General features: G+C 43.2%; 3 protein-coding genes across 3 annotated transcripts; 2 read left to right on the plus strand and 1 right to left on the minus strand.

The window, feature by feature from the left end:
• The first annotated feature begins 32,132 nt into the window (after positions 1–32,132).
• Positions 32,133–34,165, plus strand: LOC140113405 (olfactory receptor 6B9-like). The gene is made up of 2 exons (XM_072132643.1): positions 32,133–32,148; positions 33,243–34,165. Exons 1-2 carry the CDS (start codon positions 32,133–32,135, stop codon positions 34,163–34,165), a joined length of 939 nt encoding a protein of 312 aa, XP_071988744.1.
• A 13,347-nt stretch (positions 34,166–47,512) lies between these two features.
• LOC140113568 (olfactory receptor 6B1-like) lies at positions 47,513–48,460 on the plus strand. The gene has a single exon (XM_072132651.1). The coding sequence runs from the start codon at positions 47,513–47,515 to the stop codon at positions 48,458–48,460; it is 948 nt and encodes a 315-aa protein (XP_071988752.1).
• Positions 48,461–58,544: 10,084 nt separating this feature from the next.
• LOC140113730 (olfactory receptor 6B1-like) lies at positions 58,545–59,510 on the minus strand. The gene has a single exon (XM_072132660.1). It carries the CDS (start codon positions 59,508–59,510, stop codon positions 58,545–58,547), a length of 966 nt encoding a protein of 321 aa, XP_071988761.1.
• Between the last annotated feature and the right edge of the window lie 12,579 nt (positions 59,511–72,089).

Raw genomic sequence — 72,089 nt, forward strand, 5'->3', positions numbered from 1 at the left:
CATAATATACAATATATACAATATCTTACCTGCTGGTCCAGCCCCATTCATACCTAGCAAAAACAATAACTTACAATACACCAAAATGAATATACACCAAATACCACAACCCCCACCCAACCGATTATTACATCCTAAACCAAACCAATAAATAAAGACAAGCCACACCCGCAAATAAACATAAATGACTATAAATATAGATAAACCCACCCCACACCCTCTAATAACAAACCACCCCGCACAGATCACATCCCACACCCATTTTTTAAAATTTTTTTTAAAAATATAATAAAAAAACTCATAATACTACACTAAACTAAATCCCTCACCCGCACCCTCCCTTGCCCCCCAGACACCGGTCTAACGTCCAAAGTTTGCGTTTAGTAGTCCAGACCAGTGCCCAAGGTCAGTTCATAAGTCCCACCACTATCACCCCCCTCTCAACCTAACACTATATCCCAAACCCCACTATATACATTATATACAGTATTCACAACATAACTAAGAAAACATAGTACAAAACAAAACCTGAACAACATTAATCAATACCACATAAAGCCCAGGTTCGGCGCCTGCAAGCCCTACATAACTACATGCCCAGAACACAAAACAAAAATCTACTGTGCAGTATCAGCCCAACACCAGGAGAGGAGATGACAGACTAAGGGACACTAAAGGAGAACCCCCTCCAAAGGAGAGAGGCCCTCCCCGTGCCCAGCCTCTCATACTCCAGAGAGCGCACCTTCACCAGGTCACCCAGAATGTTCCTAACCACCTCATCCACCGGGAGGATTTTACGCTGCGTCGACACTAAGCACCGTGCGTTCCACGTGTGGTACCTAACCACTAGGATAACTAGGAATAACGTGCAGCGGTCCCGGACACCCAGGCCTCTGAATGCTCCATAGGCCCACTCCGCATAGGAGAGACCGGCCAACCCGGGCCAATGGATGGAAGTGCCCACCCGGTTGTACACCTGTGTGTTAAAGGGGCACTGAAGCAGGAAGTGGTCCATGCTCTCCAGCAGGCCACCGCACTCCTCCCAGGGACAACCCCTTTCCTCAGGGCTCCTACACTTCAGATTGTCCCTCACACACAGCTTTCCATGGAAGCAGCGCCAAGTCATGTCCCAAAACTTCAAGGGGATCCTGATGGAATTCAATAAACTCAAACCCACCCCAAGATCCCGACTTGGACAATCCCTGAGGGCCAGAGGCTTCTGGAAATTGGTCAACAGAACCCTTTTGTCAAGGACTTTCCTTGTCATGGTCCTGATCTCCCACATTCCCAGACCCCACTGGCGAATCACCTTCAGAACCGGGGTAGCGTAAGCCGGAAGATGCCCATGCGGTGTACGGAGATCCTTCACTTGCCCTCCTGTCTCCCATTCCTGGAAGAAAGGCCTAAACCATCCCCTACAGGAGTATACCCACGGAGGAGCCCTCTCTTTCCAGAGGTTTGCTACATTGATCTTAAGAAAGGTATTCACTAGGAACACCACAGGGTTGACCATACACAACCCTCCTTGTCTCCTCATGCGGTAAGTAACCTCCCTCCTGATAAGGTTCAGCATATTCCCCATAACAGTTGGAAGAACAGACTGTACACAGGGGTTCTGGCAACATGCACACACTGCCCAGGTAAATCAGCAACGGGAGCAGGTAAGTTTTAATCAGGTTCACCCTTTCTCTGAGGGTCAAAGACCAACCCTTTCACTGGTCCACCTTCTGCGCGGCGATCTTAAGCCTGTCGTCCCAGTTTTGCATGGGGTAATCCCCCTGGCTAAATTCGATGCCAAGAACTTTGGCAGAGTCCTGGGGCCCTGGAAGAGTGTCTGGGAGATCAAAGCCCGGACCTCCCTCTCCCAGCCAGAGACTCTCACACTTATCCCAGTTGATCTTGGACCCAGAAGCCTCTGAGTAGCGGTCAACCTCTGACATCACCCATTGCGCCTCCCCTCCCGAGGACACGAAAACGGTGACGGCATCATCGGCATACGCTACCACTCTAAGAGTGGCTTCCGGTGCTGCCCGATCCATCCTGACTCCCACCAACGGCCCACGATCAACCCTCCTAAGGAATGGGTCAATCGCGAACACGTATAAAAGTGGGCTCAGAGGACAACCCTGGCGAACACCAGACCCAACCTCAAAAGAGCGGCCAATCCAACCGTACACAAGCGGGAAACTCTCTGCCCTTGCGTACAAAACTTTCAGCCAATTGACAAACCCACCCGGCAGGCCATACCTCAGAAGCACAGACCAGAGGTACTCGTGGTTAACCCGATCAAACACTTTTGCCTGATCCAAGGACAGCAAGTACCCCTTCCAGTTACCAGCCCTGCCCTGCCCTGCTCCACTGCCTCCTGGACACAAAGCACAGCACTAAATGTACTGCGGCCTGGAACAGAGCAGTGCTGGGACCCCGAAAGGAGCCGGGGTGCAAACTGCACCAGCCGATTAAACAGCACCTTTGCCAAAACCTTTCTGTCCGTATTGAGAAGCGCTATGGGACGCCAGTTCTCAACACGAGATCGGTCCTTACTAGAGATGAGCGAAGATACTCGTCCGAGCTTGATGCTCATTCGAGCATTAGCGTACTCGAAACTGCTCGTTGCTCGGACGAATACTTCGCCCGCTCGAGAAAATGGCATCTCCCGCCGTTTTGCTTTTTGGCGGCCAGAAACAGAGCCAATCACAAGCCAAGAGACTCTGCACTCCACCCAGCATGACGTGGTACCCTTACACGTCGATAGCAGTGGTTGGCTGGCCAGATCAGGTGACCCTGGAATAGACTAGCCCCTGCCTGCGCTGCTCGGATCATTCTGTGTCTGGATGCCGCTAGGGAGAGAGCTGCTGCTGGTCAGGGAAAGCGTTAGGGTGTTCTATTAGAATAGTGTTAGGCAGGAGTGATTCTACAAGAACCCAACAGCCCTTCTTGGGGCTACAATAACGTTATACTTTTTTTTTTTTTATTTGCTTGTGGCTGGCCTTGCTGGCACTAGTAGTGCAGCTAGTACCATATTGTGAGGAATTTGCAGGGGGACTTGCTACCGTTGTGTTTAGATCTTAGTGACACACATATCCACCTCAAACACCAAAGTTGGACAATTTATTAGGGGTTTGAGTAGAATTAGGCAGAGTCTGCTGATTTTTTTTCTTTAGCTGTATTTCATTTTATAGCTCAAACTCATCTTGCAAAGCAGTGTGCTCTCATTGTAGGCTACAAAATAGCCATAGGAGAACCCCAACGGCTTACTTAGGCCTACAATAGCGTTATATTTTCCTTTTTTTTGTTTGCTTGTGGCTGGGCTTGCTGGCACTAGTAGTGCAGCTAGTACCATACTGTGAGGAATTTGCTGGGAGACCTGCGACTGTTGTGTTTAGCTCTTAGTGACACGCATATCCACCTCAAACACCGAAGTGGGACAATTTATTAGGGGTTTGAGTAGAATTAGGCAGAGTCTGCTGATTTTTTTTTTTTTTTAGCTGTATTTCATTTTATAGCTCAAACTCATCTTGCAAAGCAGTGTGCTCTCATTGTAGGCTTCAAAATAGCCATAGGAGAACCCCAACGGCTTACTTAGGCCTACAATAGCGTTATATTTTCCTTTTTTTTGTTTGCTTGTGGCTGGGCTTGCTGGCACTAGTAGTGCAGCTAGTACCATACTGTGAGGAATTTGCTGGGAGACCTGCGACCGTTGTGTTTAGCACTTAGTGACACGCATATCCACCTCAAACACCAAAGTGGGACAATTTATTAGGGGTTTGAGTAGAATTAGGCAGAGTCTGCTGATTTTTTTTTGTTTTAGCTGTATTTCATTTTATAGCTCAAACTCATCTTGCAAAGCAGTGTGCTCTCATTGTAGGCTACAAAATAGCCATAGGAGAACCCCAACGGCTTACTTAGGCCTACAATAGCGTTATATTTTCCTTTTTTTGGTTTGCTTGTGGCTGGGCTTGCTGGCACTAGTAGTGCAGCTAGTACCATACTGTGAGGAATTTGCTGGGAGACCTACGCCGTTGGGTTTAGCTCTTAGTGACACACATATCCACCTCAAACACCAAAGTGGGACAATTTATTAGGGGTTTGATTAGAATTAGGCAGAGTCTGCTGATTTAATATTTTTTTTTTATCTTTATTTCATTTTAAACTCAAACTCATCTTGCAAAGCAGTGTGCTTTCATTGTAGGCTACAAAATAGCCATAGGAGAACCCCAACGGCTTACTTAGGCCTACAATAGCGTTATATTTTCCTTTTTTTTGTTTGCTTGTGGCTGGGCTTGCTGGCACTAGTAGTGCAGCTAGTACCATACTGTGAGGAATTTGCTGGGAGACCTGCGACCGTTGTGTTTAGCTCTTAGTGACATGCATATCCACCTCAAACACCGAAGTGGGACAATTTATTAGGGGTTTGTGTAGAATTAGGCAGAGTCTGCTGATTTTTTTTTTTTTTTACCTTTATTTCATTTTATAGCTCAAACTCATCTTGCAAAGCACAAAATCCAGTTGTGTGCTGTCAGTGTAGGTTAGAAACTAGCCATAGCAATAGGATAGCATCGTTTTGTTAAAAAAAATAAAAAACTAAAAAAAAATAAACATAATAAAATAAAAATAATACACTTTAATTTGGAAAATGTTTAACCCGAGGGCTAGGGGTAGAGGACGAGGGCGTGGACGTGGGCGTCCAACTACTGCAGGGGTCAGAGGCCGTGGTCCTGGGCGGGGTGAGACACCACCTGCTGATGGGGGAGCAGGGGAACGCCGCAGAGGTACACTCCCTAGGTTCATCATGTCTCAAGTTACTGGGACTCGTGGTAGAGCACTGTTGAGGCCAGAACAGTGCGAAGAGGTGATGTCGTGGATTGCGGACAATGCTTCTAGCCATTTGTCCACCAGTCAGTCTTCCACGCAGTCCACCAATGTCACCGAAATCGGCACTCCTCCAGCTCCTCCACCTCAGCCTCCTTCCCCCCAGTCTGCCCCCTCCCACCAAAATTTGGCATTTGAACCGGCATACTCTGAGGAACTGTTTTCTGGACCCTTCCCACAGTCACAAACCACTTGTCCTGCTGCTGCTGAGCTATTTTCCGATGCCCAGGTTTTCCACCAGTCGCAGTCTGTGGGTGATGATAACATTATTCACGTAGTGGAAGAAGTGTGTAAAGAGGTGTCGGACGATGAGGAGACACAGTTGTCAGACAGTGGTGAAGTTGTTGTCAGGGCAGGAAGTCCGAGGGGGGAGCAGACTGAGGGATCGGAGGATGATGAGGTGACAGACCCAAGCTGGGTTGATAGGCCGGGTGAACACAGTGCTTCTGAGACGGAAGCGAGTCCTATAGCAGAACAGGTTGGAAGAGGGAGTGGTGGGGCCAGACGGAGAGGCAGGGCCAGAGCTGGTGCATCAGCGCCAAATGTTGCCCGTAGTCAAGCTCCCGTGGCGAGGGCTAGATTTTCAGAAGTCTGGAGGTTCTTTAAAGAAACACCGGATGACCGACGGACTGTGGTGTGCAACCTTTGCCAAACCAGGATCAGCAGGGGTTCCACCACTACTAGCTTAACTACCACCAGTATGCGCAGGCATCTGAATGCTAAACACCCCACTCAATGGCACCAAGCCCGTTCACCTCTGGCCGGGCACACCACTGCTCCTTCCCCTGTGTCATCTGCTAGTCAGCCTCCTGCCCAGGACCCCGGCCCAAACACCTCCCGTGCGAAAACCCCATCTTTGCCTCCACGATCCTCCACAGCATCCACCAGCGTTCAGCTCTCCATACCCCAGACGCTGGAGCGCAAAAGGAGGTATAGCGCAACCCACCCACACACCCAAGCCCTCAACGTCCACATCTCCAAGTTGCTTAGCCTGGAGATGCTGCCCTATAGGCTGGTAGAGACCGTGGCCTTTCGAAACCTCATGGCGGCGGCCGCCCCTCGGTATTCGGTCCCCAGCCGCCACTACTTTTCCCGATGTGCCGTCCCAGCCCTGCACAAGCACGTGTCAGAGAACATCCTCCGTGCCCTGACCAACGCCGTTTCTGACAAGGTCCATCTGACCACGGACACGTGGACGAGTGCTGCCGGGCAGGGCCACTATGTATCGCTGACGGCACATTGGGTTAACTTGGTGGAGGCTGGGACCGAGTCTGACCCTGGGGCTGGTCATATACTGCCGACGCCGAGGATTGCGGGGCCTGCCTCTGTCCAGGTCTCAAAGGCCTACTATGCCTCCTCCTCCCACCCCTCCTCCACCTCCTCCTCTGAATTACCATCCGTGGGCATGGCGCCATCAGTCGGTAGCTCTAGGCACAGCAGCAGTGCCATCGCTAAGCGACAGCAGGCGGTGCTCAAACTGCTGAGCCTAGGCGATAAAAGGCACACCGCCCAAGAGTTATTACAGGGCATCACGGCGCAGACTGATCTGTGGCTGGCACCTCTGAACCTGAAGCCAGGCATGGTTGTGTGTGACAACGGCCGTAACCTGGTGGCAGCTCTGCAACTCGGCAGACTGACACATGTGCCATGCCTGGCCCATGTGTTAAATCTCATAGTTCAGCGTTTCCTCAAGACATACCCCAATCTGTCTGATTTGCTCACGAAGGTGCGCCGCATCTGTGCACATTTCAGGAAGTCCAGCACAGATGCTGCCACTCTCAGGGCAGCGCAGCGCCGCCTCCAACTGCCCGCTCACCGACTGTTGTGCGACGTGCCCACGAGGTGGAATTCAACACTAACCATGTTATCCAGAGTTTACCAGCAGCGCAGAGCGATTGTAGACTGCCAGATGTCAACTTCCACCAGAACTGGTAGTCAGGTCCGTCAGCTTCCTCAAGTCTACAATGAGGAGTGGACGTGGATGTCTGATATCTGTCAGGTGCTGAGTAACTTTGAGGAGTCAACACAGATGGTCAGTGGTGATGCCGCCATCATCAGCCTCACCATCCCGCTGCTTGGCCTGTTGAAAAACTCTCTGGTCAGCATGAAGTCGGAAGCTTTGCGCTCGTCACAAGAGACGGGGGAAGAAGATTCTCTTGTTGATAGCCAAAGCACCCTTAGGTCTGTTTCTCAGCGCATATCGGAGGAGGTGGAGGAGGATGAGGAGAAAGAGGAGGAGAATGTTGGCGAGACAGAAGAGGGGACCATTGTTCAGTCCTTCACTGTTCAGCGTGTATGGGCAGAAGAAGAGGAGTTGGAGGAGTTGGAGGAGGAGGAAATGGACAGTCAGGCCAGTGAGGGGAGTGAATTCTTGCGCGTTGGGACTCTGGCGCATATGGCAGATTTCATGCTAAGCTGCCTATCCCGTCACCCTCGCGTTCAAAGAATTTATTCCAGCACCGATTACTGGGTATTCACTCTCCTGGACCCACGGTACAAGCAAAATCTTTCCACTCTCATCTCTGGAGAGGAAAGGAGTGTGAGAATGCATGAATACCAGCAGGCCCTGGTGCACAAGCTGAAACAGTATTTCCCTTCTGACAGCGCTAGCGGCAGAGGGCGTACTTCTGCGGGACAAGTAGCGAGGGAGAGTAGGCGACCAGGCAGCTTGTCCAGCACTGGCAGGGGTACGCTTTACAAGGCCTTTGCCAGTTTTATGTCACCCCAGCAAGACACTGTCACCTGTCCCCAGTCTCGGCAGAGTAGGGCTGATCTTTACAGAAAGATGGTGAGGGAGTACGTAGCTGACCATACCATCGTCCTAAATGATCACACAGCTCCCTACAACTACTGGGTTTCAAAGCTGGACATGTGGCACGAACTGGCGCTGTATGCCTTGGAGGTTCTTGCCTGCCCTGCCGCTAGCGTGTTGTCCGAGCGGGTTTTCAGTGCAGCTGGTGGCATCATCACCGATAAGCGTACACGCCTGTCGACTGACAGCGCTGACAGGCTGACGCTTATCAAGATGAATAAAGCCTGGATTTCTCTGCATTTCCATTCTCCACCAGGTGAAAGAAGCTGAACCTGAATAATGTATGCACTCCTCCGCCTCATTGTCCTCCTTCTCCTCCTCTTTGTACACTAAAGCAGAGAAAACTGGCTATTTTTTTGCCAGGGCCAACTGGCTCTGGCTATAGTACTCTATGTATTTAATTTTTCTGGAGGGCCAACTACCCTGTCCTCTGTTTTAAACAATTTTTGGGAGTGCCACATACAGGCACTCAATCTATGTAACTTTTCTGGAGGACCAGCTACCTGCTCCTCTGGTTTGAAAACTTTTTTGGACTGCCACATACAGGCACTCAATTTATTTAATCTTTTTGGAGGACCAGCTACCTGCTCCTCTGATTTGAAAACTTTTTTGGACTGCCACATACAGGCACTCAATCTATGTAATTTTTCTGGAGGACCAGCTACCTGCTCCCCTGGTTTGAAAACTTTTTTGGACTGCCACATACAGGCACTATCCAAATTAAATTGTCTCCATAGCAGCCTCCACACGTCGTCTTTTTAGCTGCCTTCACACGTTTTCTCCATTGCTACCTCCACACGGCATCGCCATAGCTGCCTCCAAAAGTAGTACATATAGCTGCCTCCATACATGGTCCCCTTATCAAACGAGCTGTGTCAGGCAGAATTTTGGATTGTTTTCATGGCTTCCATGTTAACTTTGTCGCCACCCTGCTGTGTAATCCACAAAATATACTGGCAAACTTTTATCATTTACCAATATTATTTCAGCGCTTCTTGCGCATCTGTTTACATTCCCCTCACCCGCCAGAACCCAAACTTATAAGAACGCTACTACACTTGATCTTATACAAAAGGTTCTTAGAAGTGCTCTTTGGGGAGTAGCCTAGAGACAGGGGCTTGGATTGGCGGAAGCTCGCCTGGCAGCGGAGCGCCAGCTCCATCCCAAGATCCAACTAACATAGTTTTAACTGCAGCACCTTTAATCTACTACTAGTTCACTGCCTCCATACATGGTCCCCTTATCAAACGAGCTGTGTCAGGCAGAATTTTGGGTTGTTTTCATGGCTTCCACATCAAACTTGTTAACTTTGTCGCCACCCTGCTGTGTAATCCACAAAATATACTGGCAAACTTTTATCATTTACCGATATTATTTGAGCGCTTCTTGCTCACCTCCTTTGGTTCCTCTCTGCCACCCATTGGTTTTAAGCCTGAGTCCATTTGGGGTATGTTGCCAAGACACTCTCTAGCCTGCCGCTGCTGCCGCTGCCTCTGCATAGTCCGCTATAGTGTCAGGGTCAATTATTGGATGTTTTAGATGCTATCTAGCCTCATTCGGTCACTCTGTCATGGCCATGCTGTTGCCCATAATTTTGGCATAATGGTGCGATTAAGCAGCCTCAGAGGCATCCATGCATGCTGCCCCTGCTGTTTCCTGTCCATTTCCGTGGTGTTTCCATCCTTTTCTGAGGTTCCCAGGTGCTTGGCCAAGCTTCCCTGTGCAGATCCTTGGTCCCCTTGAAAAATGTTCGAGTCTCCCATTGACTTCAATGGGGCTCGTTATTCGAGACGAGCACTCGAGCATCGGGAAAAGTTAGTCTCGAATAACGAGTACCCGAGCATTTTAGTGCTCGCTCATCTCTAGTCCTTACCCTTTGACAGAATGATCATGGCAGACCTCCTCATTGATTTTGGCAGAGCGTCTGAGGAAAGACACTCATTGAATACCTCAGTCAAGAGGGGAACCAAGGCGTCCTTAAAAGTCTTCTAAAACTCAGATGTTAAGCCATCCGGACATGGCGATTTCTTGAGGGCGAGCCCTTCAATCGCCAGGCTGACTTCCTCTTCCCTGATCACTTCGGTCAAAACATCAAGAGAGGGGTCTACTCCTGGCTCAGGGACAGTTTCGGCCAGGAAAGCCGATATCACATCCTGATCTAGATCCTTCCTGCCCAAGAGGTGTGAGTAGAAGGATCTGACAACCTCCAGAATCCCTGATCTGGACCTTTTCAGGGATCCCGTACTGTCAACCAGTCCCGTGACAACTTTACCATTCACTGACATCTTGCAGTTTCTGTAAGGGTCGGGCGAGCAGTATTTCCCGTAATCCCTCTCAAAAACCAAAGATGCGTGTCTATCGTACTGACACCTCTTCAGCAAGGATTTCACTCTGGAGATGTCCTCACGACTACCTCCAGTCGAGACGAGATGCTCGAGTTTCCTCCTCAAGCCCTGATACAGGTGGTACCTGTCCAGGCTCCTGAGGCTCGAGAGCTGGCGGAAGAATCTTGCCACCCTTTTCTTTTCTGTCCCACTTGGACTGGGGACCATAGATGTTAATTAGTCGAAATTCTTGTCCCTTCATGAGGACATCCAGGATCAGGCACCTCCCTATTTCTAACTCAATAACTCGTCGGCATTCTACCGGTGCGGTAAAAAGGACCGCCACTCCGCTATACGGCTCGGCCGGAAGAGACCAATAGGACGGCCCGTGTCTCCATTCCCTCTTAGCTTTAAACACGGCCGCCAAATCTGGCAGTCTGGTCTCCTGCAAAAATAAAATGTCGGCTTCAACGCGGCCGAGAAAATCAAAGGCCGCAAATCTAGCCGCATCAGACTTAATGCTGGCGACATTAATGGACGCCAGTGTCAACGGAGTGGGTGCTGCCATCATGAGTGATTGAGTTAGACAGCTTTCTTTTTACCCATCTTACCGCCACCCTCGGGAAATGAACACCCCCTTTTTAGACATATTGTGGTGTCCATCTCCAGCACCTCTGATGCTTCAGGGGCAAATCCAGGACCTGCCCCCTCATTCTCGTCTCCAGACTCCGGGCCCGTCTCCCCTTCTGAGGACCCTGACTCCGCAGGGGGAGACTCGGCACCTCCCGCAGGCCCCTCTGCCGCCTCTGGCCCTTCACCCTCAGCCCCTCCATAAGCAGGAGAGGCTCCATCCAGGGCCAGGAATCGATTTGAAAGTTCGACCAGCGGGGGGTCAGTTGCACCTTCCTTGGGTACCTTAGTCAGGGTGGGAGAAGATTTTACACCTCCCTTCTTTTTACCCTTTTTCTTCTTTTTGGCGCCACGCTTACGCTTTTCCTCTAGCCACGCCCTATTATCCTCATCCATACTCTCATAATGGGAGGAGTCTGAGGACGTGGCACCCTCCTCTCTCTCGATCCTCCTGACCTCTTCATCCAGTACATCATCCCCTGGGGCCTCAGCGACAGGTGTGGTCTCCAGGACAGCGCCAAAGGTTGTCCCAGTAGCCCGAGATTCCCCCTGCTCTCTCTCCTGTTGACGCTTCTCTAGACGCCTTAGTTGGGCAGGCGTCTTTTTCCTGTATTTCTTCCCTGGCCCCTCCACTCCTCCGCCTCTGCTAGTCCCCTCCCCAGCAGATTCAGCCTCATGGCTTTCATCCGCTGAGGTTGAGCCTGCATTAGCGACGGAAAGAGGACAACGACTGTACGGGTGACCGAGATCATCACACAGGTTACACCTAATCTGCCCTGTACAGGATGCAGCGAGATGGCCGACACACCCACACAATGCACACTTCTGCACGATGCAGTTTGCGCTGAAATGTGTGGGGTCACCGCACCTGTGACACAGCTTAGGCTGCCCCCGGTAGAAGATCAGGATCCGATCCCTCCCCAGGAAGGCTGATGAAGGGATGTGGGCGACTGAGTTACCTGAACGCCTCAACTTCACCATGAAGGTCAAGGCCCCTGACCAGATACCATACTCGTCACGATTTTTCTCGGGTAATCCTAGCACCTCTCCATAACGATTCATCCAGGTCATGATGTCAAAGCAAAATAGTGATTCGTTACGGGTAAGAACGGTCACTTTCTTGAGTCCGCTCTGGCGGGACACTGCTTGCACAGCAAAGTCCCGCCACTCGGGCTCGTTGTATCTCAGCTCATAGTTGGACCAGAAGAGCTCAAGCCCCTCTGGCCGAACAAAGCTGATATCAAACTCAGATGTACCATAGGGATGGATCAAGGCAAAGATGTCAGCCGCCTTGAAGTCCATCTTCAGCAGCAGCTCAACTACCAGTGCCCGAGGGGGACACACATCACTGCCATGCCACCGAAGACGGACCACATTCCTACGTTTAGCACCCGGCCCGTGTGTCGGGAGCGACCATGGTGTTTCCCTCCCTCTTTGCTCTCGGAAAGCAGACAGGCCTCTCTATCCAAAACGACAAATCAACCTACTGCCCTGCTACATTGATCGTCCTTTCACCCTTCTGTAAGGCCTGCAGGAGGCGCCGCTGCAAAAAGCCGTTCTCAGAGCCCAGAGACGAGGATGATGGAACCCTACTTCCCCCAGCAGCGACACTGGCATAGCTCTTATCGGGGGCCGCCACTGGGGGAGCAACCGGACCAACCCCTGCACCCACCACATTAACACTACCCACCTCCATCCCACTCGCACCACCAGTCACTCCATCACTCACTCCCATAACTGGTAACGGTTCTTCATCACTCACACCATTCACATTATCCACCACAACATTTCTGACACCATTCGCACTGGCTGGACCAGCACCAACATCAGGGGACATGACCACCTCCGCATCTACGGGCACTGTACTATATACACGAGTATAAGCTGGGTTTTTCAGTACAAAAACAAACTTGGCCTGCATTAGTCTACAAGTCTATAAATAAAAACTTAAATACTAACTAGAGATGAGCGAACATACTCGTCCGAGCTTGATGCTCGATCGAGCATTAGTGTACTCGTAACTGCTCGTTGCTCGGACGAGTATTTCGCCCGCTCGAGAAAATGGCAGCTCCCGCCGTTTTGCTTTTTGGCGGCCAGAAACAGAGCCAATCACAAGCCAGGAGACTCTGCACTCCACCCAGCATGACGTGGTACCCTTACACGTAGATAGCAGTGGTTGGCTGGCCAGATCAGGTGACCCTGGGATAGACTAGCCGCTGCCCGCGCTGCTCGGATCATTCTCTGTCTGGATGCCGCTAGGGAGAGAGCTGCTGCTGGTCAGGGAAAGCGTTAGGGTGTTCTATTAGCTTACTGTTAGGCAGGAGTGATTCTAAAAGAACCCAACAGCCCTTCTTAGGGCTACAATAACGTTATAATTTTTTTTATTTTTTATTTGCAGCTAGTACCATATTGTGAGGAATTAGCAGGGGGACTTGCTACCGTTGTGTTTAGCTCTTAGTGACACACATATCCACCTCAAACACCAAAGTGGGAAAATTTATTAGGGGTTTGAGTAGATTTAGGCACAGTCTGCCAGTTTCTTTTTATTTTACGTTTATTGTTTTAATAACTCAGTGTCATCTCATCTTGCATAGTAGTGTGCTGTAATACTTGGCTAGAAAATAGCCATAGGAGAATACAAACGGCTTAATTATGCCTACAGTAGCGTTATATATATTTGTTTTCTGGTTGATCTGCTGGTGGCTGTAGTTGTTGCAGTGCATCTACTAGTAAATTGTGAGCAATTTGGAGTCAGACTTGCGACCACTGTGTTTTAGTGACGCACATATCCATCGCAAAGACCGAAGTGGGAAAATTTATTAGGGCCCGGGGTTGTATTTCAATTAGGCACAGTCTGCCATTTCCTTTTTTATTTTACGTTTATTTTTTTCATAACTCAGCGTCATCTCATCTGGCATAGTAGTGTGCTGTAATACTTGGCTAGAAAATAGCCATAGGAGAATACAAACGGCTTAATTACGCCTACAGTAGCGTTATATATATTTGATTTCTGGTTGATCTGCTGGTGGCTGTAGTTGTTGCAGTGCATCTACTAGTAAATTGTGAGCAATTTGGAGTCAGACTTGCGACCACTGTGTTTTAGTGACGCACATATCCATCGCAAAGACCGAAGTGGGAAAATTTATTAGGGCCCGGGGTTGTATTTCAATTAGGCACAGTCTGCCATTTCCTTTTTTATTTTACGTTTATTTTTTTCATAACTCAGCGTCATCTCATCTGGCATAGTAGTGTGCTGTAATACTTGGCTAGAAAATAGCCATAGGAGAATACAAACGGCTTACTTACGCCTACAGTAGCGTTATATATATTTGATTTCTGGTTGATCTGCTGGTGGCTGTAGTTGTTGCAGTGCATCTACTAGTAAATTGTGAGCAATTTGGAGTCAGACTTGCGACCACTGTGTTTTAGTGACGCACATATCCATCGCAAAGACCGAAGTGGGAAAATTTATTAGGGCCCGGGGTTGTATTTCAATTAGGCACAGTCTGCCATTTCCTTTTTTATTTTACGTTTATTTTTTTCATAACTCAGCGTCATCTCATCTGGCATAGTAGTGTGCTGTAATACTTGGCTAGAAAATAGCCATAGGAGAATACAAACGGCTTACTTACGCCTACAGTAGCGTTATATATATTTGATTTCTGGTTGATCTGCTGGTGGCTGTAGTTGTTGCAGTGCATCTACTAGTAAATTGTGAGCAATTTGGAGTCAGACTTGCGACCACTGTGTTTTAGTGACGCACATATCCATCGCAAAGACCGAAGTGGGAAAATTTATTAGGGCCCGGGGTTGTATTTCAATTAGGCACAGTCTGCCATTTCCTTTTTTATTTTACGTTTATTTTTTTCATAACTCAGCGTCATCTCATCTGGCATAGTAGTGTGCTGTAATACTTGGCTAGAAAATAGCCATAGGAGAATACAAACGGCTTAATTACGCCTACAGTAGCGTTATATATATTTGATTTCTGGTTGATCTGCTGGTGGCTGTAGTTGTTGCAGTGCATCTACTAGTAAATTGTGAGCAATTTGGAGTCAGACTTGCGACCACTGTGTTTTAGTGACGCACATATCCATCGCAAAGACCGAAGTGGGAAAATTTATTAGGGCCCGGGGTTGTATTTCAATTAGGCACAGTCTGCCATTTCCTTTTTTATTTTACGTTTATTTTTTTCATAACTCAGCGTCATCTCATCTGGCATAGTAGTGTGCTGTAATACTTGGCTAGAAAATAGCCATAGGAGAATACAAACGGCTTAATTACGCCTACAGTAGCGTTATATATATTTGATTTCTGGTTGATCTGCTGGTGGCTGTAGTTGTTGCAGTGCATCTACTAGCAAATTGTGAGCAATTTGGAGTCAGACTTGCGACCACTGTGTTTTGCGCTTAGTGACGCACATATCCATCGCAAAGACCGAAGTGGGAAAATTTATTAGGGGCCGGGGTTGTATTTCAATTAGGCACAGTCTGCCATTTCCTTTTTTATTTTACGTTTATTTTTTTCATAACTCAGCGTCATCTCATCTGGCATAGCAGTGTGCTTTCATACTTGGCTATAAAATAGCCATAGCAATAGGATAGCATCGTTTGGTTTTAAAAACTAAAAAACACAAAAAAAAACAAAAAAAAAAAAAAAAGTTAAAAAAAAAATTCAAGTTATAACTCTCATTTTCAAAATGTTTAACCCGAGGGCTAGGGGTAGAGGACGAGGGCGGGGACGTGGGCGTCCAACTACTGCAGGGGTCAGAGGCCGTGGTCCTGGGCGGGGTGAGACACCACCTGCTTATGAGGGAGCAGGGGAACGCCGCAGAGCTACACTCCCTAGGTTCATGTCTGAAGTTACTGGGAATCGTGGTAGAGCACTGTTGAGGCCAGAACAGTGCGAACAGGTGATGTCGTGGATTGCCGACAATGCTTCGAGCAATTTGTCCACCAGTCAGTCTTCCACGCAGTCCACCCATGTCACCGAAATCGGCACTCCTCCAGCTCCTGCACCTCAGCCTCCTCCCCCCCAGTCTGCCCCCTCCCAGCAAAATTTGCCATTTGAACCGGCATACTCTGAGGAACTGTTTTCTGGACCATTCCCACAGTCACAAACCACTTGTCCGGTTGCTGATGAGCAATTTTCCGATGCCCAGGTTTTCCACCAGTCGCAGTCTGTGGGTGATGATGACCTTGTTGACGTACTGGAAGAAGTGTGTAAAGAGGTGTCCGACGATGAGGAGACACAGTTGTCAGACAGTGGGGAAGTTGTTGTCAGGGCAGGAAGTCCGAGGGGGGAGCAGACTGAGGGATCGGAGGATGATGAGGTGACAGACCCAAGCTGGGTTGAGAGGCCGGGTGAACACAGTGCTTCTGAGACGGAGGAGAGTCCTCGACCAGAACAGGTTGGAAGAGGCAGTGGTGGGGCCAGACGGAGAGGCAGGGCCAGAGCTGGTGCATCAGCGCCAAATGTGTCAACTAGTGAAGCTCCCGTGGCAAGGGCTCCTGCGGCGAGGGCTAGATTTTCAGAAGTCTGGAGGTTCTTTAAGGAAACACCGGATGACCGACGGACTGTGGTGTGCCACATTTGCCAAACCAGGATCAGCAGGGGTTCCACCACTACTAGCTTAACTACCACCAGTATGCGCAGGCATATGAATGCTAAACACCCCACTCAGTGGCAACAAGCGCGTTCACCTCCGGCCGTGCACACCACTGCTCCTTCCCCTGTGTCAGCTGATAGTCAGCCCCCTGCCCAGGACCCTGCCACAAAAACCCCATCGTCGCCTCCACGATCCTCCACAGCATCCACCAGCGTTCAGCTCTCCATACCCCAGACGCTGGAGCGGAAACGCAAATATAGTGCAACCCACCCGCACGCCCAAGCCCTTAATGTGCACATCTCCAGATTGCTAAGCCTGGAGATGCTGCCCTATAGGCTAGTAGAGACCGAGGCCTTTCGCAGCCTCATGGCGGCGGCCGCCCCTCGGTATTCGGTCCCCAGCCGCCACTACTTTTCCCGATGTGCCGTCCCAGCCCTGCACCAGCACGTGTCAGACAACATAATCCGTGCCCTGACCAACGCCGTTTCTGACAAGGTCCACCTGACCACGGACACGTGGACGAGTGCTGCCGGGCAGGGCCACTATATATCTCTGACGGCACATTGGGTTAACTTGGTGGAGGCTGGGACCGAGTGTGACCCTGCGGCTGGTCATATACTGCCGACGCCGAGGATTGCGGGGCCTACCTCGGTCCAGGTGTTTGAGGCCTACTATGCCTCCTCCTCCTCCCACCCCTCCTCCACCTCCTCCTCCGAACGACCATCCGTGGGCATGGCGCCATCAGTCGGTAGCTCTAGGCACAGCAGCAGTGCCGTCGCTAAGCGACAGCAGGCGGTGCTCAAACTGCTGAGCCTAGGCGATAAAAGGCACACCGCCCAAGAACTATTACAGGGCATCACGGTGCAGACTGATCTGTGGCTGGCACCGCTGAACCTGAAGCCAGGCATGGTTGTTTGTGACAACGGCCGTAACCTGGTGGCGGCTCTGCAACTCGGCAGACTGACACATGTGCCATGCCTGGCCCATGTGTTAAATCTGATAGTTCAGCGTTTCCTCAAGACATACCCCAATCTGTCTGATTTGCTCACGAAGGTGCGCCGCATCTGTGCGCATTTCAGGAAGTCCAGCACAGATGCTGCCACTCTCAGGGCAGCGCAGCGCCGCCTCCAACTGCCCGCTCACCGACTGTTGTGCGACGTGCCCACGAGGTGGAATTCAACACTGACCATGTTATCCAGAGTTTACCAGCAGCGCCGAGCGATTGTAGACTGCCAGATGTCAACTTCCACCAGAACTGGTAGTCAGGTCAGTCAGCTTCCTCAAGTCTACAATGAGGAGTGGACGTGGATGTCTGATATCTGTCAGGTGCTGAGTAACTTTGAGGAGTCAACACAGATGGTCAGTGGCGATGCCGCCATCATCAGCCTCACCATCCCGCTGCTTGGCCTGTTGAAAAACTCTCTGGTCAGCATGAAGTCGGAAGCTTTGCGCTCCTCACAAGAGACGGGGGAAGAAGATTCCCTTGTTGATAGCCAAAGCACCCTTAGGTCTGTTTCTCAGCGCATATCGGAGGAGGTGGAGGTGGAGGAGGATGAGGAGGAAGAGGAGGAGAATGTTGGCGAGACACAAGAGGGGACCATTGTTGAGTCCTTCACTGTTGAGCGTGTATGGGCAGAAGAAGAGGAATTGGAGGAGTTGGAGGAGGAGGAAATGGACAGTCAGGCCAGTGAGGGGAGCGAATTCTTACGCGTTGGTACTCTGGCGCATATGGCAGATTTCATGCTAGGCTGCCTATCCCGTGACCCTCGCGTTCAAAGAATTTATTCCAGCACCGATTACTGGGTGTTCACTCTCCTGGACCCACGGTACAAGCAAAATCTTTCCACTCTCATCCCTGGAGAGGAAAGGAGTGTGAGAATGCATGAATACCAGCAGGCCCTGGTGCACAAGCTGAAACAGTATTTCCCTTCTGACAGCGCTAGCGGCAGAGTGCGTAGTTCTGCGGGACAAGTAGCGAGGGAGAGTAGGCGAGCAGGCAGCTTGTCCAGCACTGGCAAGGGTACGCTTTACAAGGCTTTTGCCAGCTTTATGTCACCCCAGCAAGACACTGTCACCTGTCCCCAGTCTCGGCAGAGTAGGGCTGATCTTTACAGAAAGATGGTGAGGGAGTACGTAGCTGACCATACCATCGTCCTAAATGATCACACAGCTCCCTACAACTACTGGGTTTCAAAGCTGGACATGTGGCACGAACTGGCGCTGTACGCCTTGGAGGTTCTTGCCTGCCCTGCCGCTAGCGTCTTGTCCGAGCGGGTTTTCAGTGCAGCTGGTGGCATCATCACCGATAAGCGTACACGCCTGTCGACTGACAGCGCTGACGCTTATCAAGATGAATAAAGCATGGATTTCTCCTAATTTCCAATCTCCAGCAGGTGAAGGAAGCTCAACCTGAATAATTTATCCACTCCTCCTCCTCCTCCTCATTTTCCTCCTTCTCCTGCTCTTTGTACAGTAAAGCAGAGGAAACTGGCTATTTTTTGACAGGGCCCACTGGCTCTACCTATAGTACTTTATGCATTTAATTTTTCTGGAGGGCCACCGACCCGGTCCTCTGTTTTAAACAATTTTTGGGAGTGCCACATACAGGCACTCAATCTATTCAATTTTTCTGGAGCTCCACCTACCTGCTCCTCTGGTTTGAAAACTTTTTTGGACTGCCACATACAGGCACTCAATCTATTCAATTTTTCTGGAGGGCCACCTACCTGCTCCTCTGGTTTAAAAACTTTTTTGGACTGCCACATACAGGCACTCAATCTATTCCATTTTTCTGGAGGGCCACCTACCTGCTCCTCTGGTTTAAAAACTTTTTTGGACTGCCACATACAGGCACTCAATCTATTCCATTTTTCTGGAGGGCCACCTACCTGCTCCTCTGGTTTAAAAACTTTTTTGGACTGCCACATACAGGCACTCAATCTATTCAATTTTTCTGGAGGGCCACCTACCTGCTCCTCTGGTTTAAAAACTTTTTTGGACTGCCACATACAGGCACTCAATCTATTCAATTTTTCTGGAGGGCCACCTACCTGCTCCTCTGGTTTAAAAACTTTTTTGGACTGCCACATACAGGCACTCCATCTATTCCATTTTTCTGGAGGGCCACCTACCTGCTCCCCTGGTTTAAAACTTTTTTGGACTGCCACATACAGGCACTCAATCTATTCCATTTTTCTGGAGGGCCACCTACCTGCTCCTCTGGTTTGAAAAATTTTTTGGACTGCCACATACAGGCACTATCCAAATTGAATTGTCTCCATAGCAGCCTCCACACGTTGTCTCCATTGCTACCTCCAAAAGTCGTCCATATAGCTGCCTCCATACATCGTCCCTTTATCAAACGAGGTTTGTCAGGCCGAAATTTGGGTTGTTTTCATGGATTCCACATCAAAGTTGTTAACTTTGTCGCCACCCTGCTGTGTTATCCACAAAATACACTGGCAAACTTTTACCATTTACGGATATTATTTCAGCGCTTCTTGCGCATCTGTTTACATTCCCCTCACCCGCCATATCCCAAACTTATAAGAACGCTACTACACTTGATCTTATACAAAAGGTTCTTAGAAGTGCTGTTTGGGGAGTAGCCTAGAGACAGGGGCTTGGATTGGCGAAAGCTCGCCTGGCAGCGGAGCGGCAGCTCCATGCCAAGAACCAACTAACATAGTTTTAACTGCAGCACCTTTAATCTACTACTAGTTCACTGCCTCCATACATGCCCGCCTTATCAAACGTGCTGTGTCAGGCAGAATTTTGGGTTGTTTTCATGGCTTCCACAACAAACTTGTTAACTTTGTCGCCACCCTGCTGTGTAATCCACAAAATATACTGGCAAACTTTTACCATTTACGGATATTATTTCAGCGCTTCTTGCGCATCTGTTTACATTCCCCTCACCCGCCATATCCTAAACTTATAAGAACGCTACTACACTTGATCTTATACAAAAGGTTCTTAGAAGTGCTGTTTGGGGAGTAGCCTAGAGACAGGGGCTTGGATTGGCGAAAGCTCGCCTGGCAGCGGAGCGGCAGCTCCATGCCAAGAACCAACTAACATAGTTTTAACTGCAGCACCTTTAATCTACTACTAGTTCACTGCCTCCATACATGCCCGCCTTATCAAACGTGCTGTGTCAGGCAGAATTTTGGGTTGTTTTCATGGCTTCCACAACAAACTTGTTAACTTTGTCGCCACCCTGCTGTGTAATCCACAAAATATACTGGCAAACTTTTACCATTTACGGATATTATTTCAGCGCTTCTTGCGCATCTGTTTACATCCCCCTCACCCGCCATATCCCAAACTTATAAGAACGCTACTACACTTAACTTGGTGCAGGCTGGGACCGAGTCTGACCCTGGGGCTGGTCATATACTGCCGACGCAGAGGATTGCGGGGCCTACCTCGGTCCAGGTCTCAAAGGCCTACTATACCTCCAAATCCTCCCACCCCTCCTCCACCTCCTCCTCCTCCGAATTACCATCCGTGGGCATGGCGCCATCAGTCGGTAGCTCTAGGCACAGCAGCAGTGCCGTCGCTAAGCGACAGCAGGCGGTGCTCAAACTGCTGAGCCTAGGTGATAAAAGGCACACCGCCCAAGAGCTATTGCAGGGCATTCCACATCAAACTTGTTAACTTTGTCGCCACCCTGCTGTGTAAGCCACAAAATATACTGGAAAACTTTTTTCATTTACGGATATTATTTCAGCGCTTCTTGCGCAGATGTTTACATTCCCCTCACCCGCCATATCCCAAACTTATAAGAACGCTACTACACTTGATCTTATCCGAAAGGTTCTTAGAAGTGCTGTTTGGGGAGTAGCCTAGAGACAGGGGCTTGGATTGGCGAAAGCTCGCCTGGCAGCGGAGCGCCAGCTCCATGCCAAGAAACAACTAACATAGTTTTAACTGCAGCACCTTTAATCTACTACTAGTTCACTGCCTCCATACATCGTCCCCTTATCAAACGAGCTGTGTCAGGCAGAATTTTGGATTGTTTTCATGGCTTCCATGTTAACTTTGTCGCCACCCTGCTGTGTAATCCACAAAATATACTGGCAAACTTTTATCATGTACCGATATTATTTGAGCGCTTCTTGCTCACCTCCTTTGGTTCCTCTCTGCTACCCATTGGTTTGAAGCCTGAGTCCATTTAGGGTATGTCGCCATGCCACTCTCTAGCCTTCCGCTGCTGCCGCTGCCTCTGCATGCCGTCCCCTATAGTGTCAGGGTCAATTATTGGATGTTTTAGATGCTATCTAGCTTCATTCTGTCACTCTGTCATGGCCATGCTGTTGCCCATAATTTTGGCATAATGGTGCATTTAAGCAGCCTCAGAGGCATCCATGCATGCTGCCCCTGCTGTTTCCTGTCCATTTCCGTGGTGTTTCCATCCTTTTCTGAGGTTCCCAGGTGTTTGGCCAAGCTTCCCTGTGCAGAGCCTTGGTCCCCTTGAAAAATGCTCGAGTCTCCCATTGACTTCAATGGGGCTCGTTACTCGAAACGAGCACTCGAGCATCGGGAAAAATTCGTCTCGAATAACGAGTACCCGAGCATTTTAGTGCTCGCTCATCTCTAATACTAACCTTTCTGACAACCCCACATGTTTCAGTTTTATTCCACCGGCAGGTCCTGACGTTATAGTCTGTGGGCCACCTGCACGCGGACCTGCCACTGAAATAGAAAAGACAGACCTGCATAGTAGCGTCAGAATGGTGAGTTGTGAAATTTTTTTTTTAAATTTGTTCAGGGGTGGGTTGAGTGTGGGTTGGTTGTCTATATATTTGGGACTGGCTGGCTATATATTATGGGCTGGCTATATACAATGGGCTTACTGGCTATATACTAGGGCAGGACTGGCTATTTGCTGGGGGCAGGGGGTGGCTATATACAGGGGGCTTGCAGGCTATATACTGGGGGCTAGCAGGGTATATACAAGGTGCTTGGAGGCTATATACTGGGGCATAGGCTGGCTATATACTGGAGCATAGGCTGGCTATATACTGGGGACTGGCTATATACTGGGGGAAGAGCTAGCAATAGACTGTGGTAGGGTATGGCTAACTACTGTATATACTGGTGGCTGGCAGGCTATATAATTGGGGTTGGCAGGCTATATACTTGGGACTGGGAGGATATATACTGGGATCTGGACATGAACTAGCATCTAGAAGGCTATATACTGGTACATGGACTGGCAGGCTATATACTGGGGCATGGGCTTGCAGTCTATATACTGGGTCATAGGTTGGCCATATAGTGCAGCATAGGCTTTCCATATACTGGGGCATGGGCTGTCTATGTACTGGGGCATGAGCTGGCTATATACTGGGGCATGGGCAGGCTATATTCTAGGGGCTGGGTGGCTATATACTGGGGCATGGGCTGCTTTTATACTAGGGCATGGGCAGGCTATATACTGGGGCGTGGACTGGCAGGCCATATATACTGGGGTCTGGTAAGCTATATACTAGGGCAGTGATGGCCAACCTATGACACGCGTGTCAGTGCTGACACGCATAGCCATTTTCAGTGACACGTGGCTGCCGGAGAGTTAAGTTTCATCCTCGGCTCCTACACGGCCAGGTGCAGTAGCCGGGAGACTGAGAGATTGTCCAGCACATTGTGATAAATAGATGATGTGGAAAATCCCCATATACTGCCATACTGTAGTATGGCAGTACATGGTAGGATCAATCACACAACCTAGGATTAAAGTACCCTAGAAGTTAAATAATTATACATATTTGTTATTTAAACTATAAATATCACAAAATTATGTTTTTTTTGTCAAGGTGACACACCACCCGAATTATGCTCGTTTTTTTGGCGAATTTTGACACACCAAGCTCAAAAGGTTGCCCATCACTGTACTAGGGGCTGGGAGGCTATATAATAGGGGCATGGGTTGGCTATATACTGGGGCATTGGCTGGCTATATACTGGGAACTGAATATATACTAGAGGCTAGAAGGCATATACTGGGTCATGGGCTATCTATATACTGGGTCATGGACTGACTATATACTGCGGCTGCCTATATTCTGTGGTCTGGTTGGCTATATTATAGGATCATGAGCTGGCTATATACCCGGGGCTGCCAGGCTATATACTGGGGCATGGGCTGGTTATATACTAGAGCAAGGGCAGGCTATATACTGGGGCATAGACTAGCAGGCTATATACTGGGGCATGGGCAGGTTATTTACTGGAGGCTGGCAGGCTATATACTAGGGGCTGGGAGGCTATATACTGGGGCATGGGCTGGCTATATACTGGGGCATAGGCTGGCTATATAGTAGGGGCTGGAAGGCTATATACTAGGGCATGGACTGGCAGGCTATATACCTATATACTGGGACATGGGCTTGTAGGCTATATACTGGGGCATAGGCTGGCTATATACTGTATACAACTCATTAAAACAACTTCTTTATTTCGTCTGCGGATAAAAAGTACAGTGGCACAGACTGGTCAGGATGGAGATAGGAGCAGGGGGTAAAACAAGGCGACAGCCGTTTCACGCCGTCCTTCGCTTTTTCTAGCCTCTATGGAGTGGCGTCCACACCTGATACTTAATCTAGTAGGTGGGACGTCATTTCCCTGTAACCTAGTAACGGGACGCTCTTACACAGATCATGCAGCACTACACAAAGCTTGCTAAATCAGTCCCTGTTCCCATGGGGCTCAAAATCTATTTAACCTACCAGTATGTTTTGGAGTGTGAGTGGAAACCCAAGCAAACACAGAGAGAGCATACAAACTCTTTGCAGATGTCCCTGGATGGGACTTGAACCCATGACCCCAGCACTGCAAGGCTGTAGGCTAACCACTGTGTCACCATGCTGTAGTAGGAGCCTGCCGTGCTGTAAAAGAAGTAAGTGCTCACCTACTTTTGGTGAGAGTCTTGGATAGCTATTGTGTTGGTTGCTGTTGCTTACTTGTGTTTACTAGCAAAACAGATAACGTGGCCATTTACCATTAAAACAACTTCTTTATTTCGTCATCGGATAAAAAGTACAGTGGCACAGACCGGTCAGGATGGAGATAGGAGCAGGGGGTAAAACAAGGCGACAGCCATTTCACGCTGTCCGGGGCCATGGGCGTGGTACAAGCAAATGCCCATGGCGTGTACATATGCCAACATATTTCTAGCTGTTTTCGAGGATAAGTAAGTTTTTCAGAAAAAAATCGCTTTGCCAAATTCATACACCGTTGTGGGGGTCAGGCACAGAAGAGGCTTTTCAAGAATTCATGTTATATATTAATGCTTACACCATTAACATGTTGTTCACCTATAAAATTGCAGAAACACAATGTGAATTCTTAGATGTATTGGTACAGGTAAAAGATTCCTCCCTTTCCACCACTGTCTTTAGAAAAGACACAGCCACTAACAGCCTCTTACATCACGATAGCTACCATCCACAACACGTAAAAACTGCTGTCCCATACAGCCAATTTGTCCGTTTCAGACGGATAAATAGCAGTGAAGAATCATTCCTGGCACAAGCAGATGATCTAAAGGAAAGGTTATCAAAAAGAGGTTATCCTCCTAAGACTATCGAAGAAGCGTTCCAAAAAGCAGCAGACCTTAACGCGAAGATTTACTGCATCCCAAACACACTAAGAAAAGACATCAGAATTTAAAGCGCTTCACCTTTACCTTTAATTACAGTCCAACAGCTCAAAAAATTAAAAATACTATACACAAAAATTGGTATATGTTAGCCGAGGATCCCCTTCTAAAAGAACTAACTATGGCACCACCTCTGATTTCATTTAGGAGAAGTAAAAGTATACGGGATATACTCGAACGCAGCGGCCTACCCCCTCCAAAAAATAACTGGTTAAATAAAATGATCCCTACTGGAAATTACTGATGTGGTCAGTGTAGATATTGCGACCAGAACATAAAGGCTAAACACTTATGCCTGGGAGGCATCAATATATCACTACGCCAATTTTTTTCATGTAAATCCCAATTTATAGTGTACGTGAGCCTATGTCCGTATGGGTTCTTTTATATAGGGAAGACAATATGACCCCTATACATCAGATTTAGTGAACACAGCTACTCAGTTAACCCCTTAAGGACGGAGGGTTTTTCGGCTAATTTCTCGCTCTCCAACTTCAAAAATCCATAACTTTTTCATTTTTACGTGTACAGACCTGTGTGAGGGCTTATTTTGTGCGTAACAAATTTTACTTTCCCGTAATGTTATTTATTTTAACATGCCGTGTACTGCGAAGCTGAAAAAAAATTCCAAATGTGGAAAAATTGAAAAAAAAACGCACGTGCGTCACGTTCTTGTGGGCTCAGTTTTTACGACTTTCACTCTTCACTCCAAATAACATGCCTACTTTATTCTTTGGTTTGGTGCGATCGCGGTGATACCAAATTTATATAGGTTTTATTGTGTTTTAATACATTTTCAAAAATTAAACGAATGTGTACAAAAAAGAAAAAAAATTTTTTGCCATCTTCTGACGCTAATAGCTTTTTCATACTTTGGCGCACGGAAATGTGTGAGGGGTCATTTTTTGCAAAATGAGGCGACGTTTTCATTGCTACCATTTTGAGGTCTGTGCGACATTTTGATCATTTTTTATTTCATTTTTTATGTTATGTAAAAAGGTGTAAAAGTCGCATTTTGGACATTTGGGCGCCATTTCCCGCCTCGGAGGTCACCGCCGGCCGTAACCGTTTTTATATTTTGATAGATCGGGAATTTTGGGACGCGGCGATACCTAATATGTCTGTGATTTTTACAGTTTGTTATGTTTTATATCCGTTCTAGGGAAAGGGGGGTGATTTGAACTTTTAATATTTCAACTTATGAAATTATGCTCTCAGCGCTATTTTAAATGGACACTTTATTGGCTGTTTGGAACTGCAGGGAAAGTAAGAAGGTGCTGACAGAACTGCAGTATCTTTGGAGGTCGTCCTACTGGACCCACCATTCTTCCTGTACATAGAGGCCCTGGAGAGCTGCTACAATGATAGTTTGAATTTGCCTTCCTCAGGCGGCCGGTACAATTGAAAGATGTGGAAGAACAGGTAGCAGTAAGTTACTGTATAAAATTCCATGATGGCACTTTACAGTAAATAAGTGGATTATGGATGTAGTTTGGGCACTCGGTCTGTAAAAGGTTCGCCATCACTGCCCTAGATGGTCAGATCGCTCCTACCATATACTGCAATACTACAGTATTGCAATATATGGCATTTTTGCAGGTCATACATTACAATGAGCCACTGGCTCATTGTAACGAACCTGCATAAACCATGTAGCCTCGTGTCAAAAGAAGACCCGAGGCTACCATGGTAACCGATCGCCGCCCCCCGATGACGTTCGGGGGCGTGGCGATCGAAAAAAAGATGGCGGCGCCCGCGCGCCGCCGTCTTTTAAACGCCGCCGGCGACTTTGCCAGCGGCGTTTAGAGGGTTAATAGCCGCGATCGGTGCAAGCACCGACCGCGGTTGTTAGCGGTGGGGGTTTTGTGCAAAATGCAAAAACCCCCACCTCTGTATGAAGAGGACTCAGCCCGTGAGCCCTCTTCATACATCCCTTATACCTCTGCGCCGTAGAGCTACGGCGCAGAGCGTTAAGGGGTTAAAAGCAAAAAGGGCGCAACAAGGCTCATCGAGCATGTAAATAAAATACACGGAGGTAACACACAAATACTCAGTTTCGGAGGCATAGAGCATGTACCGGTACCATCTAAGGGTGGAGACCGTCATAGGCATCTCCTGTGAAGAGAGGCATGCTGGATTATGAGGATTACCGCAATGGCTCCTCTAGGGCTTAATGACAAAAACGACATGGGAGTATTTCTCTAGCTTAGTCTAATTAACCATCGTGCGCGATGAGATCCGCTTGCCATAATTAACATCATGCAATCGTTCAAGTCGTTTGAACCGTTCTGTTGTTTAATAACGCATACTTCTTGAATGTGTCTCGCTACATACTTATTTATAATGTAAAAATGACTAGTCCACCCTTTAAAAGTCCATGCTTCTTACATGTATCTACATAATTTGTTCCTTTTTAATGTAATTATTCTTGCTTTATCACATAGTGCTTTCCAAGAACACAATAAACTTCCGCTCTCGTCTAAGAGCGTCCCGGTTACTAGGTTACAGGGAAATGACGTCCCACCTACTAGATTAAGTATCAGGTGTGGATGCCACTCCACAGAGGCTAGAGAAAGCGCCGGATGTCGCGAAAGTCGCCTTGTTTTACCCCCTGCTCCTATCTCCATCCTGACCTCTCTGTGCCACTGTACCTTTTATCTGATGACGAAATAAAGAAGATGTTTTAATGGTGAGTGGCCGTGTTATCTGTTTTGCTAGTAAACACAAGTAAGCAACAGCAACCGACACTATAGCTATCCAAGACTCTCACCAAAAGTAGGTGAGCATTTACTTCTTTTACAGCATGGCAGGGTCCTACTACAGCATGGTGACACAGTGGTTAGCCCTACAGCCTTGCAGTGCTGGGGTCATGGGTTCAAGTCCCATACAGGGACATCTGCAAAGAGTTTCTCCATGTTTGCTTGGATTTCCTCTCACACTCCAAAACATACTGGTAGGTTGATTAGATTTTGAGCCCCATGGGGACAGGGACTGATTTAGCAAGCTTTGTGTAGTGCTGCTATATAAATAAAGGAATTGTTATTATTTTTATAAGACACCCTTGTCTACTTTTGTTCTCTGACAATTTTCCAAAAATTTTTGCAAAAATTCATTTTTTTACATAACTGCACGCTAAAGATATCATCCACATGTTTCCACTAATTTGACATACAATGTGTGACAAGAAAACATTCTAAAAATTCCCTGTATATGTTAAAGAATTGGAAGCTTATAACCATGTATAGTGACACAGGGCAGATTTAAAAAATCGGGCTTGGTCCAAAAGATTTAAAGTGTCTTAGTCCTTGAAGGGTGAATGTATACTCTGCACCCCATCTTGACTGAAAAACTGAAATGTAGAGATTTTTGCTAATTTAATAAATGAGAAAAACTGAAATATCACAAGTCATAAGTATTCAGACACTTTTTTATGACATTTAAATTTAACCCACATGCTATCCATTTCCTTCTGATCCTTCTAGAGATGGTTTTACTTCTTCATTGGAGTTCGGCTGTGTTGAATTAAATTGATTGGACTTGATTAGGAAAGGCACAAACCTGTCTTTATAAGACCTCACAGCTCACTCTGCATGTTAGAGAACATAAGAATCATGACGTCTAAGGGACTGCCCAAGGAGCTCAGAGACAGAATGGTGGCAAGGCACAGATCTGGCCAAGGTTACAAAAGAATTTCTGCAGTATTCAAGGTTCCTAATAGCACAGTGGCCTCCATAATCCTTAGAAGAAGTTTTGGGACGACAACAACTCTTCCTCAACCTGGCCGTCTAACCAAACTTAGCAATCCTGGGAGAAGAGCCTTGGTGAGATAGCTAAAGAAAAACCCCAAGATCACTGTGACAGATCTCCAGTGATGCCGTATAGAGATGGGAGAAAGTCCCTCAAATTCCACTATCACTACAGCCACTCTTCAGTGCAAGACATATGAAAGCCTACATTTGTCTCTAATGAGACAAAGATAGAAATTTTGGTTTTAACTCTAAGCGTTATCTGTGGAGAAAACCAGGCACTGCTCATCACTTGCCAAATTCAATTCCAACAGTGAAACATGGTGGTGGCAGCATTATGCTACTGGGGTGTTTTTTAGCTGCTGGTTGCGATTGAAAGAAAGATGAATGTGGCCAAGTACAGAGATATCCTAGATGAAAACCTCTCCAGAGTGCTCTGGATCTCATACTGGGCTGGAGGTCGACCTTCCAATATGACAATAACTGTAGTCACACAGCTAAAATAGCAAAGCAGTGGCTTCAGAATAACTCTGTGACCATTCATGACTGGTCCAGCCTGACCTAAACTCAACTGTGTCAGGAGCTATAGCGGGGCACTAATACAGAATTGAGTAAAATAATTAAAAGAGATTATTTTTTGAGGTAAAGAGGAAATTATTTATTAGAAAAAAGTCCTGAATAACACATTTTGGGTGCAACTGACCCTTTCTCAAATGGTGGACAATTAAAATAGATCCTATGTAAAATAGACAAAACAATCAAAAATACAGAAAATAAATAAACAAATAAATAAATAAGAATGCAGTGTTCATCGATGATAGTGATGTCAAAAGGTAAGTACAAGTGAGTAGAGTATTCAGCAACAATACTGATGCCAGAGAGAATTTAGTAGATTGTTATCCATACTTAAGGTATATGATCCATATATTTAAGGTATATGATCCATACGCCTGCATCCAGACATGCAGGCATATCGGTTGCCATGGAGTGGAGCCGGTGATGAGTGCATGCGCATAGCGCATCGCTACTATCAGCTATGTAAGTATCGAAGGGTGCCGGCAGGCATTTGGGTTGGGTTAAATAGAAATAAAAAAGTAGAAAAATAAAGCTGGAATTAGGAATTGGGAGGGGTGAAATAAAAGGAGGTTGGAAATAACGTGGCATGATGAAAGTTTGTCTATTAAAAAGGCAATGTTGATTCAAAATGAATACATAATTAATAATAAATATTAAAAAATGACCTGTATACATGAATCATAGATAGGGTAACTGGAGGGACACATCTTTTGTTGCAAAGATACACAGATAATAAATATATACATAAAATCAGCAGTGGCTACACATTATTAACTATTTCAAATGAAAAACACGTTCTAAATAAATAAATGAACAGATAAATAAATGGTAGATGAATAAATAAATGAATTATAAAAATTCTTAGAATAAAATTAAGAGAAACATCATTTGATGGGTCAGCATCGGGGATAAAAAATGATATGGATAATAACTACACGTACGCAACGATAGACATATTAAAGGGTTAAGGATAAACTCGGGGAGCCATAAGACATGCCTCGAAACGCGTTACGCTTCAACTGCTTCGTCAGGAGGTAGCATCCAAATGTCATTTGCAGGTTAATATATACACTTAACGCGCTTGCACCATGAGGCCCATTTCACATGACCAGGAAGACGTTACCCAGGAGACGCGTCCCACACTTTGCACTTCCCCACAGTGCACTCGCCAAGCCGCAGCCATGGTGCCTTTGGGCAGAATACAAACCATGTATCAAAATCACAAAAACTAGTATCCACAATATTACAAAACAATAAAAAATAATATATACCATTATAAAAATAAATGAAAAAAAAAATAAATGTAATGTAATTTCACAAAAAATATATATAATAATTTATGGAGGGGGGGTCATAATTCATAGGGAGTTATTAAACAATTATAATACAGAATTGATGCCATCTTGAAAGATATTATAATCCACAAGGGATCACCCAACAAAATGCATATTCAATGTATACACATCAACTAAAAAGACTTTAGACCAGTGATGGCAAACCTTTTAGACACCGAGTGCCCAAAGTACAATGAAAACCCACATATTTTTTGCAAAGTGCCAATGCGACAATTTAAACAGTAACTTATTACTCCCTGCTTTGTGTTTAAATTGTATAGGCACCTGAGGACACCAATACAGTAGAAAGAAGGAAAATACGCTTGGATTATCACTGTAGCTTCCTTCTAGGGCCCTGGGCTGCCTGGGACTGCAAGAGGCCTTGAGTCCTGTCTGGCGAACTCTGCGCTGGGGTGATGGCAAGGGTGCCCATACAGAGGGCTCTGAGTGCAACCTCTGGCACCCGTGCCATAGGTTCGCCACCACTGCTTTAGACTAAAAAGATGCAATCAAAATAAATATAGATGTATACTACAATTTCATAATTCATGAGGAGTAATTTTGCAAAATACATAACTACAAAGTGAAAAAAGTGAGAAAACCTCAAACAATTCACAACTGAAAGTGAAACACATCTTTAAATATTAGAGGTAGCCTATGCATGTTCAATATATCATACATATCATATAAGAGCAGTGGTGATAAATAGCCCAATTAAGTGCAATAGTGGAATAAGTAATGTAACTTATATATTAAAAAACTATGTAATCCCGGCATATTCACAATCCCCATGTATCGCATTGTTAAATATCCAAACTCGCTAGCTTGGACTAGTGATAATGTCAAATACTCATAAACTGCTATGTTACTATGAAACATAAAATTATACAACACTAACAATTGATTTATGATACATTATATACATATGCAAACATAAAAATGTGAAAAGTCTAGACACAAGCCAAAAATATACAAAGTGCAAAAAAACACACAAAATCATTATCCAATATTATCAAAACACTTATATATAGACATAAGGACCTATATACAGTGGTATTAAAATTGTCCCCAGAGTCTATCCTCAACCCATCAACTTGTCTTTCGGTGAGTACTTTTAGTTATTTAACCTGCATTTCAACCGGAAGATACCTCTGCTGGGGAGCTATGTAATATATGATATATGGACTCACCTATAACATTAATTAAATATAAACTATATGGTCTCTACTATGTAATCATACGGTTTGGATATTGTCGGAGGCTTGTGTATCTTGTATAGCCCATTTCCATTCTGGGGGTCCTATGTCCCTGGTTAGGAACTGTCAAGTTATTATTTATGATGTTTTGATGGATTGTATTCTGATATTGGACTTGTGTATTGAATAAAATTTGGTTATTGTTTTTTATGAAGATAGACTCCCATATTTTCTTTTGGTGACTTTCATAAATTTCTCGACTGCGTTAACTGAACTCAAGTGTATCGTATCTATGGTGTTTGTCACACAGCTCCCAGGAGTAATCAATTCCCTTAGTAAATCTGAAGTAGCTATAAGAGCTTTGTAGAAAACTATATGAAAAATATTCAAGGTAAGGTTGATAGTAGACATAGTTGAAAAAGCTAAAGTACATACTAAGATACATATATATACAAATAGACTTCCAGCACTTCTGTATCCAATTCAGAATTCTGGGCAGCAAAGGTGGACCTAAAACCTCTAACTCTGCTGATGTTACATTCCATATGGGAGAAATCTGTGGTTTTTCAGATTATGGCGTTGCAAGTAGTGAATGTAGGTGCAGCCTTATTTCTCCAGGAACCCTTTCTCTGGCTGACCACAGATTTCTGCCTCGAGCATGCTTCAGGAAGACTGACATTTTGTCAGAGCGGTTTCCCTGTGATACTTAAAGGAAACCTACCATTTAGAATGGCAGGGGTAAGCTGTAAGTACCGAGCACCAGCTCAGGGAGAGCTGGTGCCGGTACTTACTTTCGTTAGTGTTATAAACCGCGGTATCGCGGTTTTAACACTTTTTAAACTTTATAGCAGAAACTGCTTCGGCGCTGCGTGCGCACGATCGTGCCGTGCCTACATAGGAAATGCCGCAGGCCGAAGCAGTTTCTGCTATAAAGTTTAAAAAGTGTTAAAACCGCGATACCGCGGTTTATAACACTAACGAAACTAAGCACCGGCACCAGCTCACCATGAGCTGGTGCTCGGTGTTTACAGCTTACACCGACGATTTGAAATGGTAGGTTTCCTTTAATTCCCCTATGTTCCTACTATACCTACAATAATGTATTTATATAAATGCCTAAAGCATTACATCGATTAGAAGAAAAGGCAACAATTGCTTCTTTTCTAACTGGAGTTTTATTATTTTATTGTGGTATTTTCTGTTGAGCTACATATGTAATCAAACATGAATCCGCTTATCATTTATAAAAAGGCCAGTTTTATTTTTAAAAAGTGTCTAATGCTTAAGATATCACTTCTATAATTGTTATATTTATCTTTTGTATTTATACTGCAATACTTTCTCGTTTGTATGAATATGCCATAAAGTTTCTTTACCTTCTTTTAGGACTGTTCTGTTCTCGGTTGGTCAGTGTCAGGATACTTTCATGCCTTCCAGCTCATTTGGCATAAAAACAGAACCCCATAAAGATGGATGTACACCAAGGCAACAACATTTCTGTGTTCATTCTCCTCGGATTTCCAACACGTCCAGAGCTGCAGTTTGTTCTGTTCACTGTTTTCCTTATAATATATATTTTAACTCTCATTGAAAATGTGGTCATCATTGTGACCATCAAGATTAATATAGCATTGCACAAACCAATGTATTTCCTTTTAGGCAGTCTATCTTTCCTGGAAATCTGGTATGTCACAGTCACAGTACCGAACTTCCTAAATACATGTGTAACCCAAAACAGAAAGATCTACTTCCTTGCCTGTATGGCTCAGTTGTATATTTTTATATCCCTCGCCTGCACAGAATGCTTTCTTTTAGCAGTCATGGCTTTTGACAGATATGTTGCAATATGTATTCCTCTGCGTTATACAGTCATTATGAATAACACTTTTTGCCTATACTTGGCAGTAGGCTCCTGGGTTCTTGGGTTTGCCATTGCTATGGTTAAAATAGTTTTCATTTACAGATTGTCCTTCTGTGGTCCTAATGTTATTAATCACTTTTTCTGTGATATTACTCCAATTTTAAATTTGGCCTGTACAGATGTTTCACTGGCACAATTTCTGGATTTCATTCTCGGCCTTATAGTGACTTTAGTTCCTCTTTCTTTAATCCTTTTTACTTATCTGTGTATTCTTTGGTCAATTCTGAAAATTTCTAAGTCAAGTCGACAGACAAAAGTCTATTCTACGTGCGCTGCCCATCTGACGATTGTTGTAATTTTTTTCTCAACAACATTTTTCATTTATGGTAGGCCAAACAAAATTGGTCCATATGATAAGAATAAATATTTGTCTATTCTTTACTCAGTTTTGACTCCACTTCTAAACCCAATCATCTACTGCTTTAGAAACACAGAGGTTAAAAAAGCTTTGAGGAAGACTCTTAAACTATTTAGCAGAAATCACTGAAATTCACAATATACTGTAATAGGTGAAGAAAGCAACAATGCGGATAGAAAACCGTGCAATAAAAGTGCAAATCATTGTATCTAAAGCTACATCACCATGCTGCAGTAAAGGAAGTCATACCCTGCCCCTTCATGATAATGTAGCTGATCTAATCCTGTACAATCATCTTACTTTAATTACCAATACAGGCAGTCCCTGAGTTATATACTCAGACTCAAAACTGTGTAGGTTTCCTCTTAAGTTGAATTTGTATTTAAATCAGAACTGGTATATTTTGTAATAATATTAATAATAATAATAATAATAATAGGAAGAAGAAGACTTTATTTGTCCCCTAAGGGAAATTGAAATGTCTTAATAAGCTCAAAACATACAATAAAAAAACTTAAAATACATCAACACATTAATAAATCGACATACACAATACAGTAACATCTACCCTACAACTGTGACAACTTATTCTCAAGTCTTATGGCCATCAGAATAAAAGTTTTTCCGAATCTATCCATTTTGTATTTCAGTTGAATGAATCTGCCACTGAAAGAACTAACTCTCTCTTCAAAAAAAACTGTGCAACATATGGTCAACATTTCCTATGATTTTTCTGAAATGATCAATTACCATATCTGCCAACATGACATCCCAGTTGCCCAGATCACGCCCACAGTTGAGCAAAGTATTGTTTCATCCACATGACAAGTGGATTTTCATAATTTTGGGAACAAAGATTAATTGCAGACACCTTTAATAACACTTTCAGTTGTTTCAGCCTGATGCTTAAGTTAATTAAATTACCAGCATTCAGAGAGCTTCACCAGAGATCACAGGGGGAAGAGGGGTTGTATGTAAGTCTTGTGTTTGTAATTCGGGACTGCCTGTACTCAATAAAATATATTTTCACTAGAATATTATTTTTATTATTTTCTCCGTATATGAAAACCTAATCTCTGATACTTGAGATACAATGAGAATTGTGCACCCGTGACTGTGTATTCCTCTGCTCTGCCACCTTCTGCAAAAAAATACAGTAAAGCACAGACGGTGTCTTCATTTGCTGATTCCAAAAAGGCAAAATCCCAATAAAGTAGTTTAATCAAGTAAGGGAATACATACAAAACATATTGGGGGTCATTTACTAAGGGCCCAAATCCCATTTTTCTGACGGGTTATCCGAATATTTACGATTTGCGCTGATTTTCCCTGAATTACCCCGGGATTTTGGCGCACGTGATCGGATTGTGGCGCATCGGCACCGGCATGCATGCGACGGAAATCAGGGGGTGTGGACGTAAAAAAAACATGACGGATTCGGAAAAACCGCCACATTTAAAAATAAAAAAGTGTCGCTTGACACGCGCTTACCTGCAGCCAGCGGAGGACAGTGAACTTCAGTGCACTCCGACGGACTTCAGCGCAGCAGCGACACCTAGTGGAGATCGGGGGAACTACCTTAGTGAATCCGGGCCGGACCCGAATCCTCTGCAGAGAACGCGCCGCTGGATCGCGAATGGACCGTGTAAGTAAATCTGCCCCATTGTGTATAGATATGTTTCAATGAGTACACTTTTGTAAACCACTAATCAAAATTTTGAAGGTATGACATGCTCACAATACAGAAGTAAACAAGGCAATATAGATTTCTGAAAATTCCACAAATTATTGACTTTGCAAACCATAATAAATGGATATTTGTACATCCATTGTAAATTTTGACAGTACACAGACAATGGGGGATATTTATCATATGCCGCGATACATCAAGAGGTTTCAGCCTCTTGATGTATCCAGCGGGGTTCTGTGCAACGTTTATTTCTCCGTCAGGCCCTGCCTGCGATAGAAATAAATTCACATGTGAAAATTTGCCAGCTGCAGTGAGTGTGCAGGCGTGGGGACAGTAACGCCCCATGCTGGCCCACTACCGGGCAGCCCGCCACCTTTGGCTCCCCAGTGGCGTAAAGGTGGCAGATTTGGGAAAATAATCACAAGTGCTAGCATGTGATGCAGAGGCCCTGATAAATACCCCCCAATGTCTGTGTGTACCCCCTTTTTTTCTTTTGTGGCATAATAAATGCTAGTTGATTAGATGAGGTCTTTAATAAGTAAAAAGAAAGACTAAAGTAGTGAAAACACACATGATAACTCAAATGACTATAACAGATCTGTGGGCTCCCCAGTTATAAAAACACAAACACATAAATATTATGTAATCATTAACATTTTTGTTTGGAATAGAGCACTACATCTACATCTACATTAGAAACCAGTACACAGATTAATATCCAAATAAATATTAGTTATCAATATTTACATATAGTGCGTTAACAGAGCTCTTTTGTACAGGTAGTGCTACTTAGTGTCCAGGCCATACAGTAAGGCCCAAAATTAAATAAATACTGTGTACACTATAAATAGAAATATACCTCTTGTATATATACCTGCATGTATACAACAAAAGACACCAAATTTAAAGTTACATACTTCAAAATTTTTGGATGATCAAAAACTTTTCACTGCAGAATACAGTAAACATTGTAAATGTTTACAGTACATTTATAGTAGGTCTACATCAGTTGTGTATGTCTGTAACAAAATGTACATGAACAGAGCTGATTCAGGGTTAATAGACTGATGGGGATATATTCAGTTGTGGAGCTTGGGTTATTTTTTTCAGTAATTCAAGTGAAAAAGTGAAACACATACTGTATATTCTTGAGTATAAGCCAACCCGAGTATAAGCCGAGACCACTAATTTTACCACCAAAACCTGGGAAAATCTATTGACATGAGTATAAGTCGAGGGTGTACTATACAGCCAGCCCCAAAGTGGTATACAGCCAGCCAGCACCCTGTAGTATACAGCCAGCCCCATGAAGTATACAGCCAGCCCCAAGTAGTGTACAGCCAGCCTCAAGTAGTGTACAGCTAGCCCCATGTAGTATACAACCAGCCAGCCCCCTGTATGCCAAGCGCTAAAAAAATCCTTGGCACGGTTCCCGGCGGCTCCTCTTCTTTCTTCTCTTTTCTTCTCTAGCCAGCAGAGTCGCATCCATGCGATCTGCTGGTGGGCACACACTATGATGCGGTGGTGTTTCAGCTGATGATGTCAGCAGCGGCGACACCGCCGCATCATAGTGTGCGCCGGCCGGGAGATCGCATGGACGTGACTCTGCCAGCTAGAGTAGAAACAAGAGAGAAGAGAAGCTGACCCAAGCCGCGCTGAGGATCGTTACAACAAGGTATCCCCTTCCACTGAGGATCGGGCACCGAAGGGTGATTATTAATTTTTTTTAATTGACTTGTGAATAAGCCATGGTGAGGTTTTTCAGCACATTTTTGTGCTGAAAAACTTGGCTTATACATGAGTGTATACGGTATAGCAGTGATGGCGAACCTTTTAGAGTTCGAGTGCCCAAGCTACAACCAAACCCACTTATATGTCACTTATAAGTGCCAACATGACAGTTTAAGCAGTAACTTATTGATCCCTGCTGTATCACAGGTTTTAATCTTATTGGCCTACTGAATTCACCAATACAATATAAAGATGATGGAGAAATTTGGATTGTAGCTTCCCTCCAGGGTCCCCTGAGAGGAAGAATCAGGGGACCCAGTGCAGGAGCTCCAATGACAATCCATCTCTATTCACACCTTTTTGCTCCTCCTGTAGTCCTGGTAGCCAAATAGTACTGAGCATGGCACATCCTGGGCTGTATTGGACTGCAGGAGGAAGCTTTGAGTCCTATCTGGCAAACTTTGTGTTGGGGTGAAGGCCTGGGTGCCCACAGAAAGGGCTCCGGGTGCCACCTCTGGCACCCGTGCCATAGGTTCGCCACCACTGCGGTATAGTATATAGAGAGATTAATTGCAAGCAGAGTGAACTTTTTCAAGTGTTTATTTATGTAAATGTAAATGATTATGGCTTACAGCAAAGGAAAACCCAAATCTCGTTATCTCAGAAAATGTTTGCCAAATGAAAAGTACGTACAGTAAATCCACTCAATACTTGCTCTGGGCTCCTATGGCATAAATGACTGCATCAATGCGACATGAAGGCAATCAGCTGATGGTGCTACAGAGGTGTTATGGAAGCCCAGGTTAAGCACAAAACAGGGGTACAGCCATCTCCATTAATATTTTTTAATATTCATTTTCACATTGACATTGATGCTACTCTGCAAATAGAAAGGTGGGTTTTGGTAGTGGATGTCTAGATTGTGACTTGTCCTTCGGGTAACATGCACTAAAAACATAAACATGTGTAGTAAGAAATGGGATAAGGCAGTGGGAAAAGGCCACTTACCTCAACCACATGGTCATATTGCGCCTTGCATGAAACTTGATGTGACATTTGTGTTTTTAGTATTATGTTTTGCTATAAACTTTAAACCTTCCTTTGACTACCAATCTTCACATGACCCCTTAGCCTTTCTGTGGTTTCCATGAACCCTCATATGACAGGGGTAGCACAAACCATCTTCTGATGCTTACTTGAAGAGCTCCAAAGCTTGAATGAGCAGTGAGACTGTCACAGCAGAACCTGGCCCTTTATGATGTCATAGTCAAAGTTTCCAAGGAGCTTAACAGCTGAATTCAAGATTCAAGTGGAAGATCTCTCAGGATTGCTGGAAAACACGATGGCAGCACGGTGGGTCAGTGGTTAGCACTACAGCCTTGCAGCGCTGGAGTCCTGGGTTCAAGTCCCATCCAGGTCAACATCTGCATAGAGTTTATATGTTTTCTCTGTGTTTGTGTGGGTTTCCACTCACACTCCAAAACTTACCAGTAGGTTGATTAGATTGCGAGCCCCACGGGGACAGGGACTGATTTGGCTAGATCTATGTATATTCCTGTGCTTGAAAGTAAGACTTCAGCCAAAAACTACACAGTGGGAAATTGTTAATGATCTCAAGGCAGCTGGGACCACAGGCACCAAAAAACCACTGGTAACACACAACACCGTAATTGTTTCAAATCCTGCAGTGTCCCCAAGTTCCCCCTGTTCAAGAAGTCACATGTGCATCTGTGGTCAGATGAGACAAAAAAATGAGCTCTTTGGTATTAACTTAGCTCGCCATGTTTGGAGAGAAATACTGCCTATGACCCAAAAAAACATCATCCCCGGTGTCAGGCATGGAGTTGGAAACACTGGGGGAGATTTATCTTTTCTTTTTCTACTTTTCCTGTCAGTATATTTCTTTGTTTTAAATTGCACCTGTACCTGTTAGTCTAACATTGCTGCCTGGTGTGGAGAATGCAACTTTTTTTTTAAAAAGCCCAAATTTTTTGAGCAGATAAGTCATAAAGTTGTTAGTCCTGCTTCTTTCTGCCACATTTACCACTGTCACGGGTGCTCCACTCCGCTGCCCCGGTCCCCCGGCGAGTCTCTTACCTCACCGCCATGCCGCACCGACTCTGGCAGCGTGGTGCTTATGGCCCCGCCTCCTAGGGCACGCAAGCGCCACCATCAGTAAATTTAAAGGGCCAGTGCGCCATTTATTGGCGCTTGCCATTTTTAGAAAAAGTACTTAAGCGTGCCTCTACCTACACTTCCTGCTGGATCTTTGTGCCTAACAGCCTTAGAGAAAGCTTCCTAGCGATTATCATGCGTTCTTGTGTCTCCTGCGTTCCTGTGCCTTCTGCGTTCCTGTGCCTTCTGCGTTCCTGTGTATTCCAGCGTCCCAGTGTGTTCCTGCTCCTGAGCCCTGTGTTGTCGTGTTCCTGCTCCTTAGTCCTGTGTTGCCGTGTTCCTGTGTTACCAGAGTCCCTCCGTGTTCCTATGTTACCAGTGTTCCTCCATGTTACTGTGTTCCTGCGTTGCTGTGTTCCTTTGTTCCATGTGCCTGTGTTCCCATTCCCATCTGCCTGGACCTCCCGTTGCTGACCCCCTGATTGGACTTGACCCTGCATCTCTGCCGCCCACCCTGACCCTGAGCCTGGACCTGACCACTAGTCCAGTGGCGTAACTAGGAGAGGATGGGCCCCATAGCAGATTTCTGCATGGGGCCCCCCCTTCCCCTTAAAAAAAATATATACATATCACATAAATATACGCACATTTATATACTAATACTCATACACACTCATACATACATTAGATACGAACATGCACGTACAGTATAAGCACATCATATACAGACATTCTGTATAGCACATTATAAACACATAGGGAGATTTATCAGATGCTAGCGCTCTTGCGCATCCCTCCCCCTTGTCGTGAAGGATACATCAAGAGGCTTAGTCCTCTTGAAGTATTCGGCGGGTGGTGTGGCTTTTATGCCCCCTCCAAGCAATGTGGCATATTCACAATTTTAATTGTGCACTGCGCAAGAATTTGCGATGTCACTGCTTTTATGCCAGAAAACTGGCATAGAAGCTGTGATAAATCTCCCCCATATAGTATATATACATAATATATTATTATAATATATACTTATAATACATATAAGATATCTAGTATATTCAAAGCATATATATATATACACTTGCATACAATAGAAACACACCATATACACAGATACTGCATACACATACATATAGCACTGACATCATACACACATACATATAGTATATACACCCCATACATCATATATACACACACATATACAGCAAACACAGAAACATATACAGTGTATACACATCATACACACATACATATAGTATATACACCCCATACACCATATATACACACACATATACAGCAAACACAGAAACATATAGAAACATATACAGTGTATACACACCATGCATCATATAAACACACATATACAGCATATAAAGACATACATACAGTATATACACATCATACACACATACATATAGTATATACACACTATACAACATATACATAAACACACACATATATATACTTACCAGAAGAGGTATCCTCGCTCCTTGTGCTCAGGATCTTTCTTCTCCTCGGGCCTAGTCCGTCTGCTTTTCAGTCCCCGGGATGGCGCCTAGCTGGCCTGTGCTGCACATTATGTGCCTGTTGCTTCTGCCATTCCCCCGAGATCCCGGTGGCTCGGCAGCGCTGTATGCAGAACAGAAAGCGCGGCAGGGAGCAGCCCAGACCTCACTGCTTCTGTGTGAACCCTGGCCGGGGACACAGTGCATATCCGGCGGGTCCCGTACCCTGGGGAGGAGCTGTGTGAACTCCAGTGTACGGACTGCCGGACCTGTGTGCCTCCTCTGCTGCTCCCCGCTGTCAAATGTATGTGGCCCGAGTGGGGAACATCAGGCTAGAGGTGGCGCAAAACCCTAACCACACTCACTTCTCTTCTCTTTGGTGGAATCCCTGAAGTGAATTTGCGCTACAGTCGGCTCGGTAGCGCGGGCCCCCTAGACCTCATGGGCCCCGTAGCAGCTGCTATGGCTGCTACGGCTGTAGTTACGCCACTGCACTAGTCTTCCATTAAGGTACTGCGACTTTGGCTGCCACCTTGGGCTAGTCACACCTGTGGAACACCCTGCCTCAGCAAGTCCATCCCGCTTTGCAGCGTACTCTGGTGAAGACCAGGTGCCACTTAGACTCCGGTCCCAGGTGTCCCGCGGTGGTCCAGTGGATCCACACATCCTGAATCCTGACAATCACCTGAGACCAGGCAAGCTTTTAGAGAATTTTCTGTGACTTTTTTAAAGGGTCTCATATAGCTAATACAACTAACTTTAGTCTAAACAGCTCGATTCATTAGATATGTGCTAAACTGTCACTGGACAAAAATGTTATACTTTTTTGCACTAGCATTTAAAAGAAAAGTAATGATAAATTTCCCCATTATGTTTTGTTAATGTTTCTATGCTAAGGGCATAGGACTACTTGCCACTACCACATCAAGGGGAGAATGGAGCCATGTACAGTAAAATCCTGAACAGAACATTAAAAATGGATCTTGGCTAGTTTTTCCAGCAAGACAATGGGGATCATTTATCTTTTGTCAGGACATTTCTGTGTCTCTTTTCTTGGTTTTCTCCGGATTTTGGACTTGTTTTATTTATCATTTTGCTTGATATATAATGCAGCTGAGTCTATAGGGTTTTGCGACTTTTTATTAAAACAAACTCTTCTGCAACTTCTTTAACAGTTTTTCCTACTTCTGGTCCGGACTGGAGTTTATTGACTATTTTTTAAGCATGATTCGCACCAAAATTCCTGAATTTTAAAGATATATCAGAATTCTTGCATGCAAGGTGAGCAGAAATGTTACAAATTTAGGCACAAATATATCAATTTCACCAAAAAAAAGAGAAATTCTAAGATAAATGATCCCCAGTTACCAAAAACATACATCCAAGGCAAGAAATGAGTGACTCAAAAAGAAGCATTAATGGTTATGGAGTGCCCTAAACAGTCTCCAGACCTTAATCTCATAGAAAACTTATGGAGGGAGCTAAGCTCCAAGTTGTCAAGATGATCTGCAAAGATGAGGGGACCAAAATTCCTCCTGACATGTGCACAAACCTCATTATCAACTACAAGAAAAATTCTGACTGCTCTGCAACCAACAAGGGTTTTGCCAACAAGTATTACGTTTTGTTTGCCAGAGGGATCCAAATACTTATTTTTATAAAGGGAACACTCAAATAATAAGGGGTTGTCTGAAAAAAAGCTTAACTCACCTCCGTCATCCTTATGGTCCTGGGCCACCGTCTCGCAGGTCTGTGCCCCTATTCGTTTACAGGGTCACAGAAGCTCTGCTAAGTTCAGCTAACGGTCCAACCAAATAACACTCCTTGTTGTCCCTCCTAAAATCTGCAGTGTGCACAGTAGACATGAAAAATGAAAGTACAGTCCCCTGGGGCACTTCTACACTGGAAAAAAATTCACTTGACCAGTGGCTACCAGTTCTCACCTTCCTGTGTGTCCTTTAGATAATATACAATTCAGTCAATCATTCTCTGGTCCACTGATAAACTGCTTATATTTATCAGCCAATAACCCTGGAATGATACAATTAAAAGTACTACTAAAATTAAAGAACGTTAATCCTACGGCATCGTTCAACTAATCCAAATGGGCAAATATCCTTTCAATTAAATATATAAGCACATCCTCTGTCCTTAACTATTGCCAAAAAGTTATTGGAGCAGATCTCAATGCAGAAACACGATTACACTTTACACTATACACAAGATGTTCAAAACCTTCATGGTTAGTGCTGCTAAAGTAATAGGTCTATAGTCATTTAAATTTGTAGGTCGTCTAACTTTGTTTAACAGGACTATACTTGTGGTCTCCTATAATTTATGAATTTGTGTCATTTGTAAACTAGCATTAAAAGTCTCATTAAACACTGGGCTCAATTCTTTCTCAAAAGTACTAACTTGCTAATGTTATCTGGACCTGATGACTTTAAGTCTTCAAAGGCAGGTACAGTAAAACCCATTAACCTTTTACTGTAAGTGGGGAATCACAACTGTGATAAATTATGGGTTATGAAGCAACCTCTCCTCCAGCTAAATTTTTTGAGGAAATCACCTCTGCCTTATAAGACAATAATACACTCTTTGTAGGATGTTCATAGGCTGCAGGGTGACTTGGACATACTGAGTGTTTGGTCATTCACTTGGCAAATGAGGTTTAATGTGGATAAATGTAAGGTTATGCACCTGGGGGCCAATAATCCAAAGGCAAAATATATCCTTGGGGGAGTAAATCTGGGAGAGTCCCTTGTTGAGAAGGACCTAGGGATGCTAGTAGATCATAAATTGAATAACAGCATTCAATGTCAAGCAGCTGCCTCTAAAGCTAGTAGGATATTGTCATGTATCAAAAGTGGTATGGACTCTCGTGATAGGGATGTAATATTACCACTATACAAGGCATTGGTTCAGCCTCACCTAGAATATGCTGTCCAGTTCTGGGCACCGGTCCATAAAAAGGATGCCCTGGAGCTGGAGAGGGTTCAACGTAGAGCCACAAAATGGGGCATGGAGGGTCTTCGTTATGAGGAAAGATTAAAACAACTAGATTTATTTAGTCTGGAAAAGAGACGACTACGAGGGGACATGATTAATTTATTTAAATATATGAATGGTCCATACAAAAAATATGGTGGTAAGTTGTTTCAGATTAAAAAGACGAGGGGGCACTGTCTCCGTTTGGAGAAATCACGGTTTAATCACCGAAGGCGACAGGGTTTTTTTTACTATGAGTACAGTCAATAGCCTGCCTCAGGCGCTGGTCACAGCAGGTACAGCAGAGAGGTCTAGATGCCTTTTTACATCTAAATAACATTGATGGTTATATAGAATTGTTTCCCCTAAATCCCTTCCTCATCCAATCCCTTCCCTTCCGTGGTTGAACTTGATGGACAAGTGTCTTTTTTCAACTGTATAAACTATGAAACTACTATGAAACAATTAACACCTATCTACCATGCAAATGCTTCCTCTAACCCCCGCTGTGTTTGCTCTATGCCATGAATAGAAATGTTAATAAACGCAGACTCTGTGAATCCAGGTCCCATTTGTATTTGCCACATGCAATGGCTGCTTAAGATTATGGCAAAACAATATGTTAAAGCAAACCTGGTCATAACTCATATATTTCAATTTCTTGCCAATTGATCTGTGGTCAGCACCATGAATTTCTGAAGTCATGAAGCCAGGAAAACAGATATTAGACAATTGGCCCAACATTTCATAATGGGGTTTGGTATTGTTGGATTTGTTAAAAAAAAACACATCAAAATTTGTCCTAAAAATTGATGATTTTCATTTCTTCCACCAACAAAGAGTTAATAAAATCTCACCAATTAGCTACAGATGCCCCAAAATTACGTACCAGAAATGCATCTCATGTAGCAAAAGAAATAAGCCCCTATAGGTCCACATTAAAAAAAGAAAAAAATTATAGCCTGTACAATGTGACGATGCAGATCTGCTTTGGATGGCGCCTCCTTCCCTTCTATGCCCAGCTGTGTGCCCATACAGCAGGTTATCACCAGATATAGGGTATCAGTACACTCGGGAGAAATTGGGTATCAAACTTTGTGGAGCCTTTTTTCATTTAATCCATTGTAAATGTTTAATTTTGCACCCAAAATGAGTGTATTGTGAAAAATTATTACAATTTGTAGACTGCAACTACATTTTGTTTTAACCCCTATAAAACACCGTAAGGGTTAACAAACTTCTCAAAAGTGGTTTTTCATACGTTGAGGGTTGTAGTTTCCATAATGGGGTAATATATGAGTCTCGCTATTATGTAGCCTATTATGAGCCTCTCACAGTCAATTAGAAGTTGAGCAGGTCTAAATATGGGTTTTGGTGATTTTACAAAAAATGTGAATGTGAATTTGAAAAATGGGACCGTGTCCTAAAGGCCAAAATAGTCTCATAGGGGTTAATAAGAAGATTTGGTTCTTGGCTCTACTGGTTTTGTTGTCCAAGTATCTTGGCTTGGTTTTAGACCAGTATAGGAATGTCAGAGGGGAGGGATGCCTACATCTCCTAATTTTGATGTATCTCTATCACCGCATTTGCAAAGTTGATTGACTTTTGAGAAAGCTGCAAAAACAGCTGGAATTATAAGATGAATACAGCAAGTTCTGCTTGGACTCGTGCACTACACGTTGCAGTGCAAATAAGGAAAAGTTGCAAAAAATATGGCAACGGCCAACAAGTGTTTTTACACAATTTTTTCATGATGCTCATTAAGCAAGTTAAATAATAGATTGTATTAATAGATTTCGGTGTTGAAAATGCTGCAATACCAATAGGCATGAAGGGGATAACTTCCTTTATGCCTATGCAGAATGATTCTATGATTTTGCCTTCCAAAAAACTAAGTTTTAGGTATAGCCTAAAAGTTACCTATCTTAGTGTCTCAGTTCTACATGTTCTGTTAGCCTCTCTTAAGTTTTTAATTTGATATATTTTTAAATGTTTTTGCAGTAGCTTCAAAGGCGTATTTATCCTTAAATGGAACCTGTCATCATCATTTTTACATAATGACAGGTTCCAATAGCCTCTGGCATGTTGATTTCAAAAATGCCTTTGTTGTGCATCTGAATAATTCCATAGCTTTTTAATAGTTTCTTTAAAACATTGCCTGGCTTTTTGCCAGCAGAATGTGGTGAGTCCTGGGGGAAGTGGGGGAATTGCTTGTGACCGGGGAATGGGAGAGACTGAGAGAGGGCAATGAGTGAAGATGAAGGGAGGAGGCATTGAGGACTAACTAATATGCTTGTCACCTAACTGAACTCAGTAAGGCACCCAATAACAATTACCAATTAGTCTTTGAAGTATGGGACAAAACCTTACCTCCCTTAGAAAGCATCCTAAGAAAACAAATAGAAATACAACATGGACATAGAAAGTCCATCCGAAATTTGCCCCTGTTTGGACTAAAAACTACAAATTCAATTATAGCCATACATTCTAACCACATCCAACTGACATTCATGGCATATTCTAAGAACTTGCTATTGGTGATTTTCTCTTAAAGACACATAAATCACTAAAAGTTTTATGATTAAACTTATTTATTAAAACAATCACACACTGATCTTAGGCAAGTATTATGTTAATTGAAACAATATCCCTAGTGTCTGCTTTTGGTAATCATAGAGAACCTTTTCCCTAGGTAGGAGCAGTAGTAGTAGTAACATGGTTATCATGTGCTTGGTGGATTATTATCTGCTTATAAATAACCGTTGCTTAAAAACTGAAGAGGATCTTTAAAGCTAGTACAGGGACATTTGTATGACAAGAATGTGCTCTATTACTCTACTCTTAATATGCTCCTTCCTTCCTACAGCTTTTCATCTACATATTTGTTCCAATGACAACCTGGGTAAGGCTAACAAGTTTAATTGTATGACAAATGTACATGGGCTCATAAAAGTATGGGCAATGTTTGTGCTTTCACAAATGTATTAGACAAATATGTGCTTTATAGTACATATATAATAAATAATACATATGTATTTGATAGATAGATTTATGGTTAGTCTATGTAGCAGACATTTGTATCTTTTCCCCCTTTAAAAAAAACCTTCAAATCTTCTTTCTTTATATTGTGAACTGTAAGGCTGATTCATTTCTGCATATTGACAACGCTTCTATGTATCACAGCTTTGCCTGAATACTTACTTTGTTAATTTGAAAGATGTTGTCCAGCCGTACAAAATTTGGTTAAAAAATTAAATAGACTACCACATTCTTGCTAATGATTCTTAAGAATACTTTTTTCTCATTATAATGTTCTGAAAGGCTTTGTTTTCCATAAAGCTGGAGAAATAATCAAAATAATCATAATCTTCAGATTAACCCTATGGATCATGTACTGTAAATGTTCTGAAAGCCTATTTGTACTTCTTTGTGCATCATCCACAGGTGAACTTTATGATGGAAACTCATAATGGTAACAATGTCACTGAATTCATTTTAATCGGTTTTCCTACACGTCTGGAGTTGCAGCATGCTCTCTTTTCAGTGTTCCTAATAATATATATTTTAACTATCACAGAAAATGTCATCATCATCATAGCAATCAAATGTAATGAGAAACTCCATAAACCCATGTACTACCTTCTATCTAGCTTGTCTTTCTTAGAAATCTGGTATGTCACAGTTACTGTTCCCAATCTTCTCAACAACCTCTTGACACAGAACAATAAGATCTCTTTCTCTGCTTGTATGATTCAGCTGTATATCTTTATATCATTGGCATGCACTGAATGTGTTCTTCTAGCAGCTATGGCTTTTGACCGATTCATTGCTATATGTTTCCCATTGCTATATCCGGTCATCATGAACAACACCTTCTGCTTGCAGTTGACCATCGGCACTTGGGTGTTGGGATTCTCTGTTGCACTCATAAAAGCTATTTTTATTCTTAGATTGCAGTTTTGTGGTCCAAATGTGATCAACCACTTTTTCTGTGATATTTCTCCAATGTTAAACTTAGCTTGTACAGATATGTCTTTTACAGAGCTGGTGGATTTCATCCTCGCCATGATCATCATCATGATTCCTCTTGTACTGATAATGTTAACATACATTTGCATTCTCTGGGCAGTGATCAAAATGCCTAATAACCAAGGACGTCAAAAGGCCTTTTCTACCTGTGCATCACATTTAACTGTTGTTATTATATTCTATACAACAACACTGTTCATATATGCAAGGCCGAAAAAGGCTGGCCCTTATAACAGGAATAAACTGGTGACTATTTTGTATTCCATTTTGACTCCATTACTTAACCCAATCATTTATTGTCTAAGAAATGAAGAAGTGAAGCAGACATTAAAAAAAATCAATTTCACTTTGTATAGCATATTCTTAGGGTAATTTTCACCCTTTGTATCCGGCTGAAATGTCATTATTGTTTAGACTTTTGGAGTAGCGTATACTGAAGTATTTGTATAGCTGTGATATGTTTATTGTATTTTTATTGTATGTTTGTAATTGCTATATATTCTTTCAAAATGTGGTCTCTGGATCAATGCTAAAAAGTCATTGGTTGAAGTTGCATTTAAAAAAATAAAAAATAATAAAAAAAAAAACACTCTATAGTTAAATGAAGTATCTATTGTTTGGAAATTGCCATGTATGATTTATTTAAACATATGCTAGAAATCTTAGAAAAGCTATTAAAATATTTACTTGGCCAGACCCTTGTCCGTCCTTGCCCAATTAATCTAAGCTTATCTCCACAAATAAAAACTAGTATTGAGCAGTTACAGACCAACATTCCAATTTCTTATCCCCTCCAATATCTGTCAATAACTGAAGTTTTTAAAATGAGTTTTATCTAGTGAGAATGAGCTTTTTTAACTCAGCAATAGCAATTGGCAGTCTCTGACTGGTCCATTGGATAAATGTGGATGTTCCATTGGGCTCCTGAAGGATGTATAGCAGGTTACATCCTTGCTCATAAAAATAAAGGGTACACTTAAACAACATAATGTAACTCTAAGTCAATGATTTCTTTTAAATTAACCTGTCCAGTTATGAGTCTACACTGATTGTGAATCAAGTTCTCCTCCTCTTGTGCAAATGGAACAGACAACAAGTAGAAATGATCAGTACAACAACCCTTAAAAAGGAGTGGTTCTGTAGGTGGTGAACAGATCTCTGTTCTTGTCCTCTTTGCCTTTTTTTTTTTGGTCACTTTTGAATTTTGTCATTGCTCTCACCTCTAGAGGAAGCATGTGGCAGTGTCTACAACTCACAGAAATTGACATCCATGATGGCACATGATTTCCAGTTTTGTGAAAGAAGGAACAGTGCTAGAGCCTTGCAAACTGATCACCTACAGGCCACCCATATCCAATAGCCGAAACAGACTTATGGTAAAAACAGCCCTGAGTGGACACAAAACCAGTAGCAGGTTATTTTCTGTTATCTTTCTGTTTCCACTTACCTTTTCAGAATTGTCAATTGTGGTCTTGAAGTAAATAAAGTTAAAAGTATGCAAATGAGCCTTAGTGGCAAATAAATCGTAGAGGTTCCTGGCTATGTCACAATTCCATTGTCTGCATTATCTGCTAAAAATTCTTGCCTCCATTTGGCTCTCTGGATAGGGAGTGAGAATGTGAGGAGAAACACCAAATGGGGGTGTGAATAATTGGTAGATTATGCCAATGAAGATGAAGCCAGAACGGGTTTCTGTGACATAGCCAAGAGCCCCTGAAACTCATTTGCATAATTGTAAAAGGTGGTTTTCTAAACAAATTAGCTGTTAGAAGCAGAAAAAATAATGGTTTCAGGAGGCACAACCCAGCATGTAAGTGTGCTTGGTTTAGAAGCATGACATCCATGTGGTAGATTGCCGTTAAAAACATGCCCACTCCTAGGAGTTAAGTTAATTTTACATTTCTGCTGTCTTTCTGAACTATAAAATCTATAAAATAAAACCAATTTAAGTAAAAAAAATAGCTTTATGATTTCCATTTTAAACCAATATCTGATATAAAAATGTATTATTTCTTTGTCGGTTTTTCAATGTTTGCATTATTATTTATACAGTCTTTCAATAAGGAAATGATACAATTTTTGTCTTCTGCATGTTCGGAATATGGTGCACATTCTACACATATGTTAAATGTTTCTTTTTTTTTCTTTAGATTATTCCCTATTCATATGCTGATGGCTTAGACCAGGGGTCAGGAACCTTTTTGGCTGAGAGAGCCACGAACGCCACATATTTTAAAATGTTATTCCGTAAGAGCCGTACCATATGCATATGCCCCCCAGTAGATAGGTAGTCCCAGTATCACGGGTGCCCCTGCGATCTACATCTCAGATCGCAGGCACACCCGTGCCCCTCTCCATGGCGGCGACCCTTTCCAAGCTCACTCAACTCACCACTTTCCAGTTTCTGTCCCGGATGGCCAGCGCGCACCAGCACTTGCAGATCTAAAGGGCCAGTGCGCCGCTGATTGGCGCTGCCCACTTCCCGGGTCCCTATAAAGACTGGTGGCTCCCAGCTTACCCTGCTGGATCTTAGTGCTTCCTGCCTTTCCAGTAGATAGGCAGCCCCAGCACATGCCCCCCCCAGTAGATAGGCAGCCCCAGCACATGCCCCCCCCCAGTAGAAAGGCAGCCCCTGCACATGCCCCCCCAAGTAGATAGGCAGCTCCAGCACATGCCCGCCCCCAGTAGATAGGCAGCCCCAGCACATGCCCCCCCCCAGTAGATAAGTAGTCACAGCAAAAAAAAAAAAAAGAATATTTAATTACCAGTGCTCCCTGCAGCCAGCTCCTCATCGCTCACACGCTCTTCTCTTTGACGCAGGCTTAGACGATGGGGGCGATGGCGCCTGGGTCCTACAAAGGACGTAGGCAGCGTTTACATCACTGCCTGAGTCCAGTGATCAGTATGAGACACACAGCAGCCATCAGTATTTATTAAAGATGTGTGTGAGAGCCAGATGCAGCCCACAAAAGAGCCACATCTGGCTCCCGAGCCATAGGTTCCCTACTCCTGGTTTAGACAATGTATGTTCACATCTGTGTTGGTGAATTCCATTTTTCAGCTCCCCATTAACTCCTTCACATTCTGTGCTGTACATGTACGGCACAGAGCTACTAAAGGATTATGAAGAGGGCTCACAACGTGAGCCATCATCATACAGAGGTGGGGTTTGCTGTTTTCATCAGCATGGCTTCTGGAGATTCGTTACAATGCACCTGTGGCGCATTGTAAAGAATCCTATGTAAAAATGTCATATGCGCTAATAAAGTAATATTGCAGTATATGATACGACACGACAAAACCTTTATAAATTTGGTATCACCATGATCATACTGAGAATAAAGCAGATGTATCATTTGTAGAGCACACAGTTTCAGACGTAAAAACTGAGCCCACAAGAAAGTGATGCAAATGCGTTTTTACTCCAATTTCACCACATTTGGATTTTTTTTCTAGCTTCTCAGTACACGGCTTGGAATAGTGAATAGCATCACTGCAAAGTAAAATTTGTTATACAGAAAATGAGCCCTCACACAGCTCTGTACACAGAAAAATGAAAAAAGTTATAGATTTTTGAATGTGGAAAGCGAGAAATGAATGAAAAAATTCTGCGCCCGCAAATGATTAATAATACAGTTTAATTTTTTAAGCCAAATATTGACTGGTTTAAAAAAGGAAAACAAAATTGCAATAAACATTCATTCTAGGAATTATTTTCCTTTTAGCAGGATTTATACTGTATTTTTAGCATTTCCATACCCAGTTGTAGTGATCCTATAACAGTTATTCCACTATGGTCTCATTCATATGACCGTGTGCAAAAACAGGCTGCAGAGAGGTTGGCCTTGCTAGCTGCCATTTTTGCAGATAGCTTCCAGTTTATAGCCACCATTTGCTGTCTTACTCTACTTGATCTACACTTTCTGCTGCAATAAGGACAGTGAGGCTGCAGCAGGGAAGTAGTGTAGGAGTACTGATAAATGTCCCCTAATTCATATTTACTTTTAACCCACAATTTTAACCCCACTTATTCAGATGGCCGAGATTGTGGCCAGATCAAGGCCTGAATAGAAGTATATGGCTGCCTGTCACGGTGCAGCGTTGCCACTCGTCTGCCTGTGGATGGAGGAGGGGTGAAGACTGCTAACACCTCTCAGCTCCTCCTTCTGGCCCTGTGCTTGCCCAGGTTCCGGTCCAGATGAGCACACAGCAGTCTGTATGTACCCTTACAGAAATATCACAATTACATAGTTTTCACTACTTTTGTACAACCAAAATCTTTTTTCTCACATGGTTTCTTTTGTGTGCAATATTTGTTTTTAAGTCTACATTATTGTGTGAGTAAATTTTACCTTTGGAAAGATATGATAATTTTATTGACTAGTTTTTTTAAACATCTACACGCTCTGGATGTTTGCTTTTCATCTATCTAATTGATCGAAATGTTGCAGTCTAGACTGCTTTATATAATATAGTACCAATAAAATTATCAGGTCCTGCCACAGGTAAAATAAAGTCACACAATATGGGAGACTTAAAGGGGTGTTCCCATTCAGCATATTAATGTTATTGTTATTAATTATACAGTTTTCTAATATAGTTTCTGTATGAATTCATCATGATCTTCTAGATCTCTGCTTGCTGTTATTCTATAAAAAGCTTCTATGTTTCGCTTCCAGTGGATAGAAATCTGACCATGGTCACACAGGTGCACGGCTCATTAGTATCATAGAGAGTTATCAGAGCTGTGGGTTATAATCAGCCATACACCTGTACACCTTGCAATTTCCTGCAATATTTGATATTGTGTCCCAGTGTCGGACTGGAGTACCTGGGGCCAACCACTGAAATTGAATTTGGGGGCCCACCTACTACTACATAGAAATATTCTGGGATAAGGGAATTTCTAATCACTAGTGGGGGCAGTGAAGCAGAGGATAAGCGAATCCCTTTCTCCCTCTCTGCTAATGCTCGGCTCTTGGTGTGTGTACAGGGGCTGCAGGGGTGATGTTATCACAGGACATTAATGCTAGGAATAGTATAAGAGTTACCCTTGGTGTCCCTGGCTTTCTGCTGATGGCTGGGATGTGGTTAGGGATGTAAGTGTTCGCACTGTCACCAACCTTCCAATAAGTTAATGCTGAAAACCTTTATAAGAACTGATGACAGTAAACCTACTCTGGTGTCCCCGCACCACATAGACAAGTCACACCTGGCTCTCTGACCCTATATATGGAACAGTAAATAAGCTGTCTCACACTAGCTTAGTCAGTGACTACAATACTGATCTGACACAGGAAGAAGTAGGATCTAGTACCTCACAGGTGTCATATCTTCTCCTTCACGCCCAGAATCGTAAAATCTGGTTGCAGAATTTTCTGGCAGATGTGTTCAGCTCTGGGAAGCAGATCCCCCTCACTGACACCTGGATAAAATAATGTCATTCACACTGCCCCCCCAGACACGCTATCATTCCCCCCTCCATATTTTATTAAGGCCATCCATGCACACTACCACCCCCCCCCTCCATATTTTATCAAGGCCCCCCATGCACTTTGCCATCCCCCCTTCCATATTATTTTAAGGCCCCCCATGCACACTGTCAGCCCCCTCCATTTTATATTAACGCCCTCCATGCACACTGCCACCCCCCCTCCATATTATATTAAGGCCCCCCATACACACTGCATTCCCCCCTCCATATTTTATTAAGGGCCCCCATGAACACTGCCATCCCCCCTAATATTATATTAAGGCCCCCCATGCACACTGCCATCCCCCCCCCTCCATATTTTATTAAGGGCCCCCATGCAAACTGCCATCCCTCTCCATATTTTATTAAGCCCGCCCTCTATATTTTTTTAAGGCCACTCCCTCCTCCATATTTTATTAAGGCCCCCCTCTCCACCATATTTTATTAAGGCCCCCCTCATCCATATTTTATTAAGGCCCCCTCCCCTTCTCCATATTTTAGACAAAAAAAAAAATTGTTTACCCATCTGCAGTGTCCAACTTCTGCCGATGCTGCCATTAGGAGAGATGCGCGACCACGCAGTAACGCAGGTGCGCGATCACATCACGACGCGGCCGCACGTTTTCGTCATGGCACAGCTGCGCACTTAGGGTCTGAGAGCGGCATGTGCTGGAAAGCATCCGGCTGCATCGCACTCAATGTTTCAGCTGCACTGGAGTCAGTGATAGTACTCGATGCGTCCGTTTCTGGCCGCATTGAGTACTATTGTAGCCACTGGCAGGGGCCTCACATGGATCCGAACGGAGGCCCCTGCCATAGTGACAGGAGTCGGGGGCCCACCGGGGGATTAACCGCCCCCCTGGCGGCCCAGACCGACCCTGCAACCACCAGTTGATCCTCAGGATTTTTCACTCAATTGACCTGAAGGACACTGTGGTCTCTTGGATTTCTCCCTCAATTTCTAACAACTATTTAAGTGTTTCCTTTTTTGGATCCATCTGTTCTGCTCTTCCTCTTTCTATTGGAGTTCTTCAGGGCTCACTCCTAGGCCCTCTTTTCTTTTCCCCTCTATGCTGCTTCCATTGGAGAAACCGATTTTTCAGCAGATTTTTTTCAGCATCATCTCTGCGCTGATGATACCCAATTATATACTTTTGCTTCTACATGTAACATCACCCCTGATGTCATCGAGAGCTATGACCCTCATCAAAATGCAGTGTTCAGCGCATAGCCACAGCAATTTAAATCTTTCTGATGGCAATAGGATATTGGGGTATTCGATAGTAAGGAATGGGGGAGAATATATAGGAATATTAAGCATTGCTCACTCAATTGGAATTATAGGGTGATACAGTTTAATATGGTGTATTTATTACACTCCTGCGCTACTATTTTGAATGAAAGTCAGGGAGGAGTCAAGATGCTATAAATGTAATAAGATGGAATCTAACTTCCTACACGCTACATGGGCTTGTTTGGTGATAATTAAGTTTTAGAGGGAGGTTTTTGGGTCTGGAATGCACGCCATTACTTATGGCTTATTTGGATACAAGGGGGTATCCAAAGTTCAAAAAGATTTAATATTAAGAGTAATGAACCTTGCATTAGTTTGTGTGGCATGTATGTGGGGCAATAAAGAACCTCCTTCAAAGGAACCTTAAGAGTACAAAAAAATATATTGTGGGGCAAAGGGGAAGATTACTAAATGGGACAGTATTTGGTCGACACGGCATTAACATTCTGTTGGGGGGTGGGAGGAAAAGGAGGGGTAAATGGCGATATGTCTTGCTTTTCCTTCTATTAAAAATTAGTGGAACGAATATATGGAAGTTAATATATATGACATTTTTATTCAGATTTATTTATTAAATCTACATACATATGCAAGAAGTGTGACAACACACATACATTAAAAACATTGACATTTAAAAACTTACTGACTATTATAAATTTACTGATCTAAAATTATACAAGTTTGAGGGTTTATTTAGTTCTACCCTATTAAAATTTCTTATACAGTTTGCAGGTACAGAATATTATCCTATGGTTGTTCCTAGCACAGTCTTACACTGAACCACAGATTTTTAACTAAATGGTTTAGGGCAGGGGTCCCAAAACTTTTTACACGGAGGGGGGGGGGCAGTTCACTGTCCCTCAGACTGTTGGGGGGGCAGCTATAAAAAAGATGAACAAATCCCTATGAACACTGCACATATCTTATTTTAAAGAAAAAATAAAACTGGTACAAATACAATATTACATAGGGTAAAACTATTGTGTAAGGCTGCCTAGGGTGTCCCCATCAGTAACCCATTACACAGGGTGCCCCCCCCCCCCTCAGTAATTCATTAGATAGGGTTCCCACCTCTCAGTGAGCCATTAGACTGGGTGCCCCCCCTCTGTAACCCATTAGACAGGGTGCCCCCTTCAGTAACCCCCCCCCCTCAGTGAGCCATATATAGATAGCCACCGACCCTCTTCAGTAAGCTGTTTAAGAAGAATAAGAAAAAAAATACCAATACTTACACACTGACTCCAGGGATGACATCCTCCCGCAAGGCTTACTGATGACTCTCAGGAGCATAGTAAAATCACTGTATTGCTGAATGTTAAAGAGGCAGCTTTGGCAGATGTATGTATTATACCTCAATTCCGGTGCCTTAGATTCGTTTGCATCTTTTAGAGGCACAGACAAGCTCCTCTCACTCACCAATTGGGGCCAGTTAAACAGTGGACCATAGTTTTGGGACCCCTGGTTTGGGGCATGCATACTTTATATGCACACCTGGGGAAAGGTAAAGCAAAAATGTTCTGCATTTTACTGGCATAAACTATGACTGCATATAGAAGGTGCAAAATTAGACTATACTTTATTGCTCTATGCCAGATTTATCATTCAGCACTAGACAACTCGATAAATATGGTTCAGTGTAAGACTCTCGGAATCCCTAAATAATATTGATGGTTATGTTATATAGAATTGTTTCCCCTAAATCCCTTCCGCATCCAATCCCTTCCCTTCCTTGGTTGAACTTGATGGATATGTTTCTTTTTTCAACCGTTTAAACTATGATACTATGAACGTTGATACCTTGAAACTATTGATAAATCAGCAATACACTGTAAATTTGGTGGCAATGATGTTCCTATTTCTATCCCATCATTTTTCAAGTCCTCGTGTGTCTTATAGTTTAGCTTTTCAATTTGATCCACCAACATTTTTGACTACGTTATGTGGCTTGGTCTTCTACTAAGCTTTACTTTGTGGCTTGTTTTGCGCCTTTTTAAACGGTTTCAATGAAATGAAAGGTTATTTGCTCAGCTGAATCAGTTGTCAAACCATCTGACTCTTCAATATGGATGCTCTGGGGCATATTTATCAGGACCTCTGCGCACCGCCAGTGGTGCAGAGGCCCTGAAATAATCGCAAATGCTAGATTATTGCTAGCTTTTGCGATTATTTTCCCCAACCTGCCACCTTCACGCCAGTGGGGCGTGAAGGGGCGTGAAGGGGGGGGGCGCGGCCGGCCGAGCGGGGGGCGCGGCCAGACAGGAGTGGGCCGGCGCGGGGCGTTACTGTCCCCGTGCCTGCGCACTTGCTGCTGCTGGCGACTTTTCATACGTGAAAAGTTGCCGGGTGCGATATTTTTCTACACCAGGCCCTGCCTGGCGTATGATAAACGCTGGGGTACTGTCAGCCCGATACATCAAGAGGCAGAAGCATCTTGATGTATCGGGCTGCGAATTCGCAGCGGCGGGGCGATCATACGCTGGCGCAAGAGCACCAGCGTATGATAAATATCCCCCTCTGTGTACATACAGTAGAACTATTATTAGTATATGCTATCTTGTATATCATCTCGTCACTCTGCCTCAAATTAAGAACTCATCAGCCCAAAACACTACAATAGAGTCCTACCACATAGACCATAATATGATAACTAGGCACTAGGTGATAGCTTATTATAAGAAATGTATAATCTAGCTTCCATATGTGTAACGTTTCCTTAGGTTACACATGGAAAGAATAGCACATAAGCATTTATGCATTATTACTCTGATCTAGGAACCTACTTGATCACTCTCCACAAATCACAACAAATGGGGCCTGGCAGGCCAAGGATCATATTGTAAAATGCATGACAATTGCTATCATAAAAAAACACACATTACTATTGAAATTAAAGGGACCTATGCTTTTCGGCAGTAAAAATGCATAATAATGTAAAAGCAAATGCTATACTTACTAAGGAGAATATACAACAATAGTTTAAAGGTAAAATGGCACTTTATTGAAAATAAAGAATCTAGACAACTCATTCCTGTTCCACAGGGAGGGGATTGCACTTTTTCTTTTTTTTTTTTTTTCTTTTTACAAAAAACTCAGAATTTACTACCTGTTCCACTCTATGGCAACCTCCTTTCTGAGCTCCTCAGAAAAGTATTCATTTTCAAAATGCAGGGGTGAGAAAAATAATAGTATTGTCTGCTATGACAAAGAGCATCACATAGGATGCCCTCAGTACCCATGATGCCTCAGGTGCACTCAGGAGCGTGCCCTCATAGCACATCAATCATATGACATTTAAAAGTTGTCTATCCCCCTGTCAAGAATCACATGGCCGTCTAGTTTTCAGCATTGCAATACAGTGCAAAGCATGTGGACTGACTAAATAAGTGTGCACAGGATCTAGGACATGCACACTGTTGCAGGGGGCGTGGCTAAGCATTGGATGTGTATATAGTGAACAGGTAAGTAGACAGATCCAACACTAGCAATAGAAATCTAAGAGAAGGAGCAGGCTATACTGAATAGACAGATTTGATCTGTCTATTACCAGAAGGTAAAATAAAACCAACAGTGTAACCAGAAAAAAAGATAATATGGCACCTACCCTTTAATGTTAACCACTTTTAAATGGTTAAGACCACAACTTACTAATGGTAATACTTTGTGATATTTACTTCATCACTCCTCCGTTCCTATTTTTTGTTACATACAGAAAAGATGTCTGGGAAACTTGTTTTATAGCATAAGTATTTTGTTAATGTGTCCCATATTTCTTTGTTACGTAGACAGTAAATAAATGGATTAATAAGAGGCGTAAAAACAGCATAGAAAAGCGATATAAGTTTGTTTGCATCCACTGATTTGGCTTTTTTTGGTCGTGCATATATAAAAAGTGTTGTTGAAAAGAATATAGTGACCACCGTTAGATGAGAGGCACAAGTTGAAAATGCCTTTTGTCTTCCATTAGTTGATGATATTTTTAGAACTGTGTAAATGATACACATATAGGAAATAACAGTCACCAATAATGGAATGAGGAGAATAACCAGAGCTAGAATGAAGTCCACCAATTCAGCTAATGACATGTCTATACACGCAAGATTAAGAACAGGAGAAATGTCACAGAAAAAATGGTTGATGATGTTTGGACCACAAAATGATAATTTGGATATAAAATATACCTTTATTATCGTTATTGTAAATCCTGATACCCATGAAGACAAAGCCAGCTGAACACAGAACTCATGGCTCATAATGCTAACATAACGTAAAGGGTGACAAACAGCAACATATCTGTCAAATGCCATTACTGCCAAAAGAACACATTCTGTGCACATGAGAGAAATGAAAAAGAATAGCTGTGTCATACAACCAGAAAAGGAAATGGTTTTCTTCTCTGTCAGGACATTTACCAATAAATTGGGAAGGGTAACTGAGACATAACAGATCTCGAGTGAGGCCAGGTTACTAAGGAAAAAATACATAGGCTTCTGGAGTTTGGGATGAATTTTTATGGTGGTAACAATGATGATGTTTTCAGATATGGTCAGAACATAAATAAGTAAAAAGAATATAAAAAGGATAATCTGCAGTTCAATTAAAGATGGAAATCCACGGAGAAAAAATTCTGTGACCTCTGTTTTATTTTTATACTCCATAATGAAATAACTGTGGAAAAATGCTTATTTGCCAATAACATTTTTACTTTCCACTAATCAGGTCTTATCATGAGCATGGTTTTCTTAAAGTTATTACAAAAATGGGTGAAAAGCTAGCAGGCTTGTACAATGTGAAAGAATTTAAAAAAGTTAAACATGGTTTTCTTATATCAAATTTCACATATTATTTTTTGGGAAATAGGAAAATAAATCATAAATCCTGTAACACATCAAGCCGGCAGATGCAGTTCTTTTTGTAAAATTACCTTGCAAAAGAAGAGAGCATGAAGTTTTTTTAGAAAAATGAAAATAATTAAAATAAAACAATTCAGTGGGGCTTATGTATCTAATTTTAGGCTTGGGTTTTTCCTTCTTTTTTACAATGTGCCTAAAACAGTCAAATTTCGCCAGTGTCTAGCTTTCTGCAGTGTTCCTAAAGTTATCACCTGAATCCAGAAGCAATCTGAATATAGCATTTTTTTGCACAAAACCACTGTTGCCCCATTCTTTTCCTAGACCAACGTAACTCCCTACTAATTAGTCTTCCACTCACTACACTCTCTCCTCTCCAATAAACTCTAAAGAATACCTTCAGTTTGTGCCAGTCATTTCACTGGTTGCCCATCTCCATCTAAATGCAGTTTAACCCCTAGGGGACTCAGCCTCTTTTGGCCTTAAGGACGCGGCCCCATTTTTCAAATCTGCCCTGTGTCACTATAAGGCCCGTTCCACACTTGCGAGTGTGATGCGATGAACTCGCATCACATTCGCAACGCATGCTGCCGGGAACGCACGGCCCGAACGCTGCACCGCAGGAGTGAACTGACATGCTGAGTTCACTCCCTCAGTGCAGCGTTCGGGCCATGCGTTCCCGGCAGCATGCGTTGCGAGTGTGATGCGAGTTCATCGCATCACACTCGCAAGTGTGGAACGGGCCTCAGTGCTTATAGCTTTGGAACACTATAAGATATCCAGGGGATTTTGAGATTGTTTTGGGCAAAAATTTGGAAAAATTCTTTATTTTCAACGTTCTAAATTCTATAGTTTTGATGCAGATAGTCATAGCACCCAAATAAATGCATGGTTTTTTAAGATTCCACATATTTTACTAGAATGTTATGAGGCTCAGAATTTAGGTATCATTTTTAAAATTTTTTGTAAAATCACCAGAACCCGTATTTAGATGGACCTGCTCAACTTCTAATTGACACTGAGAGGCCTAAATAATAGCGAGACTCATAAATTACCCCATTATGGAAACTACACCCCTCAACGTATGAAAAAACATATAGGGGTTAAAACAAAATGGAGGTGCAGTCTGCAAATTGTAATATTTTTTCACAATAAACTCATTTTGGGTGGAAAATTAAACATTTACAATGGATTAAATGAAAAAAAGGCTCCACAAAGTTTGATACTCAATTTCTTCCGAGTACACCGATACTCTATATGTGGTGGTAACCTGCTGTATGGGCACTCGGCCGGGCATAGAAGAGAAGGAGGCGCCATCCAGAGCAGATTTGCTATGTCACATTGTACAGGCTATAATTTTTTTTCTTTTTTTAATGTGGACCTATAGGGGCTTATTTCTTTTGCCACATGAGATGCACTTTTCTGGTAGGTAATTTTGGGGCATCTATAGCTGATTGGTGAGATTTTATTAACTCTTTGTTGGTGGAGAAAATGAAAATCATCAATTTTTAGGAAAATTTTTATGTTTTTTTTTTTTTGGTCGTTAGCCATACCATAAAAATAGTATATTATTTTTATTCTATGGGTCGCCACAATTTTGAAAAGACCTCATTTATATAGATTTTTAATTTTTTCCAATTTTTACTGAATACTGAAAGTAATTTAGCAAAAATGTTGTTAATTTTAGCATCACCATCTTTCATATGCATAACTTTTTTATTTTTCGCCTCACAAATCTGTTTAAGGGCTTATTTTTTGCAAGAAGGATTGTTATTTTTAGTGGTCTTATTTTAGAAAGTGCATAACATTTTTTAAATCACTTTTTAGAGCATTTTTATAGGGTATTAATTGAAAATTATCTTTTTTGGAGCTTTTTTTTACGGGGTTCACTTTGCGGATCTAATAACGATTCTGTTTTATTATGCAGATTGTTATGGACGCAGGGATACCAAATATGTGGGGGTTTTGTGTATTTTATTCAATTGTACTGAATAAAATCTAATTTGGAGAAAATCTTGTTCATTTTTGCATCACCATCTCATTATATGCATAACTTTTTTCATTTTTTGGCTGACAAATCTGGTTAAGGGCTTATTTTTTGCAAGAAGAGTTGTTCTTTTGAGTGGGATTATTTTAGAGTGCATAACATTTTTTAAATCACTTTTTAAAGCATTTTTTATAGGGTATTAATTAAAAATGATCTTTTTTCAGAACGTTTTTGCGTTTTTTTTCTCTAGCGTTTACCGTGCGGGTCCAGTAACAATTCTGTTTTATTATACAGATTGTTACGGAAGCGGCAATACAAAATATGCAGGTTTTTTTTTGTGTTTTTGTGTTTTTTATACTTTATTAAGTGTTTTTATGGGAAAGTGACATTTTAGGGGCTTATATTTTAATGTATTTATTTTTTATTTATTCTAATGTGTAGTGTTCAGTGTTTTTCACTTTTTTTACTTATACATACTTGAAATTGAACCAGTGATGCTCTGATCGCTGGTTCAAGTTCAATACACTGCTCTACAATACTATTTTATTGTAGAACAGTGTAATCTGTCTGGCATGCTTGCGCATGCTCAGACAGTTTGCAGTCAGACCTGGAAGGGGTCTGGCTGCCATGGAGACTGGGCAGCTCCGGGGCACATGCCAGTCTTCAAAGCTGCCCAGAAGTGGATCTGATCCCCCGGTAAGCGGCGCGGGGGATCCGATCCATAGCACAAACACCCTTACACGCCTCAACTTTTTTTTTTTTTTTAATTACCTAAACTCCTCAGAAGCCACTTGAATGAATAAGAACAAACACTAAGAGATATCTGAACAGCAGAAAAGACAAAATAAAAAGCAGGAGCACAAAGCCATTATTGAGATAAATGAGTCCCATTGTATACAGAAAAGTTGCAGTTTCAATTTAAACACCATAATAAAACTAACAAAACTGAACATGTATGATTGTATTTCTTCTTGTCCTAGTCTGTAGGTTAGATAGACACATCCTGATTTTTAAGGCAAAACGCATAAAATCCTGTATGTGTTTACTTAGAGAAGCTAATCTCTGATAAAAACCCCTAAGTGAGTACCCATCCTTATAGCAAGGTTAAGTCAGTCAAAAATGCAACAGCAAAAACTACCAATGCACCTAGTGTTTCCCCAGCCTGAAGAAACACAGTTAATTTTATGGAGGATTGAATAACGTTTTTGCGACTGCTTTTTAAATGAGTTATTGATCAAAAGCTGTAAGTAGATTCATATTATGAAATGGAAAATATGAAACAAGGACATTTGCTAAATCTTGCAGTTTTCAGTCACATTTCTAATTTTGATTCAGTAAAGCACAATCTATAATTGATGATAAATCTCTCAGGAGTTATACACTACACTATATATGTCAATTGATGCTTTGTTACATGTTATCTAATATCATAATATAAATCCAACTGTAATTATCAATTTGTAAACCTGCTAAAAGAAGAAATACATTGAGGTGAAACTGAATTTATTATGATGCTCATATAAAGCACACAACACAGGAAAGTTACCTTTTTCTATTCGATGAGTATAAAGAGTTCCGAAAATGATTACAACACAGAAATCCAGATCCTGACTTCTGAAAATGATTTTTACTTTAATCATCTCCTACTCTTCTGCTGGCCTTAAATATGTGTGTTGGTGATGTCAGTGTAGTATTTGTAGACGTCCCATGATAATTGTATATTGTATATTAAGTTAAGACATTATAATTATTCAAAATACTTGGTCGATAATAATAAGGTGGTGGTGGCAACAATGGCATTGGTGGCAGCAGCAACAGGAACTAATGGCCCAAATAAAACAATAGACCTCCAAAGTATAAAATACAAGTCATATTTTAGGTACAGGGAGCTTAAATGGCTGTAGTTTTTAGGATGTCATCTGGTGCTTTTAAGGGCTAATACAAGGCGACATTGAAGTGCATTTACAGAACACAATAGAAGATTGATTGAAAGGAGAAATGATATACTCATGGAATGCAACAATATTGTAACATCTGTGCCATCATTGTCTTTTGACAATTTGATTTAGAAGGCATTGATTTTCCTCTGTCCGAACTGTGGCTAAGGTTGCTGCTGCATTGAGACTAATTGAGCCACACCTGGTTCCTCTGCATCTTAAAGGAAACCTACCACTTAAAACTGACCCTTCTGACCCACAAATAGCTTTAGACAGCTCAGGATGAACTGATGCAGGAACATGTCTTGAATAAAAGCAGAAACCTATGTATTTGTGTCAAAAGTGTTTCTTGTAATTTGCAAATCAACCTTCGGCGCTTCTGTGTGCGTCACACAGCGTGCACCGCGATCCTGCTCTTCCCTACATGGTCACGACAGTTTGTCGCGTCAACGTCGCTCCCGTCTCTAATTTTGTCATGCCAGAGAGCCGGTGAAGTCACTGAACTCTTGGGCACACTAGTGCATGCGCAACACCGCCACTCATCACTCCGGTGCAGGCTTCCAGTGCAGCCTCTTCGTATTACAAAGCTTTGGAGAGAAGACTGTAGGGGGTGAGATTTTAAAAAAACTATGCTCGCTGGTCCAAACAAAAAAAGGGGGGTTTACTTTACTGACACCAATGTTAATAAAAGTTTTATTGCACTTCAACCCCTGACATCAATGTTTTAAATATGTTTGTATATACATAAAAAAAATTATATATATATATATATATATATCTGTAAAGACCCATGAAACCAATGTAATGTAATGTATAAATAGGTCTGTAATGAAGCTTTATTGATAATCCATAGTCCCATTACAGCAGACTCCGATTGTCAAAAATAATTCAACTTAAGAACAAACCTATGGACCCTATCTTGTATGTAACTGGGGACTGCCTGTATATAGACCCCAGAGTTGCTATAGCAATGATCGCGCCCCCCCCAAAAAACGGTCCAGGGGACAATTGCGGGGAAAAGACCCCCCCAAAGCTAGGTTAAATGCCGTTGTCGCAACGACCGCGGCATTTAACGGGTTAGACACCTGCGATCGGAGCCCACTCTATGCTCCAAAATGACATGTCTACTTTATTCTGTGGCCCGGTATGATTACGGGGATACCAAAGTTTTTATAATGTTTTCATACCTTTACAAAAATTAAAACCTCCTATACAAAAATGTTTTATTTGATTTTGCCATCTTCTGGTGCTAATTACTTTTTCATACTTTGGTGTACCGAGTTGTAGGTGGTGTCATTTTTGGCGAATTTTGATGATGTTTCTAATGCTAGCATATTTAGGACTGTACAACCTTTTGATTACTTTTTATAGAATTTTTTATATTTTATACAATGGCAAAAAAATAACATTTTTGACTTTGGGCACTATTTTCCGTTATGGGGTTAAACACAGTGAAAACCATTATTATCTCTGATAGATCCTATTATATACTGCCATACTATGGTATGGCAGTATATGGGGATTTTCCTCCTCATTCATTACAATGTGCTGATAGCACATTGTAATGAAAGGGTTAAAATGAGACTTCGGAAGACCCGAGGCTGTTACGGCGATAGATTGCCGCTCCCTGATGATGTTACGGGGAGCGACCATCCTGGGGTGTCATTTTTTTGAAGCCTGCAGCAGCGATTGGCGGATTTACATCGGCGATCGGTGCTGGCACTGACTGCTGGTATAACCGGTAAGCTTTTGCTGCAAAGACTTACTGGCCCCTCTCCATGCACCCGCACCTGCACACGGCATGTGACGTACTATTATGTCACATATCGGTAAGGGGTTAAGCTAATTTGAACTAAACTAAACAGCTGTATGTAATTGTACGCTATTTACTGCTGAGATGGTAGGCTCCACCTATATCTAGTACCCCAAACACACTAATTTATTAGGGTAGGCATAAGTAGAAATATAGTTTGGGGATGCCAACACAAAGTTCACCAAGCATCCCAGAAGATAAGTTTGGGTAGAAGAGCAGAAACCAAAAGCAAGCTTAAGCCATATATATGTTAGGCATTATATGTTAAATGGTAAGTATTAGATGTGAGCCTTACTCACCTTTGAAGTAACGCAAATAACAGTACAATGCATATAAAGAAACCAGAACAAGGAAATATCTTATATAAAACGTGAGGTGTTTTCGGAATAGACCACCAAGGTCAACTTTCAACAAATGTTTTAGGCCAAGGTAACCTGACAAAGATACCTGCTGTCATTTTAGATTCTGCTACAACACAAGACCAAATGTAGTTTTTTTCAGGTCCCCTCTAAAGGGGCTGTGCTATAAAAAATACATTTGCCCTATTTACAGTAGAGAGGATACCGTGTTTCCCCGAAAGTCATAAATTCTTTTTACCCCCAAAAGTCCCACTATGTCTTACTTTCGGGGTATGTCTTATATTGGAAATAAAAAGTCGATTTTTGTTTTAACCATAAAATTAGCATTTATTAACAGCCTGAATAGTATGGTATTCACCACAAAACAATTTTAAAAAAGCAAGTGCCAAGAATTATACAGTGTGGGGGTTGGTTATACAGTGTGAGTAGGGGCATTATACAGTGTGGGTGGGTTATACAGTGCAGGGGGTGGTTATACAGTGCAGGGGGGATGGGTGTTTAAACACAAACCATAGTACTGTGCAAGCAAACATACTACATTCATACATTATACATGTAAATAAACATGCACACAATGTTCACATATAGTTCAGGCATCACACCTACACACACACTACACAAAAACACTTAAACATACATACTTTTCAGTGTTTCTGATGGGCACTGACTGCAGGGTTGAGTAGTAGCTGGTCCCGGTTGACATGTGCTTCCCTGCTCCCCCCCTCCTGTTCAGACTGATGTAGCAGAGTTTAGCAGCTACACAGGAGGGGAAGGAGCTGCTCCAGTAACACAGAGGCTGCACAGAGCAGGAAACTTCTCCCTCAGCTCCACAGTGTGCAGCCCTGTCTCCTCTGGCTTGGGTCATGTGACCGGAACCTGCACGGAGTAGTAGAAAATTAGGGGTTTTGTGCATCCGACCAAACAAAAAAAAACAATATAATGATCAAAATCCCTACAATTATTCCAATAAAAAGTACAACTCATTCTGCAAAAAATAAGCCCTAATATGCAGCTCAATCAACAATGAAATCAAATCTTCTATGCCTTTTAGAAGACGGCGATGTAAAAGCAAGTGATATTTTTATTCTGCAAAATTAACTTAAAAAAGCTATATTAATTGGACATTGCCATAATTGTTCTGACCCACAGAACATGAATAATGTGATATCTATGGTAAACGGTGTAAATTTCATGATCAATGCCTAAACAGTTAACAAGCTTACCAAGGGCTTCTTTGAATAGTTTGAGAGATGCTATTTAAATGTGGTACTTTGTGGGGAGTTTCTAATAAATATAACTTTTAAAACCCCTATAAATATGGATAGGCCTCTGAAATAATTGAATCTTACATTTTTTGTAAAAATCTGGAAAATTGCTGATTGATTTGTAAGCCTTCTAAGATCCTAATAAAGTAAAAATAACATTAAAAATGACATCATCATAAAGCAGACACATGGTTCATGTTAGTTTGTAACCTATTTGGGAGGTTAAATTTTGAAGTAGAACATGTCCTGAAAAAACTTGGTTCAGGGTCGGACTGGCCCATGCCTGTTGGCTCTGCCCCCTTATTAGAATGCAACATGCAGTGCCTCTTGCCAAGCATCTGCACAAGCTCCTTTGTGTCTGCTCCTAGATTGCTTGAAGCACAAGTGAGCAGGAACATTCATTGAAGCCTGTAGGAGGAGAGTGAAGTGAATTTCTCGCGGGGAGCGAGAGACAGATTCACTGAACCAGTACCAGTACCAAGTACCAGTACCAGTACCAAGTAACACACACATTTACTCCTCACTGCTTGAGGGAGAACCTCACACCTTGTATAACTGTGCTGCCACCACATCGGGTGAGCAGACAGCAAGAATTTCGGCCACTGTTCTCCTTGAATAGAGGATATGGGCCCACTGAATTTCATAATGGGCCCACCTCAAGTTCATGAGAGCCATCAGGGGCCACCAATGGAATAGCAGCTTCTGCTCTCTCCGAACGGCCCGTAGTCAATGTGCCCAATTGAAAACACTGTGAGTGTAAACAGAGCGGTTCCATAGTCATGTTTGCGGTTCGGTACGTCTATTATCGTGGCGCTTTCTGATGAGCCTGAACAAGCCTGAGCCAACGATCCGTGGGACCACTGTTTGCAACCTATATGAACTATTTGTATAGTATGTGGGAAACATAAATCTGTGTCTAAACTCCACTCCTACAAAAGGGGAGAAAAAAAGGCAGAATTCCATTTTTACAAATCTGAGATTGAACTTGGGCCCCGCAGCCACTGGAAAATTACTGCTTTAAGTGACGGTAGCATCCACAATCACATCCCTTTCTACCACAATCACTTCCATCAATGTCTCTCCCCAAATTCCGGGTGCGCTCACACATGACATTTAGTGCATGAGTTTCAAAACGCTCTGCAACAGCTGAAGAGACATTTGCCTAATTAAATTTGTTAACATTTGCGTTTACAAAAAGCAACCATTAAACCAAGTGTTAACAAATACATATGTTCACACAATATTAATGTGTGTTAACATCCTGTTATTACTTATGTAATTTGTAAACGCAATTTATTTAGGCAAATCGCTCTTCAGCTGATGCAACGCATTCGTGAAACGTCACATGTGACTGCACCCTTAGGCTAGAAAGACATATCCATGTCAGTCCATGAATCCAGGACAAAGGATTGGACTCCTTTCATCATGGCGATATACACTCACCTGCCACTTTATTAGGTACACCATGCTAGTAACGGGTTAGACCCCCTTTTGTCTTCAGAACTGCCTCAATTCTTCGTGGCATAGATTCAACAAGGTGCTGGAAGCATTCCTCAGAGATTTTGGTCCATATTGACATGATGGCATCACACAGTTGCCGCAGATTTATCAGCTGCACATCCATGATGCGAATCTCCCGTTCCACCACATCCCAAAGATGCTCTATTGGATTGAGATCTGGTGACTGTGGAGGCCATTTGAGTACAGTGAACTCATTGTCATGTTCAAGAAACCAGTCTGAGATGATTTCAGCTTTATGACATGGCGCATTATCCTGCTGAAAGTAGCCATCAGATGTTGGGTACATTGTGGTCATAAAGGGATGGACATGGTCAGCAACAATACTCAGGTAGGCTGTGGCGTTGCAACGATGCTCAATTGGTACCAAGGGGCCCAAAGAGTGCCAAGAAAATATTCCCCACACCATGACACCACCACCACCAGCCTGAACCGTTGATACAAGGCAGGATGGATCCATGCTTTCATGTTGTTGACGCCAAATTCTGACCCTACCATCCGAATGTCGCAGCAGAAATCGAGACTCATCAGACCAGGCAACGTTTTTCTACTTCTACTTTCCAATTTCGATGAGCTTGTGCAAATTGTAGCCTCAGTTTCCTGTTCTTAGCTGAAAGGAGTGGCACCCGGTGTGGTCTTCTGCTGCTGTAGCCCATCTGCCTCAAAGTTCGATGTACTGTGCGTTCAGAGATGCTCTTCTGCCTACCTTGGTTGTAATGGGTGGCGATTTGAGTCACTGTTGCCTTTCTATCAGCTCAAACCAGTCTGCCCATTCTCCTCTGACCTCTGGCATCAACAAGGCATTTCCGCCCACAGAACTGCCGCTCACTGGATGTTTTTTCTTTTTCGGACCATTCTCTGGAAACCCTAGAGATGGTTGTGCGTGAAAATCCCAGTAGATGAGCAGTTTCTGAAATACTCAGACCAGCCCTTCTGGCACCAACAACCATGCCACGTTCAAAGGCACTCAAATCACCTTTCTTCCTCATACTGATGCTCGGTTTGAACTGCAGGAGATTGTCTTGACTATGTCTACATGCCTAAGTGCAATGTGATTGGCTGATTAGAAATTAAGTGTTAATGAGCAGTTGGACAGGTGTACCTAATAAAGTGGCTGGTGAGTGTATGTAATATGAACACGGCATGACGCTGCTGTTCTGTGGGGATGCAGTTTGCCCGAGGTAAAATTTTCCCCTACATGCTAAATAGTTTATTCTATAGAGCAATTGTTTAACCCCTTGATGCTCTGTGGGTGCTGTATGAAGAGGGCTCACGGGCAGAGCCCTCTTCATACACAGGTGGGGTTTGCTGCATATTGCAGCAACCCCCCACCGCTAATAACCGCGGTCGGTGCTTGCACCAATAGCAGCTATTAACCCTTCCAAGGCCACCGGCATCTAGGATCCGTTCATCGCTCCCCCGAATGTCATTGGGGAGCAGCGATCGGTTGCCGACGCTGTCTGGTTTCTGAAGATTCGTTACGATGAGCTAGCGGCTCATTGTAATGAATACTGTGCAAAAATTCTATATACTGCAATACAGTAGTATTGAAGTATTTGGTAGGAACGATCAGACCCTCTAGGGTTGATGTACCCTAAAGGGTCTAAAAAATAGTAACAAAAAAAGTTTCAAAAAAGTTTCAAAAATAATAAAAAATAAGAACTGATATAAAACGTAATAAACAGTAAAAATCACAGACACAAAAGTTATCGCCGCGTCCCAAAATATAAAATAGTTATTGCCGGCAGTGAACCACAGAAAATTGCAACCAAATGTCCGAAATGTGAATTTTACACCATTTTACATCACATAAAAAATAGAATAAAAAGTTACCAAAATTTTGCAAAGACCTTAATATGGTAGCAATAAAAACGGCGACTCATTTTGCTAAAAATGACATGTAACACAACTCCTTACACCAAAGTATGAAAAAGTTATGTCAGACAGAGAGGTGGCAGGCACAGGTCGCAGCATAGTAAGGGTACTTCGCAGCAGGGGTGAGGAAGGGTGAGGAACAGTTGTGGTTGTCCCAAACCTTTTCCATTTAAGGATTATGGAGGCCACTGTGCTCTTAGGAACCTTGAGTGCTGCAGAAATTCTTTTATAACCTTGGCCAGAGCTGTGCCTTGCCACAATTCTGTCTCTGAGCTCTGTGGGCAGTTCCTTAGACCTCATGATTTACTATGAGCTGTGAAGTCTTGTAAAGACAGGTGTGTGCCTTTCCTAGTCATGTCCAATCAGTTTTATTAAACACAGTTGGACTCCAGTGAAGGAATAGAACCGATGCTTGAGTGCTCGTCTCGAATAACGAACCCCATTGAAGTCAATGGGAGACTTGAGCATTTTTCAAGAGGACCAAGGGTCTGCACAGGGAACCTTGGCCAAACACCTTGAAACCTTGAAAATGATGGAAACACCACGGAAATGGACAGGAAACAGCAGGGACAGCAAGCATGGATGCCTCTGAGGCAGCTTAATCGCACCATTATGCCAAAATTATGGGCAACAGCATGGCGTTGACAGAGTGACCGAATGAGGCTAGATAGCATCTAAAACATCCAATAATTGACCCTGACACTATAGAAGACGGCATGCAGAGGCAGCGGCAGCAGCAGAAGGCTAGAGAGCGGCATGGTGACATACCCCAAATGGACTCAGGCTTCAAACCAATAGGTGGCAGAGAGGAACCAAAGGAGGTGAGCAAGAAGCGCTGAAATGATTTCCTATGTGAACAAAAGGTTGACGTTATATTTAGTCAATAACACAGCATGGTGGCGACATAATGACCAAGTTCCATAACATATCTGGTGAAACACCCGAAAAATGAGCCTGACACAGCTCGTTTGATAAGGGGATGACATGTGGAGGCAGCCATGGAGACGACTTCCATGATTAAGAGTGACAGTATGGGACATCCATATTGCGCTGCTATGATTGAAACTTCAGGTCTTCAGCATGGCGGCGACAGATGCGCCGAGTTCCATTATGTATCTGGTGAAACACCTGAAAATTCTGCCTGACACAGCTCGTTTGATAAGAGGATGATGTGCTGTATATCCTCTCGTGCTCCAGGCGAAATGGACAGGAAATGGACAGGAAACAGCAGGGGCAGTATGGATGGATGCCTCTGAGGCTGCCTAATCGTGGGATGGAGCTGGCGGTCCGCTGCCAGGCAAGCTTTCGCCTGTCCAAGCCCCTGTCTCTCGGCTCCTCCCCACCCAAAATGGGCCTGGGTGCCTGAAGCGTTTACTTTGAAAAAATTATAATTTTCAAAGCAGGCGGGGGCTACAAACAACACTTCTAAGAACTTTTTGTATAAGATCAAGTGTAGTACTATTCTTATAAGTAATTGGCTTGGTTATGGCGGGTGAGGGGAATGTAAACAGATGCGCAAGAAGCGCTGAAATAATATTGGTAAATGAAAACAGTTTGCCAGTATATTTTGTGGATAACACAGCAAAGTGGCGACAAAGTCCTCTAGAAAAATTAAATAGATTGAGTGCCTGTA

This window comes from Engystomops pustulosus, chromosome 1, assembly GCF_040894005.1.
Source record: "Engystomops pustulosus chromosome 1, aEngPut4.maternal, whole genome shotgun sequence".
Classification (NCBI taxonomy): Eukaryota; Metazoa; Chordata; class Amphibia; order Anura; family Leptodactylidae; genus Engystomops; species Engystomops pustulosus.

Bases quoted from the DNA above. Each gene is read 5' to 3' on its own strand.
- LOC140113730 (XM_072132660.1), bottom strand. From the start codon at position 59,510: ATGGAGTATAAAAATAAAACAGAGGTCACAGAATTTTTTCTCCGTGGA.
- LOC140113568 (XM_072132651.1), top strand. From the start codon at position 47,513: ATGATGGAAACTCATAATGGTAACAATGTCACTGAATTCATTTTAATC.